This window comes from Mustela nivalis (assembly GCF_964662115.1).
Source record: "Mustela nivalis genome assembly, chromosome: 9".
NCBI classification, from domain to species: domain Eukaryota; kingdom Metazoa; phylum Chordata; class Mammalia; order Carnivora; family Mustelidae; genus Mustela; species Mustela nivalis.
In genome coordinates this window covers 41,830,041-41,902,129 of record NC_139028.1, presented here as the reverse complement: position 1 = coordinate 41,902,129, position 72,089 = coordinate 41,830,041, and positions in this window count along the sequence as shown.

Sequence of the window (72,089 nt, the reverse complement as noted above, 5' to 3'; positions counted from 1 at the left end):
GACGCTGCAACATTTTCTTAACTAATAAGCAAAGAATTGATAGAATTCATTTACCTTTGGAATGTGCAAACAGGCACACACACAGATACACACATTTTTGACGTTATCTGAACAAAGTGAAATGTATAACCTATAACCCAGCTATCCCACTCCTAGGATTTATTCTATAAAAACTCATCGTCCAGTGTGCAGATACAATGTGCTTAAAGCACTATATATAATAGCTTCAAAATAGAAACAACCGGAACATCTAGTGGGAGCAGTGGAAGAGATAAAGAAATTATAGTATATTAATAGAGTGAAACACTATTCAGGAAGACACACAAGAGAACATATGATATGATTTCATTTATGTAAGTCCTCAAAACCTGTCAAGACTATATTGTTTAACTGTAAAAAATAAACAAACAAAAAAATCCTGTTCAAATAGAGTTTTTATAGTTCTTTATAATTGTTCTTTAAATGTGTATTTGTTGTATATACTACTAATATGGATGGTATTTTCAAAATATTATCTTATATATAAACTAATATTGATGTTGAAAATTTCAGAGTTTTTAATTTCAATTTAATTTTTAAAATATCCATTTTCACTTTTGTTTTGAATTTTATTTTTTAATTTTATTGAAGTGTAATTTATATATAGTTAGACTCACAAATTTTAAGCTTACAGTTTGAAGAATTTTGGCAAATGAACATGTCTTTAACTATGGTTATGTAAATATATAACATGTGTAACTTTAATCCAAAATAGACAATTCCATCACACCAATTTTTTTTTCCCCTCTTTGTAATCATACCTCTCTACACACACACCATCCCAGGTAACAGCTGATCTAATATCTGTCGATAGAGATTGATATAAATGGAATTATATAATACATATTCTTTTATGACTGGCTTCTTTTTTTTTTTTTTTTTGCTTCTTTCTTTAAGCATGCTTTTGAGATACATCTAGGCTCTGTAATATATTAGCAGTTATTTTATATTGTTAAGTAGTCAATTAATTTTTAGAAGGAAAAGGGTAAGTAGTTTGCGATATCTGGGATTTTGAGACCTTTTTGTAGTTCGGGAGTATTATAAACAAAGCTACATTGAATATTTATGCAAAAATGGATATAAATTTTTGTTTTTCTTCTGAAGTTACCTAGGAATGGAATTCCTGGGGCATATAGAAAGTGTAGATTTAACTGTTTAAGAAACTACCAAACACTTTCCAATGAGATTGTACCATTTTACACTCTCATGAAAACGCATGTAAGTTTTAATAACACTAGATCTTAGAGAATATTTGATATTTTTTTATTATTAAGGAGATGTAGGAGTGTAAAGAGTTTTTTATTGTTTTTAATAAAAGAACTTTGTTATATATATGTGCAAATATTGTGTCCTAATTTTTGACTTATTAAAACTTGTCACAAAAGAGTATTTTTTTTGTTCAGAGTATGTTTTAGGGTAGAATTTTTTTTAACTTTCATGAAATCCAAATGATTTTTAATTTTATATCCTGTGTAAAAATTATTTGGTTAAACAAGCCAGGAAAATTATCTTCCAATTAATATTCCAATATTTTGTCAAATATTTGTACACTTTTTCCACAGGGTATGATCTTAAACCCTGTCTTAAAAGGAGCTATGACCCCCAAATTATCAACAGGTTAAAATAAAGTATCTTCTATCATCAGTTAGGGTGCTAGTTACTGTTCCTTTAAGAATATTGTCTCAGGATAGTGAAATAATGAGAATAACACAAGGTTTTCAGGTCACAATTTTTTATACCATGATACAAAGTAATAATGGACAGCTTGCCATGCATAGACATGCATAGACATATGCCATGCATATAGACAGTATTCTATATACTTTATAGATATTAACTTATATAATCCAGTCCTATAAAATAGCAACTTACCAATTTTATAAGGGGGCAAAGTGAAGCCTGGAAAGCTTTTGTAAAGTCACTAACTCAGAATGTGGTCTCTAAATTCTAGTAGAATGATTCCAGAGCATGCAGTCTGAACCATTTTAAATGTTTGAATTTACTCTCAATAATTCCAGTATTTTTCCCAACTTTTCTGATTAGAGCATCTTTCCTTATTCAACTCAACAACACTTACTTAATAAACCACATTTTGACAAATCCTGCCCATGAATCAGGCACACACGTGCACACCCCCCCACACACGCTGAATTGAAAATTTATTGTTATATTAGCCAAGACATGGGCATTATTGGTTTATGGGAAATAAATAAATTATTAAGAATAATAACTTCCAGGGACACCTGGGTGGCCCAGTCATTAAGCATCTGCTTTCAACTCAGGTCATGATCCCAGGGTCCTGGGATCTAGCCCGTGTAAACTCCCAGATATGTGTGTGCTCTGCTTATCCCTCTCCCACTCCCCCTGCTTATGTTTCCTCTCTCGCTGTGTCTCCCTCTGTCAAATAAATAAATAAAACCCGTAAGGAAAAGAGAAAAGAATAATAACTTCTGTTTGCTTTCTTCTGCTTAATTGGAAGAATTCAATTAGTCAGGTAGGTTATAGAGAGAAGCTTAACTCTTCTATTGTCATGTGAGAAAAAGCTGTGGGACAAAAACCAGTGTAAGGTGGTCATAAAAGAATGGTACCTTGCCAATTCAATAGAGAAACCATGATAGATAGAATTCCAATCCTACTAGAATTTCAGGAAAGTGCTTACAATAGAGAAAGACTTCCTAAGTCAAACATCATTTAATGAAAATAAAAGCAAAGGTATAGGCATGAATATAATGGGGATATTTTACTGCAGTTTACAAAATATACAAGACAACTCTGATTAGAATGACAAAATGATTTTGTATATCTCTAGTCTTTCTAATTCTTATTTTTAAAAAATGTATTGACATTTATTGTAACATGGAAAAATGTTATATATTTGTTAGGTTTGGTTTGATGGGTGGCAGCTGTTATATTGTTCAAGTTACACAAGAAGTTTTTGTTAAAATTGTATTATTTGTTGGTACACTTTGTGCATATACTTAATTAGATGGTTCTGGTACATACTTTATAATGACTTTCTTTCCCATATTGTTTTGCATTATTTATTATTACAGGGAAGGTATGAAGAGAACTGAAGTTACAAGAGAGATTTTTAACCTGTTGGTAAATCAGTATGAAGAGAACTGAAGTTAGAAGAGAGGTAGATTTTTAAACTGTTGGTTAATCGGTGACATACTAGGCTGACATTCTTGTGAATGAGCCATGGGTTTATATCACACTGTCCCCACTGTGCACTTAAATAACACAGAATCACTGAATTTGAAATGGGCTGTCGTACTGATATTTCTGTCTTTGTTCACATCTATAACAAAATTGATAGCTTCACAATGTGCATTTGAGTGACAGTTACAGTGGACTTCCCTATGAGGAAAAAAGAGCCTTAACAACAATAAAATACCTAGCACTATGTACCTTCCATATTATATATATATATATATGTATGTATATATACATACATATATATAAAACTCTCAAAAGCAACTACGCTTCATCTTAACACAAGCATAGGGATTTCAGCTAAAGAACACATAATGTGACTTCAAACAAATTGAATGAAAAAAACCTAGCACAATGTCAGATATATACACCCATCTAAAAAGGAGAGGATATCATTTTAAAAACTTGAAAAGAATAAAATTAATTCTATTTCAAATTGTTTTCTACTGTTTCTTTGGCATTTCCTTTCTTGACGCTTTGAGATTTTATGCCGGGGTGTATTTTATGTTTACCAACAAAAAATGTCATTGTATAGATAATATCCTAGAAAAAAAGACACTTTTCATGTGTAGAGAACTTTATATTTAACTAGACCATTTTTTTCATGTATTACGTATGCAAATTATCAAGTTACTTTACGAAGTGTAATTAAATGTATTTATAAGAAGGAAACCAAATTATAGACTATTTAGCCACATAATTATTAGGTGCTGTACCTTGTAAGCTGTCATATCCTAAAGAAATGTTTGTCTTGTCCTTGGAATGAGAAGTCATCAGCTTATATCCAAATTGCTATGTTCATTAAAGGAAAAGGTGAAAGAGTCGGGAACAAAAATCCATCTTTTTTTTTTATTACATTTCTTTTGACTTCAAAGACCAACATTTACAAATGATTTCATTACATAAGTTTATATTTTCCCAGACTGTTTTTGGTGTTATCACTGTAAAGGATCATGGTCAATACCTGAAATGCTAATTAGTCACATTACAAATTTGTGGGCCCACTCATCTATGGAGAGTTTGAGGGACTAACAGGGCTGGGAAAAGTTCGAATTCTCACTTCTGACTATGTAGCCTCAACATTACTTTTAGTTTCCTGTAAGTTTTCATTTTACAAATGCTGTAAAAATCCAGTGAAGGGGTAATATAGGAAACAGATATTAAATTAAATTTAGGGGCAGCATTATGAATATATTTAGCATTTGTAATATGATAAGTCCTCATAATAAAGCCTATATTAGGAATGATGCTGAATGTGTAAACATACAGAATGTGTAAACATACAGTGAACAGCAAGACCAAGATAAATATTCTCATTCTAGATTCCATGACACTTCTTTGCCATACAGTCATTTGTTCATTGCATTTAAATCTTCTTGAAGTATCAAGTTTTAGGCACATCTGTGGCTCAAGGTAGTAAGTGATAAAGTTATAAAGTGATAAGTGATATACAAGTGATATAAAGTGATACTTTGAAGAGCCATATAAATGAGTCCACATAGCATTAAAATCACATTTTGAACAAAGATCCATTGCAGGTATCCACATTTGAAGTGGCTGAGCTCCTCTTTCCTGTAGCAGAGTCATAACCATGTAGCCGTGGAGGGTAAGTTCAGCACTGCTTTATCTCATGGATAACAAAAGGGGTACACAGCAGAGAAGAACATAAGTGGGATTTAATTAGAAGCTAGAGGAAGACTGAAGGCCTGTGACAAGAATAAATCGATATTTTGACCATGGGACTTTCCAGAGGCTCTGCTGCTATTACAATAGGAAACTGGCATGAGCAATTGTCTTCAGAGGTTTTTACAAGCTGTGATGCACTCTTTGGATCCTGGCTCATAGAAGAGCTTTTGACATTCTATTACAGCACCGACATCTTTCTGCCCATTAAAATGGGAAAAATAAAATGATTCTTCCACGGTGGTTTTTCTTAGAAATATCCTCTACATTCTGTAGACATGAGGACATTAGATATAAAATGGCTTGGAAGTAGGAGCATGGTAAAATATAGACTCACTGAAAGCCAGTAGGAGGTTGAAATCTGTATGACATATTTTATGTTGGAATCATTTGGAAGTGTTTTTGATTAAATAAACTGTTGATCTATATATTTAACATAGGGATACATTTAAATATATTATCTATGAATATAAACTTCCCCGTGTAGTTCAATTAAACTTTTTTACTTTAATAAATTGGTGAATATTATTAATTGCCAAATACTAGAAATAAAGAAAAGCAGGGCCTGTGACTAGGATTGATATCTGTAATTATCTTTGAAATTATTGATATCCTCTTACTTTAGATTTTTTCCACCTCATAAAAAATCACAAAGTAAATTCTACTTTGACTTCAGATCCATTTATAAGCATATGCCATTAATTTTCACAAGGACTATCACTATAATACTATTATTATTATTCTGTTTTTTCAAGTGTGCTGTGATTATTTTGGCCTGAGAATTGTAGGTATAAAATTTAAGCTTTCTAACCAGGCTGTATTCTCTAGTTTCTGTACTGTGGCACAAGGTCCTGCTCTCTCAGAACCAGTCACTGAGCTAAGAACAAGTTACATCACATAAATTAAACACTTATTCTGTTCATAGTGGTGGTTGTGAAATAATTATATGTTTACTCAGGAATCAGGAATCCTCATTTAGCTAGTACTTTCTATACACTGTTATCCTAGTACAGCAATTTTATTAATGTCGAAGTGTTTATTTGTCAATGATTGACTTCTGTGGTCAAACAGTCACAGAGCCAAATAAAAAAATGAATTTGCAGATATTAGGAACCTAAGTTAAATTATGATAAATATTTTTATACATTAAATGTGATATTAAACATGTGGTGAACCTGATGTGGCATTTTGGAAAGTGCATCTTACATGTGTCCAATAAAAAGGAGTACATATATTTTCTTGAGGAATCTCCACATTGTTCTCCAAAGAGGCTGCACCAACTTGCATTCCCACCAACAGTGGAAGAGGGTTCCCCTTTCTCCACATCCTCTCCAACACATGTTGTTTCCTGTTTTGTTAATTTTGGCCATTCTAACTGGTGTAAGGTGATATCTCAATGTGGTTTTAATTTGAATCTCCCTGAGGGCTAATGATGATGAACATTTTTTCATGTGTCTGATAGCCACATGGAGAAGTGTCTGTTCATATCTTCTTCCCATTTTTTGATATGTTTGCCTGTTTTGTGTGCCTCTTTGGAGAACAGTGTGGAGATTCCTCAAGAAATTAAAAATAGAACTTCCCTATGACCCTGCGATTGCACTACTGGGTATTTACCCCAAAGATACAGATGTTGTGAAAAGAAGGGCCATCTGTACCCCAACATTTATAGCAGCAATGGCCATGGTCGCCAAATTATGGAAAGAACCAAGATGCCCTTCAATGGACGAATGGATAAGGAAGATGTGGTCCATATACACTATGGAGTATTATGCTTCCATCAGAAAGGATGAATACCCAACTTTTGTAGCAACATGGACAGGACTGGAAGAGATTATGCTGAGTGAAATAAGTCAAGCAGAGAGTCAATTATCATATGGTTTCACTTATTTGTGGAGCATAACAAATATCATGGAGGACAAGGGGTGTTAGAGAGGAGAAGGGAGTTGGGGTAAATTGGAAGGGGAGATAAATCATGAGAGACTATGGACTCTGAAAAACAATCTGAGGGGTTTGAAGTGGCGCGGGTGTGGGAGGTTGGGGTACCAGGTGGTGGGTATTATAGAGGGCACTGATTGCATGGAGCACTGGGTGTAGTGAAAAAATAATGAATACTGTTTTTCTGAAAATAAATAAATTGAAAAAATTAACAACAACAAAAAAAGGAGTACATATATGTTAATAATGTTTCAGAGAGTATCTTTGTCCTGCCTAGTGTTTGACCTCTTTATCATACCCATTCATGAGACTACCTGTTCTCATCATGATAATCTCATATATTACTACTAATAAGAAATACTTAGGAACTATGATTTTTTTTTTTTTTTAAGAGAGAGACAGAGGGCAAGTGGGGGCGGGAAGAGCAGTCTCCAGCTCAATCCTACGACCTTGAGATCATGACCTGAGCTGAAATCAAGCATCTGACTCTTAACTCACTGAGCCACCCTGGCATCCCTTTAGGAACTATTCTTGATTGTGATTTGCCCTGCCAATCTCTTTCTTTATTTCCACATTACATGCAGGGACCTTGACTTCCCTACCTATTTATTTATTTATTTATTTATTTATTTATTTTAAAGATTTTATTTATTTATTTGACAGAGAGAGAGATCACAAGTCGGCAGAGAGTCAGGCAGAGAGAGAAAGAGAGAAGCAGGCTCCCGCTGAGCAAAGAGCCCGATGCAGGGCTCGATCCCAGGACACTGAGATCATGACCTGAGCCGAAGGCAGCGGCTTAATCCACTGAGCCACCCAGGCGCCCCCCTACCTATTTAATATATATTTTTTCCCACAAAGAATTTATCTAAAAACAAATGAATAATAGGAATATACTAAAGAACAATGATGTTAATAACAGTAACAATGAAAATAGTTTCTCTCATTTACTATGGGTCAGGCATGGCTATATGTTAGTGTTTTAGGCACTATATATAATTTAATCATCAAGATGTAGGCACGGTTATTATGTCTATTGGGAAATGAGGAAACAAGGCTATAGAAAGGTTACATGATTTCTCAATTACGAAAAATGGCAGCGCCATAATTTGTAGTCAGGTTGACCACATTCCAAAGAAAATGCTATTAGCCAAATAGCCAAAGTGTCTTCTCTCAGTTATTCTGCTCCAGTTTCTAGGGAAGAACTTGTTCCTATTCTTAACCAAACAAGTCATTTTTTTTCATATTAAGCAGACCACCCAACAACAATTGCCCCCTTTCTCCTTTATTCCCAAAGCATCAGTTTTCATCAGCTATCACCTTCACCTTCATATTCAGATGGGAGATTTTTTGTTGCTATTGTTTTGTTTTGTCGCATATTTAAGAGAATGCTATCTTTCTCTATCCTGGTAGTGATAAAGGAAAGTGTGCCCTCCAGTCATCATAGGCAGACATTTATTTATTTATTTATTTATTTACTACAACATGAATCAACAGTAGAATGAGGCCAACACAGACAACTGTGGAACAGGGAAAAGGAGAAGACTTGACTCTGATGACAGAGTTTGATCTGAGGAAGGAATCTTGACCCACTAATTATTTCAAGCTTGGAGTCCACTCTACTTTTTTCCCCCATTGTTTTCATTAATCTCTCCTAAGTATTTTACTTCTAACATAATCGTGAGAGTCAAAAATAACATCTTTGACATAATCATACATTGAAAACCTAATATAATTCTTGCATAGTGAATCAAAGTTTCTCATAAAACAATAACATTTCATGTTTGTAATGACCCTGTCTTTCATAGGCTAAATGAGGTAAGATTGTCAGCAGCTAGAAAGAAACAAGCTGAAATACAAACCTTATTTTCTCAGTCAGATCCTTGAATTTACAGAGCACAATAATTGTTTTAGTCTCAAGTGAACCTATAGCTCTGAAGTTATCTTTATTTTTAATATTTTAAAAACATTTTTATCTTTAAAAATAATCTCTACAACCTTCAGGCTTTGGGGCTTGAAGTCACAACCCAGAATCAGGAATTACATGCTTCATTGACTGAGCCAACCAGGCACACCTGAAATTATCTTTTAGTGCAATTTCAAAAAATCAAACCAGTCAACAGATTTCTATCCCTTTTAGCAAAAAGCAACTAGCTGATACCTGTAAAAACTGTTGGACAATGAAAATTCCCAATTCCCTTTGGCTTCTTTTTATGAAGACAGACCTTCAGCACCAGCACAAAAGACAACACTCAGCATGTCTTCCCAATTTAACCTGGGGACCCTTGATCCACTGGCATGGGCCATTGGCAACCTTTGTTGAAATAGTCTGCTCCAGGGCAACTGGATAGATTAAACATGATAAGCATGCATATATTATTTTCTAGATGATTCTATATGGTGTGTGTATGTATTATGTCTGTATTTATATCAGTGAGAACAAGAGTTTAGATGCTATGCTAAAGTGGTACATTTTATAACTCTGTCTCATAGCTTATTTTTAAACTACTCTAATTTGAGAATCAATCAATCTTTCTTTCTTTCTTTCTTTCTTTCTTTCTTTCTTTCTTTCTCTCTTTTCTTTCCTTCCTTCTTTCTTTGAGATTTTATTTACTTAACAGAGTGACAGCGAGAGAGGGAACACTAGCAAGGGGAGTGGGAAAGGGAGAAGCAGGCTTCCCACTGAGCAGGAAGCCTAGATGCAGGGCTTGATCCCAGAACCCTGGGATCCTGACCTAGCCAAAGGCATATGCTTAATGACTGAGCCACCCAGTTGCCCCGATTTGGGGATTTTTTTTGACCTTTGGACACAAAAGCATCATAACTGATACTATGAAGAAAAAAATGTTGGCTTAAACATAAAATACTTACTTATTCCTTGTACATTTTAACCATAGCTCTGTTACTTTGTATCAGCTCTTAGTTCCTCCAGGTCTTGTGTTTCCTGTCTCTCTCTCTCTCTTTTTTTTTTTTTTTTCCTGTTTGGATATTCTGGATGTAATACACTCACAAATTTCTCTCAATCTGCCTAATGCCTGCTGTACTTCTTCCTGCAATCCTCACTATACAGATGTATCTAAACTCTGGCTCCTCCTGGCTTTTTTTAACTTTACAGATCCTTAAACTTGATGTGGCTATCCTCAGTCTAGCTGTTGCTACTCACAACCAAAGACAACCCTCATAGAACACCCTATCACAAATATCATAACATATTTCATTCATTTGGGAAGATAAATTATAATTTTTAAAAAGCATGATTTCTAGAAGATGTAATAGCTTACAGAGTTGCTATTCTTTTATCATCTTAGGTATACTAACAACATTAATGTTTGTGATCCTAAATTAAAGGCCAAATGGAAATACAGACAGTGAATACTTAAGTATTTTTTGAATTACATTAGTGATAAAAAAAAAGATGTGGAATAAAAAATTTAGCAATGTATGCTTAATTTTGACTAATTTGTTTTTCCCCATAAAACAAGAGTACAGACTTTAAAAATGCTATCTATGTAGATATTCTTGATATTCTTGATGCTTCAATTCTTAAATCTTCTTGGCCTCTTGTATTATTCAAGTCTCCTTTTCTTTCTAAATAGTGTGTTTTATCTTTTCATAAGATCGATAGATTGCTATATTTTTCCATTATAAATTCTTAAGTTATTTCTTCATTATGGACTATTTCCTTATTGCTTTATTATACTTAATAATTAAATTTATAAATGACCCTCTTATGAGTCTCACATTAAAAATACACTACAGTTAAAAATATAATAAACATTAAAATGGAATAAAATATTAAAAAGCTTAGCAAACTGGCATCAATAAACCAGTGTGACAGAATGTCTCTCATTCTGGCTCCTAAGTAGGGAGGCGAACTGTAATCACATTTGATAGTTCCTTCTTTTCAAAGGCTGTTGCTTCTGTTTCAGTGCTTTCAGAACCTTTTGTAAGCTTCTGTTTTCTTGACTATTACTGGTCATTCTGTCATTTTGAATTATGAATAGAAAAAAAATTCTGGACTTTACAATATTTGAATGAAGAACTGGCTCCTTAAACAAAATAACATTAGTAAATGTACTTAACAGTGTTTTAATAGCTGAATTGGGTGACTCTATATTTGACTAGATCTAATTTAACTGATGCCTTCAGCATAATTAATCAGATAATGCACTTCAGCAAATGCCATCATTTCAAATCTTGATAATGAAGCTAAAGAGACTGGTTTTGGTGCCATGGGTCTTGCTTGTAATTCACATGACCACCTAGTTTTGTTTTGGATAACAAAATATGAGAATAAATGCTCTTCAAATTGGTCTCTTTTAAGTTTGAACCGGTAAATGAGATGATATTTGATACTTGCTTCTTTTCACCAAAAAGAAAAAGTCCAAAAAAAGTTCAGAAAATTATTGCCTATCATGTAAAGATGTAAAGATCCCTAGAGAGAAAAAAAAATAATATATTTGGGTTGTCTCTAAAAATTACAAATACAACATTTTTGCAGGGGGATACTACAATTACAAACTATATTAGCATGTATTGGATTTCTTTGTCCCTAAATCTCCATTTTTCTCATCAGTAGTTTCCTTTTACTATTTTATAGTCTAGAAACATAAAAAATTAGAATCATGACCCACTTAATTACTAAGTAAATTAATATAACTGAATTAATTTATATATAAATACATAAATATATATATTTATAGTATACAATACATATATTCTTCTTTCTCTTTGGTAATAATAGATATACTAAGGGAATCTCAACTGCAGAGGAAGCCTGCAGATAAATGCTAAGGCGAAATCTAGCATAAAGAATAAGAAGCCCACTTTGGAAAAGATCTCTCAAAAAAAAGTGAATGGGGAAAATTAAAAAATGAGTCGAAAAGTATTTCAATGTTGACATTATTTTCAGTAAAGATGCTTTTGATTTCTTTTTCTTTCTTTTTTTGGAAATTTTCTTGTTCAATAAAAATCTAACCAGGAAATTTTAAAGTTAAATGCAAATATAGGCAAAAGAATTGGGCAATGTTTTAAGAATTCATGAAACAATTTTCCAATTCATTTTCTCTTCTTAATCCCTTTAAATAAAATAACAAATATAATAATAAGACTATTTTATTATACTTTATAGTAACTTTTTAATGCATATTAATTTTGTTTAATTCTTAAAACAACTTTCTGAGATAGGTTTTAAAAATCTATTGTTACTGAAGATCTCAGTTCTTCTGAGAAAACAAACTCAGAGAGACTGAGATATTGAGTAAATTGAATAACAACTGGTTTTACATTCCATCAATTTTGTGTGATACTGTGTGATGGTGATTACATTATGACAAGGCTAAATATCAGCATTACTACCTTCAAGTCATATCCAAAGGATAAAATTCATAAAAGAAAGAAAAACAAAGATTATCATAAAATTCAGGAAATTAATTTATTCAGTAGGAATGAGGTAATGAAAGAAAAGTATACATATCTATATATAGATATCTTCTGCCAATGCAAGTAGTGTACTTTTCATACCTAAGTGTCCATGATCACTAGGTGGCTCCTTCACTTTTTTCCTAAGGTCATATATTCATGCCTACTCAATAACGGAATACCAGTAGTTTCTATCTTCACTTTCTTTTGAAACATCACATACTTCTTTTCAACTGGAACTTCTCCACTCTGTGATGAATTCTGGCCTAACGTGGGTCTTGGTCTTTTGTCCACCTATGTTCCTATTTACCTTTACTTGTTGGGAAATGTAATCCAACTTCATGACTTCAAATATTAACCAGAGGATGTCACACTGTGTCTCTAACCTAATCTTCTCAACTGAACTCTATACTTAAATATCTAACAACTTAGTTCTAGTCATCACAAACTTATCTTGTTCAAAATTGAACTTCTGATCAACTTGGCCAAATTTCACACACCCAAATTTTGTTCTCTTCCCAATCTCAGTTAATAGAAATAGCACTTGTTCTCTATGAAACAAAACTTGGCCTAATCTTGGCTTCACACTCTCTTTCAAACTGTACTTTTTATATTCAAAACATAACAGGGATCGGGCCATTTTTTTTTTAAATCTATGCCACAACCTGTCTAATTTGAACTTTCATTGATTTTAGCCCAGATAATCACAGTCAACCTTCACTAGTCTGAGTCTAACCTTTCCCTGCTTTCCTTCATTTGTTTTTAAAAATATGTGAGTGAGCATATTAAAATATGTATCAAATCAGGTGATTTATCAGATCATCCTTCACTGGATTTACATATGATTCAGAAGAGAAACTAAAGGATAAGCCTTTACAAATAAAGTCACTATACAATCTATCATCAAACAGACACATTTTTGAAAATGTATAGGGGTTCTAGTAATAATTACACAATCCAAAAGATGTGAACTAAACTTATCTTGGACAAATCTGAATATATGGTCACCTTACTCCATAAGTCTCATACAGTCTTGTCCTCTATATCCTTTAAATCATCTCCTCCTATTAACCCTTGTAATCACTCTGCTATGACCATACTACCCTCCTTGCATTTTCTCCAACATGCAGGGAGCTCTTGCACATTTTTACTGTTTGCCTAAAACACACACTCCCAGTTAACCACATGTCTCATTCCTTCATCTATTTTAAGATCTTTTCTGAAATATTATCTTTTCCCAGCTCTCTCAAAGCTCTTTAACATGCCAACTTAATAACACACCCTGTCCCTCTTACTGCTTTATATTTCCACCATAGCATTTATCACAATTTGATAAATAGTATATTTAGTGTGTTCCTATATTAGACTATAAGCTCCATGTGGAAAAGTAATTTTGTGTTGATAACTTTTTCACCTAATCCATTTGGCATTATGTTTTATAAGGTGGTGGTTATTAAACTTTAAACCTTGTATAAGCTTGCCTGAATTTGTTTTATCTCTCCCAAATCAAACATCTGAAGACTTATGTTCAAATTTATGAGGTTTGGCAAATATCCTCAATGTTTAACTGAACATGACTGACTTTAGTACCAACTCATGGACATATTTAAAAAGATGTTACATTAAAAAAATTGTCAGAATATTTCATTGTTAAAAGTGAGATGATTGAAGAAAGAGAAAAATGTCAATACAGGTATTTAGTCCAACATATTGCCAGGAAATGAAATTTTCTAGATAAAATTTTAAAAGTAACCAAATCTAAGAAATGATTGTTGTGTGCTTCAATTTGATCTTCTATATCAAATGCCTTCAGAAGTATAAAGTTTAAGTATGTATTAAAAATAATATCAATACTCATGTTACCTCTTCATGCATATTTAAGGGAGCTAGGACACCAGGTACTTTAAGAAAATCCTTTCAAATTATTTATTAACACTTTTGTCATGCCTCACATTTGTCCAGGTTCTCTAGTCTAAAAACCACTTTAGGGAATAACATTAATTATTGCTGATGACTTCTAAGATTCTTTCCTGTTATTCTTTCCTAAGATTTTTTCCTGTGACTCTTTAAAACTGAAAAACTCACTTATGTCTGTAAATAAGCCTTTTTACACCAGAAGTATGTCATAATTGTCCACTTCAGTGCATGGCAGTATAAAAAATCTCATAGAGTTCCTCTGCTTTTATCCACCCCTTCTGTCTTCATAAAGGATCACAGTAATGCTTTGTCCAGAAACCATGTCATTTACTTAATTACTTTTATCTAGCCATTCTTTTAGATTAAAAAAGAATTTCTTGCATATAAAGTTGGGAAAACAAGTATAAAAATACTTGTCACCCAAATTTGGGTATCAAATTTTCATTTCAGTTAAAGATACTCTTCACACTTAGTGATGTCAAATTGGTCTCATTATTTCTCATCTTTCAGAAGATATTTTCTAAAGAAATAATTATAGTATCAAGAACAAAACATTTACTATATATTCATGATTACATTTTTTAAAAAAGATTTAATTTATTTATTTGACAGAGATCACAAGTAGGCAGAGAGGCAGGCAGAGAGAGAGAGAAAGAGAGAGAGGAGGAAGCAGGCTCCCTGCTGAGCAGAGAGCCCGATGCAGGGCTCAATCCCAGGACCCTGAGACCATGACCTGAGCCGAAGGCAGAGGCTTAACCCACTGAGCCACCCAGGCGCTCCCCCTCATGATTACTTTTGAATGTGTTTCTCCATCTACATATTTTCCTAAAATAATATTCATTTTATAATGGATTAGTCTACAAAGAAATAATAATCATTCTTGTCTATAACATGTTTTAAAAATATGTGTTATGATGTCCCATTGCTAATGTGTTAAATTCTTTAAAAATCAGCTGTTTCTGGTCTCAAAGTCTAACATGGATGACAAATATTTTTGGACAAATTTCTTAAAATACGCAACTGTCAGAAGAGCACCATTTGCTATTTTCTAATATAATACGCAATTAAAGATTTCCCCCAGAGGCATTGCTATTCCTTACCGTATGGTTTAATCAAAAGAAATATATATTAATCTTCTGATATTCAAATATTGCCTAAGTACTCTCATATATATATATATATATATATATATATATATATATATATATGCACTCATGTCAGTTTATAATAGATTGTCTGTACTTTCTTCATCTCAGATCTTCTAAGCATTTTGTGAACACCAAATATTTCTCAATGCACTGTTATTTGGTAGAAAGAGTGGGAACTTTGGTTTCAAAATGACTGAACTGTTTTCATTGCCTCTTGATTCATAAGCTATGCAATTTTTGAAAATTGAACTTACCTTTCTCTATTTTGGTTTGGTTTTGACCTCTGGAAATGGGAATTATGTTTATGATTTTAAATATTTGAACCCAGTAGGACTTATGCAAGAAAAGTGGGACTTTGTTAGTGGGAGGAAGTCTTTTAAGACATCTTATAAGCCTTAAGAATGGGAGTGTTGCTGAGATTCCAAATGCACTGAAATCAAGTCCTGAAACATCATGAAGAGGCCAACAAGAGGCCAGTAAATTTTATGTAATATGATTCACTCTGTCTTTTTCTTCAACTCTACAGTGCCTATTAATTTACTCTGTAGTTCACATGGGCAGAAAAATGCTCATTAAAAAAAAAAAAAGTCAATTGCCAATTGTATCAATTCACAAATATATTTGAATTTAAGCTAAGCTTTCCTTGCTTCAGTTTCAAATTCACAGTTGATAGACAAATATTGATCCATTTTTGTTCAAATAATCACCCCTCAACCAATCGCCTGGGGCCAGAGTATCCACATCAAATTGTACCAACAGGGTTAGCTTCTGCTGCAATCAAATGGATAGAGTGGAATTAGGTGAGAAGAGATATTTAAATAGTAAAGGAGGCCCACTTTTAAAATAGTCTCTCCATATACTCAGTGTACTACTAAAAGAAATAAAAACATAAGGTACAATGTCTGGCTATTAGTTGATACTTACATTTGCTTGTGTAAACATTGCCATTCCAGTGAAGTGGCTTTCATATGCCACCCTGCTAAAATGGTATAATAGTTCCTTTAGCAGTTTTATAGGAGTAGCGAAGGATTTAAGAATGCTCAGATATTAGACATCCTGAATAGTGTAAGAACAGAAATAGAAGACTTTAATAGATATGATATGGTGGTTGAGAAGAACATACTTGTGAGCACATTTGAAAAAAAAAACTCATTTGAATGCATAGAATACTTAATTATTTAGAATTTTGTTTGAACGGAGGCTGGAAGAACTTTAATATTAAGGAGATATAGAAAAAGAGAAATACCACTTCATAAGTGGTATTATAAATGCATCCAGATTTGTCAGAGTAGTTTGACTTTCAGAATAGTTTGGCTAAGAAACATACCAATATAGCAGCAATTACTATGATGTAGAGATTGCTTATGTTATGAACATTCAACTCTCATCTTTGTAGGAAGTCAGCTAAACTGCATTTCACAAATCCTCTTGCTTTAAGCTGGAAATCATGTGGCTATGTTCTGGAAAAGCTTGGAAATGACACAAGAAACATCCAATCCTGCTCACATAATGTACTATATAATATTATCTTCTTGGTATATCTAGATCTTTGAGGGCTAGAAGTCAACAGGGACACAAAATTCAAGAAATCTCTCCCTATTCCCCTGTTTATAGCAGTTATCCAAGGAAGCTGTTCAATAAGAACATCTTAGTTGGTGTAAAAAATAAACCTTTATTGTGTTAGGTCGCCAAAATTTAGGTTGCTATTTCTAGTCTAATGGTCATCCTGGTAATGTAGATTAAAGTAGATTAAAACTCTCAGAAATGAGGAAAAAAAAGATGAAGAGATGGAAACTATGAGCAAAAATAAAATTAGAAAATCAGAACATCTAAAATCTGACTGAAAGAAGTTCTCAGATGGGAAAAGAAAAGAATAGAAAAGGAATCATCAAAATAATTTAAGAATAGTAATAATGGTCTATAATGTGCTAAATGGATAGATGAAAAATACTTGTCAGGTCACATTACCATAATGTTTCATGACACAGAAAATAAGAATTTAAATGTATCTAGAAAGAACAAACATTTCTCTTGCAGAAGAACTAGCCTCAGAAGAAAATAAATTACTTGACAAGAACACTTTCTCAAGTTTTTACCAAAGTAAAAAGGAAAGAAAACTTTAAAAAGAAATATGGAAAATCTAGCACTCAAAACCTATAGTTTAAGTGGACTTCATATTATCTGATATGCTTAAGAACTTTGGGGGAAAAATGTTAATGGACGTTAGAACATTCCAGAAAACTGTTAAATTGTAAAAAGAAAATTAAAAATATAAAAGAGTTATTAATTCTTGGGAAAATATACAAAAAATTTTTCATATTATTCCCTCCAACTGAGATGACATGGTATTTGTATAGTAATATAATATAAGTATTATCAGTTTACCAAAATGTGGCATAAATCATGTTGTAAAGAACAAACCGTATGTGTGTTTGGTGGGGAGATGTGTGTGTGTGTGTCTATATTGTGCAGACGACTTTAAAGTGAGTCATTTCTTACTAGATATGTCTCCAGAGGCAAGGGAAACAAAAACAAAAATGAACTGTTTGGACTTCATCAAGATAAAAAGCTTCTGCGTAGCAAAGGAAACAATCAGTAAAACTAAAAGGCAACCTATGGAATGAGGAAATATATTTGCAAATACTATATCTGTTAAAGGTTTAATATATAAAATCTGTAAAGAATTTATCAAATTCAACACCCCAAAACAAATAATCCAGTTAAGAAGTGGACAGAAGATATAAATACACATTTTTTCCTAAGAAGACACCCAGAAGGCCAAGGAACAGATGAAAAGTTGCTCAACATTACTCATCATCAGGGGAATGCAAATCATACCCATGAAAAAGTGACACTCACACTTGTCAGAATGGCTAAAATTAATAGCTCAGGAAATAACAGATGTTGGCAAGGATGTGGAGAAAGGGGAACCCTCTTATAGTATTGGTGCAAATATAAACTGGGATAGCCACTCTGGAAAACAGTATGGAGGTTCTTCAAAAGGTTAAAAATAGAACTATCATAAAGCCCAGCAAATGTATTACTAGGTATTTACCCCAAAGATACAATAGTACTGATTCAAAGAGCCACATACACCCTGATGTTTATAGCAACATTATCAAAAATAGTCAAATTAGAGAAAAAGCCCAAATGGCCATTGACTAAATAGTGTATGAAGAAGATGTGGTATGTACATAGAAATACAATGGAATATTACTTGGGCATCAAAAGAATGAAATCTTGCCATTTGCAAAACATGGATGGAGCTAGAGTGTATTATGCTAAACAAAATAAGTCAGTCAAAAAAAGACAAATACTACATGATTTTACTCATATGTGAAATTTAAGAAACAAAACAGATGAACATGGGGAAAGGAAAAAAAAAAAAAACAAAAAACAAAGAGAGAGAGAAGAAAACCATGAGAGACTCTTAACTATGAAGAACAAACTGAGGGCTGTTGAATGGGAGGTGAGTAGGAGAAAGGCTAAATAGGTGATAGGTATTCAAGAGGACTCTTATGTGATAAGCACTGGGTGGTATATGCAAGTCAGTAAATTCTACTCCATAAACCAATATTAACTAAAATTAAATAAACTAAAATTTAAATTAAAAAATTGAAAAGAAGGCACAGGGGGGAGGAGTCAAGATGGCGGAGAAGTAGCAAGCTGAGACTGCTTCAGCTAGCCGGAGATCAGCTAGATAGCTTATCTAAAGATTGCAAACACCTGAAAATCCATCGGCAGATCGAAGAGAAGAAGAACAGCAATTCTGGAAACAGAAAAACAACCACTTTCTGAAAGGTAGGACCGGCGGAGAAGTGAATCCAAAGCGACGGGAAGATAGACCCCGGGGGGAGGGGCCGGCTCCCGGCAAGCGGCGGAGCAACCGCGCACAAAATCAGGACTTTTAAAAGTCTGTTCCGCTGAGGGACATCAGTCCAGAGGCTAAACCGGGGCGAAGCCCATGCGGGGTCAGCGTGGCCTCAGGTCCCGCAGGGTCACAGAAGGATCGGGGGTGTCTGAGTGTCGCAGAGCTTGCGGGTATTGGAACGGGAAAGCCGGCTACAGAGACAGAGCCGACAGTAAGCTCACAGCTCGGTGTTACCTTGAACCGATCGCAGGCTCGGTGAGCTCGGAGCGCGGCCGGAGGTCAGGCAGACGGGAGTAACTGGGCGCTGTTCTCTGAGGGCGCACTGAGGAGTGGGGCCCTGGGCTCTCGGCTCCTCCGGGCCGGAGACCAGGAGGCCGCCATTTGTGTTCCCGTCCTCCGGAACTCTACGGAAAGCGCTCAGGGAACAAAAGCTCCTGAAAGCAAACCCGAGCGGATTACTCACCCCGGCCCCGGGTAAGGGCGGTGTAATTCCGCCTGGGGCAAAGACACTTGAGAATCACTACAACAGGCCCCTCCCCCAGAAGATCAACAAGAAATCCAGCCGAGACCAAGTTCACCTACCAAGGAGTGCGGTTTCAATACCAAGGAGAGCAGCAGAATTCCAGAGGAGGAGAAAGCCAAGCACGGAACTCATGGCTTTTTTCCTGTGATTTTTTTTTAGTCTTGCAGTTAATTTAATTTTTTCTTTTTCATTTTTTTTTTTCTTTTTTTCTTTTTCTTCTCGCCTTCGGGTAAAATTTTTTTTTTTTAACTGTTACCTTTTTCTTTTTTAACGATTTTTTACTAGTTTATCTAATATATATATTTTTTCTTTTTTACATTTTTCTCAGGTGTTTTCTTTTTTTAAAAAAAAATTTTTTTTCTTTTCTTTTTTTTTCTTTCTTCCTTTTTGAACCTCTTTTTATCCCCTTTCTCCCCACTCACGATTTTGGATCTCTTCTAATTTAGTTAAAGCATATTTTCCTGGGGTTGTTGCCACCCTTTTAGTATTTTACTTGCCCCTTCATTTACTCTTATCTGGCCAAAATGACAAGACGTAAAAATTCAACGCAAAAAAAAGAACAAGAGGCAGTACCAAAGGCTAGGGACCTAATCAATACAGACATCGGTAATATGTCAGATCTAGAGTCCAGAATGACAATTCTCAAGGTTCTAGCCGGGCTCGAAAAAGGCATGGAAGATATTAGAGAAACCCTCTCGAGAGATATAAAAGCCCTTTCTGGAGAAATAAAAGAACTAAAATCTAACCAAGTTGAAATCAAAAAAGCTATTAATGAGGTGCAATCAAAAATGGAGGCTCTAACTGCTAGGATAAATGAGGCAGAAGAAAGAATTAGTGATATAGAAGACCAAATGACAGAGAATAAAGAAGCTGAGCAAAAGAGGGACAAACAGCTACTGGACCACGAGGGGAGAATTCGAGAATTAAGTGACACCATAAGACGAAACAACATTAGAATAATTGGGATTCCAGAAGAAGAAGAAAGAGAGAGGGGAGCAGAAGGTATACTGGAGAGAATTATTGGGGAGAATTTCCCCAATATGGCAAAGGGAACGAGCATCAAAATTCAGGAGGTTCAGAGAACGCCCCTCAAAATCAATAAGAATAGGCCCACACCCCGTCACCTAATAGTAAAATTTACAAGTCTCAGTGACAAAGAGAAAATCCTGAAAGCAGCCCGGGAAAAGAAGTCTGTAACATACAATGGTAAAAATATTAGATTGGCAGCTGACTTATCCACAGAGACCTGGCAGGCCAGAAAGAGCTGGCATGATATTTTTAGAGCACTAAACGAGAAAAACATGCAGCCCAGAATACTATATCCAGCTAGGCTATCATTGAAAATAGAAGGAGAGATTAAAAGCTTCCAGGACAAACAACAACTGAAAGAATTTGCAAATACCAAACCAGCTCTACAGGAAATATTGAAAGGGGTCCTCTAAGCAAAGAGAGAGCCTACAAGTGGTAGATCAGAAAGGAACAGAGACCATATACAATAACAGTCACCTTACAGGCAATACAATGGCACTAAATTCATATCTCTCAATAGTTACCCTGAATGTGAATGGGCTAAATGCCCCTGTCAAAAGACACAGGGTATCAGAATGGATAAAAAAACAAAACCCATCTATATGTTGCCTCCAAGAAACTCATTTTAAGCCCGAAGACACCTCCAGATTTAAAGTGAGGGGGTGGAAAAGAATTTACCATGCTAATGGACATCAGAAGAAAGCAGGAGTGGCAATCCTTATATCAGATCAATTAGATTTTAAGCCAAAGACTATAATAAGAGATGAGGAAGGACACTATATCATACTCAAAGGGTCTGTCCAACAAGAAGATTTAACAATTTTAAATATCTATGCCCCCAACGTGGGAGCAGCCAACTATATAAACCAATTAATAACAAAATCAAAGAAACACATCAACAACAATACAATAATAGTAGGGGACTTTAACACTCCCCTCACTGAAATGGACAGGTCATCCAAGCAAAAGATAAACAAGGAAATAAAGGCCTTAAACGACACACTGGACCAGATGGACATCACAAATATATTCAGAATATTTCATCCCAAAGCAACAGAATACACATTCTTCTCTAGTGCACATGGAACATTCTCCAGAATAGATCACATCCTCGGTCCTAAATCAGGACTCAACCGGTATCAAAAGATTGGGATCCTTCCCTGCATATTTTCAGACCACAATGCTCTAAAGCTAGAACTCAACCACAAAAGGAAGTTTGGAAAGAACCCAAATACATGGAGACTAAACAGTATCCTTCTAAAGAATGAATGGGTCAACCGGGAAATTAAAGAAGAATTGAAAAAAATCATGGAAACAAATGATAATGAAAATACAACGGTTCAAAATCTGTGGGACACAATAAAGGCAGTCCTGAGAGGAAAATATATAGCGGTACAAGCCTTTCTCAAGAAACAAGAAAGGTCTCAGGTACACAACCTAACCCTACACCTAAAGGAGCTGGAGAAAGAACAAGAAAGAAACCCTAAGCCCAGCAGGAGAAGAGAAATCATAAAGATCAGAGCAGAAATCAATGAAATAGAAACCAAAAAAACAATAGAACAAATCAACGAAAGTAGGAGCTGGTTCTTTGAAAGAATTAATAAAATTGATAAACCCCTGGCCAGACTTATCAAAAAGAAAAGAGAAAGGACCCAAATAAATAAAATCATGAATGAAAGAGGAGAGATCACAACTAACACCAAAGAAATACAAACTATTATAAGAACATACTATGAGCAACTCTACGGCAATAAATTTGACAATCTGGAAGAAATGGATGCATGCCTAGAAACATATAAACTACCACAACTGAACCAGGAAGAAATAGAAAGCCTGAACAGACCCATAACCAGTAAGGAGATTGAAACAGTCATGAAAAATCTCCAAACAAACAAAAGCCCAGGGCCAGACGGCTTCCCGGGGGAATTCTACCAAACATTTAAAGAAGAACTAATTCCTATTCTCCTGAAACTGTTCCAAAAAATAGAAATGGAAGGAAAACTTCCAAACTCATTTTATGAGGCCAGCATCACCTTGATCCCAAAACCAGACAAGGATCCCACCAAAAAAGAGAGCTATAGACCGATATCCTTGATGAACACAGATGCGAAAATACTCAACAAAATACTAGCCAATAGGATTCAACAGTACATTAAAAAGATTATTCACCACGACCAAGTGGGATTTATTCCAGGGCTGCAAGGTTGGTTCAACATCCGCAAATCAGTCAATGTGATACAACACATCAATAAAAGAAAGAACAAGAACCATATGATACTTTCAATAGATGCTGAAAAAGCATTTGACAAAGTACAGCATCCCTTCCTGATCAAAACTCTTCAAAGTGTAGGGATAGAGGGCACATACCTCAATATCATCAAAGCCATTTATGAAAAACCCACCGCAAATATCATTCTCAATGGAGAAAAACTGAAAGCTTTTCCACTAAGGTCAGGAACACGGCAGGGATGTCCATTATCACCACTGCTATTCAACATAGTACTAGAGGTCCTAGCCTCAGCAATCAGACAACAAAAGGAAATTAAAGGCATCCAAATCGGCAAAGAAGAAGTCAAATTATCACTCTTCACAGATGATATGATACTATATGTGGAAAACCCAAAAGACTCCACTCCAAAACTGCTAGAACTTATACAGGAATTCAGTAAAGTGTCAGGATATAAAATCAATGCACAGAAATCAGTTGCATTTCTCTACACCAACAGCAAGACAGAAGAAAGAGATATTAAGGAGTCAATCCCATTTACAATTGCATCCAAAACCATAAGATACCTAGGAATAAACCTAACCAAAGAGACACAGAATCTATACTCAGAAAACTATAAAGTACTCATGAAAGAAATTGAGGAAGACACAAAGAAATGGAAAAATGTTCCATGCTCCTGGATTGGAAGAATAAATATTGTGAAAATGTCTATGCTACCTAAAGCAATCTACACATTTAATGCAATTCCTATCAAAGTACCATCCATCTTTTTCAAAGAAATGGAACAAATAATGCTAAAATTTATATGGAACCAGAAAAGACCTCGAATAGCCAAAGGGATATTGAAAAAGAAAGCCAACGCTGGTGGCATCACAATTCCGGACTTCAAGCTCTATTACAAAGCTGTCATCATCAAGACAGCATGGTACTGGCACAAAAACAGACACATAGATCAATGGAACAGAATAGAGAGCCCAGAAATAGACCCTCAAATCTATGGTCAACTCATCTTCGACAAAGCAGGAAAGAATGTCCAATGGAAAAAAGACAGCCTCTTCAATAAATGGTGTTGGGAAAATTGGACAGCCACATGCAGAAAAATGAAATTGGACCATTTCCTTACACCACACACAAAAATAGACTCAAAATGGATGAAGGACCTCAATGTGCGAAAGGAATCCATCAAAATCCTTGAGGAGAACACAGGCAGCAACCTCTTCGACCTCTGCCGCAGCAACATCTTCCTAGGAACAACGCAAAAGGCAAGGGAAGCAAGGGAAAAAATGAACTATTGGGATTTCATCAAGATCAAAAGCTTTTGCACAGCAAAGGAAACAGTTAACAAAATCAAAAGACAACTGACAGAATGGGAGAAGATATTTGCAAACGACATATCAGATAAAGGACTAGTGTCCAGAATCTATAAAGAACTTAGCAAACTCAACACCCAAAGAACAAATAATCCAATCAAGAAATGGGCAGAGGACATGAACAGACATTTCTGCAAAGAAGACATCCAGATGGCCAACAGACACATGAAAAAGTGCTCCATATCACTCGGCATCAGGGAAATACAAATCAAAACCACAATGAGATATCACCTCACACCAGTCAGAATGGCTAAAATCAACAAGTCAGGAAATGACAGATGCTGGCGAGGATGCGGAGAAAGGGGAACCCTCCTACACTGTTGGTGGGAATGCAAGCTGGTGCAGCCACTCTGGAAAACAGCATGGAGGTTCCTCAGAATGTTGAAAATAGAACTGCCCTATGACCCAGCAATTGCACTATTGGGTATTTACCCTAAAGATACAAATGTAGTGATCCGAAGGGGCACATGCACCCGAATGTTTATAGCAGCAATGTCCACAATAGCCAAACTATGGAAAGAACCTAGATGTCCATCCACAGATGAATGGATCAAGAAGATGTGGTATATATACACAATGGAATACTATGCAGCCATCAAAAGAAATGAAATCTTGCCATTTGCGACAACATGGATGGAACTAGAGCGTATCATGCTTAGCAAAATAAGTCAAGCAGAGAAAGACAACTATCATATGATCTCCCTGATATGAGGAAGTGGTGATGCAACATGGAGGCTTAAGTGGGTAGGAGAAGAATAAATGAAACAAGATGGGATTGGGAGGGAGACAAACCATAAGTGACTCTTAATCTCACAAAACAAACTGAGGGTTGCTGGGGGGAGGGGGTTTGGGAGAAGGGGGTGGGATTATGGACATTGGGGAGGGTATGTGCTTTGGTGAGTGCTGTGAAGTGTGTAAACCTGGTGATTCACAGACCTGTACCCCTGGGGATAAAAATATATGTTTATTAAAAAAAAAAAAAAAAAAAAGGACAAATACCCAACTTTTGTAGTAGCATGGACGGGACTGGAAGAGATTATTATGCTGAGTGAAATAAGTCAAGCAGAGAGAGTCAATTATCATATGGTTTCACTTATTTGTGGAGCATAACAAATAGCATGGAGGACATGGGGAGTTAGAGAGGAGAAGGGAGTTGGGGGAAATTGGAAGGGGAGGTGAACCATGAGAGACTATGGACTCTGAAAAACAATCTGAGGATTTTGAAGGGGCGGGGAGTGGGAGTTTGGGGTACTAGGTGGTGGGTATTATAAAGGGCACGAATTGCATGGAGCACTGGGTGTGGTGAAAAATAATGAATACTGTTATGCTGAAAATAAAAAATAAATTAAAAAAAAATTGAAAAGAAGACAAATTAAATTAAAATCAGTTAATTAAAAAAATAAAGAGAGCCAAAACCTTTGATTACCATGCATAATTAGAAGTCAATGACTTATCAAAATACCACCAACTTTTTTCAAAGAAATAGAAAAAATAATCCTAAAATTTATATGGAACCAGAAAAGACCCAAATAGCAGAGGAATATTGAAAAAGAAAGCCAAAGTTGGTGGCATCACAATCCCAGACTTCAAGCTCTATTACAAAGCTATAATCATTAAGACTGTATGGTACTGGCACAAAAACAGGCACATAGATCAATTGAATAGATAGAAAGTCCAGAAATGGGATCTCAACTCTATGGTCAACTTATCTTTGACAAATCAGGAAAGAAAGTCCAATGGAAAAAAGAGTCTCTTCAACAAATGGTGTTCAGAAAATTTACAGCCACATGCAGAAGAATGAAACTGGACAATTTCCTTACAACACAACACAAAAATAGACTCAAAATGGATGAAAGACTGCAATGAGACAATAATCCATCAAAATCCTTGAGGACAACACAGGCAGCTACCTCTTCGACCTCAACCACAACTTCTTCCAAGAAACATCACTAAAGGCAAGGGAAGCAAGAGCAAAAATAAACTATTGGGACTTTATCAAGATTAAAAGCTTTTGCACAGCAAAGTGAAACAGTCAACAAAACCAAAAGATAACTGACAGAATGGGAGAAGATATGTGCAAATGACATATGAGATCGCAGGATAGTATCTAAAATCTATAAAGAACTTATCAAACTCAATACCTAAAGAACAAATAGTCTAATCAAGAAATGGACTGAAGACATAGACAGATATTTCTCCAAATAAGACATACAAATGGCCAAAATACAAATAAAAACTCAGCATCAGGGAAATACAAATCAAAACCACAATGAGATACCACCTCACACCAGTCAGAATGGCTAAAATTAACCAATCAGGAAATGACAGGTGTTGGTGAGGATGTGGAAAAAGGGGAACCTTCTACACTGCTGGTGGGAATGCAAGCTGGTGCAGCCATTCTGGAAAACAGTATGGAGGTTCCTCAAAAAGTTGAAAATAGAGCTATCCTACAACCCAGCAATTGCACTACTGGGTATTTGCCCTAAAGATGCAACTGTAGTGATCTGAAGGGGCACATGCACCTGAATGTTTATAGCAGCAATGTTCACAGTAGCCAAACTATGGAAAGAGCCTAGATGTCCATCAACAGATAAATGGATAAAGAAAATGTGAGATATCTATATCTATATCTAATCTATATCTATATCTATAGATATATATTATGCAGCCATCAAAAAACCCGAAATCTTGCCATTTACAATGACATGGGTAGAACTAGAGGGTATTATGCTAAATGAAATAAGTCAGTCAGAGACAGAAAATTATCATATGATCTCACTGATATGAGGAATTGGAGAAACAAGACAGAGGATCATAGGGAAAGGGAGGGAAAAATGAAATAAGATGAAACCAGAGAGAGAGACAAAACATAAGAATCTCCTAAACTCAGGAAACAAACTGAAGGTTTCAGGAGAGGAGAGGAGGGGGATGGGAGGGATGGGGTGGCTGAAGGATGAACATTGCTAAGGATATGTGCTATGGTGAGTGTTGTGAAATGTGTAAAACTGATAAATCAAGACCTGCACCCTGAAACAACACAGTATATGTTCATAAAAAGAAATAAATAATAAAGTGGAAAGGAAAAAAAAGTCTATGACTAATGTCTAAAGTCTAAATTCAAAGCCAAACATGTATGCAAATAATAGAAAATTAAAAGTAAATGCATGAAAATATATCTATAAAATTAAAATGAGTCATACTTAAGGAATAAATTTACATGCTAAGCAAGAGTGAGACAACTTGTTACTTTAATATTAACACCACTTTATTTTATTTTATGTTCATCAATATTGTTAAATTTTTTGAATGAATAAACTATATCTATATTTATATGATATGGATAGATACAGGCTGGATTAATATTTAGTTTAATTTTATATAAGATAAATATGCTTTCAATATATACATCCAACCCCAATTTAATGTATCTGTCTAGTGGTTTGAATGGTAGAAATATGGGAGTAAATATTTTTTTTAAAAAATAGTGTAACTCTGTTATCTTCATTCTTTTGGTGATCATATCCAGACACATTTAGCCATAATTATTCCTCAGACAGTTTTTCACTTAGGAAGTCATTAATTTTTCTGAAATGTTCCAGGTAACTGGTTATTAAGCAAACTCTTTCAACCAATTCAAGAATAATGGGCTCTAATTGGTTTTTTGTTCTGTGCTAAGTGATAAGACTTCATCAGAGTTGCATGAAAAGACAACCTACAACATCCAGATCTTTCAAAAGGTTTAAAAATCCAGTGGGTAAGAGTAAATCAATGGATTCACTACCTGAAACAAATAAATGAACTACATATTTTAATCACCAAAGATTTATTTTATATTTTCTTTCCTACATACATGTTATTATTTTCATTGAAAATTAATAAAATGGAAAATGTATAAAAATTATCTAGTACTTGGCAGAGAAAAGATGGCAGGGAACTAGGAGGAGGCGTTGTTTCAACCTGTACCCTAAAGTGACCTGATTACCTACCAAAGAACTCTGATCACCCATGAAATCAGCCTGAGATTAGAATTATACACTTCTGGATCTCTATGGGGGCAGAAGACGCCAGTGCACAGGTAAAGTGGAGTGGGAACATCAGACTGATATTGGAAGATAAACAAAAGGGGGAGGGGGCCACCAGAAGTGACCCATTAGAAAGTGATACCCCAATAGGAGAGTGCCCTGCGAATGGGAACCAGCATTAACTTGGAGTCTAGTTGAAAGCACTCAAAAAGAGCAAAGGGGGGAAATTGTGGGAATTGGGGCAGTTGGGGACAGGGGCTTAAGTCCTGGGACCCAGGACAGCCACCCCCAGTGATGAGCTGGAAAGAGTGCAGAGAAGAAACCAGGTCTTGGTCCCTGAGCCACGAGGGCATCTGAGAGCGCCTGGGTGGTGGCTCCTGTGAGGGGCTGAGAGCCTCAACAGCCAGCAGAACCATAGCCTTGTGCACTCTCCATGCACACAGGCCACACGACCAGAGTCTTGAGTCTCACCCCACAACCTCCCCTGAGAGAGGTGCAGCAGGTGACAGCCTGGCGCTCTCGGACCTGGAAAGTCTGATTTCTCTAGCGGTCTGGAGATGCTCAGACAGCCACGGCTGTTGGCTGTCGTGGTTTTGGGTACAATCAGGAGTTCCTGCGTCCCCAGGGATCGCGACTAGAACGTGCTCTGCCAGCAGCCAAGGGGGAATTTATGTGCTCTGGAGCACCCAGAGGGGAACAGACTGAGGCTTCTCTTTGAGAAGGAGGTCTGGGTACAGTTTGCTTTCCTCTAAACCTCCGAAAACCATCAAAAGCTGTCAAGGCGAGAGAAAACAAACAAACAAACAAACAAACAAAGTTCCAGAGAACAAAAGCCTGAAAAACCGGTTTCCTCAGAACACACCCCCTTGATGGGGGTGGGAGGACTTAACTCAGGGAACATCATTGACTGAAAACCCGTGTGGCAGGCCCCTCCCCCAGAAAGCCAACCTGGTGGGGGGGAAGACAAGTGAAAAACCACCACTACTTCATAGATACAACTTTTATTTTTAATTCATCCCCACTATTCTGGATCTTTTTTTTTTTTAATAGATAATTTTTTAACCTATTTACTATCACAGTGAGCTGTCCAGTACATCAAATTCCATAATAACCTTTTAACCTGTACTTTTTGATACATATACCTGTGTCTTTCTTTTGCTTTCCTATTTTTTAATTTTTTAAAATTTTATTTTAGTTTAGTTTAGCTTATTCTTTTTTTATTTTTATTTTTTAATATTCACATAGAATTAAACTTCAAGATAATCCCCTTTCCCCAATCAATGTTACCCCTATAGGTAAACCAGTTTTTAATCCCCCTTTATTTTAGGAAAGTTGAGTCCTCCAGGAAGAATCAACATAACCTTCTTTGCCCACACTCTCCCATCTTTTTCTTCCACCAGTGTTTCTGTGTATTTGTGTTTGTTCTGGTAGTATGTAAATCTTATACTTGGGGTTCTTTTTGAAGTGGTTCTTTTTTTGTTTTGCTTTTATATATACATTTTTTTTTTCTTGTCATCTACTTTTATCAGTCTTTTCCTTGGTCTGTTTTTGTTTGTATACTTCATGAATCTTACCTTGGGGCCCATTTGGGCTGGGCCTTCTCTTTTATTTTATTTTTCTTTTTTCTTTCTCTCTCTTTTTCTTTTTCCTTTCCTTTTTTTTTTCTTTTTTTTTTTTTTTCATTTGGGTGGGGACTCTTGATTGCTCAGAAGCGTTCCAGGGTGCGCCTTGCCTGTACCACAGTTGATACATTCAGCTACATCCATTCAGCTATTTCTCACCAAAATGCCTAGGAGGAGGAATGCCCAAAAGAAGAAAAATTCAGAGGATGGGCCTTCTGCAACAGAACTAATGGCTATCGACATAGACAATATGTTGGAAAGGGAATTCAGGCTAACAATTATCCAGGCAATAGCTAAGTTGGAGAAAGCCACGGATGAAAAAATGGAATTGATTAGGGCAGAAGTGAAAGCCACCAGGGATGATGTTCACAATGTTCTCAATGAGTTCCAATCTTATATAAATTATCTAAATACTAGGGTAACTGAGAAAGAAGATAGAATTAGTAATCTGGAGGACAAAAAGATAGAGAGAAAGGATCAGGAGGAAGCCTGGAACAAACAGCTTAGAAGCCATGAAAACAGAATTAGGAAAATAAATGAAGCCACAAAATGTTCCAACATGAGAACTATTGGAATCCCTGTGGGGAAGGAGAAAGAAAGAAGACTAAAAGATATAGTGGAAAAAATTCTCTATGAAAATTTTCCCAATCTCGTGAATGGACTAGAGGCAGAATGGTCTCCCCCCAAGATTATAGAATCTAGAAAGTCCTCAAGACACCTGATAGTAAGAATCAGGAATCATAATTGTAGACAGGATCTCTTGAAAGCTAGGGAAAAAAGCTCCTTAAATACAGAGGAAAGCCCATCAGAATAATGTCAGACCTGTCCATAGAAACCTGGCAAGCCAGAAAGGGCTGGCAAGAAATATTCAGGGCACTAAATGAGAAGAACATGCAGCAAAGAATATTTATCTAGCAAGACTGACATTCAAAATGGATGGAGAGATAATGAGTTTCCAAGACCAGCAAGTCTTATAATAGTATGTGACGACCAAGCTGAAACTGCAGGAAATATTAAGGGGGGTTATATAATAGAGGAAAAATCATAGGAATATCGTTGAACAGAAATATATGGAGACAATCTACAGAAAGAATGACTTCACAGGTAACACTATGTCAATAAAAACATATCTATCAATAATCACTCTCAATGCAAATGGCCTAAATGCACCCATAAAATGACACAGGGTTGCAGATTGGATAAAATGACAGGACCCATCCATATGTTGTCTACAAGAGACCCATTTTGAACCTAAAGATAACCCAGGCTGAAAGTGAAGGGATGGAGAAGCATCTTTCATGCCAATGGGCCTCAAAAGAAGGCTGGGTTAGCGATTCTCATATCAGACAAATTAGATTTTAAACTAAAGACAGTAGTCAGAGACACAGAAGGACACTACATCATTCTTAATGGGACTATCCACCAAGATGATCTAACAATTGTAAATATCTATGCCTCCAATATGGGAGCAGCCAATTACATAAGAAAACCGTTAATCAAGATAAAGAGTCATATTGATATGAATACACTAATCGTTGGAGATCTTAAGACACCTCTCTCAGAAATACACAGATCATCAAAGTAGAAAATCAATAAAGAAACAAGAGCATTGAATAACACATTGGACCAGATGGACCTCATAGATATATACAGAACATTCCACCCTAAAACAACAAAATACTCATTCTTCTCAAGTGCACATGGAACCTTCTACAGAATAGACCACATACTGGGTCACAAATCAGGACTCAACTGATACCAAAAGACTGAGATTATTCCCTGCATATTCTCAGATCACAGTGCTTTGAAACTGGAGCTCAATCGCATGAAAAAGTTCAGAAGGAACTCAAACACCTGGAAGCTAAAGACCACCTTGCTTAAGAATGCTTGGATCAACCAGGAGATCAAAGAAGAACTGAAACAATTCATGGAAACCAATGAGAATGAAAACACTTCAATCCAAAACCTATGGGATACAGCAAAGGTTGTCCTAAGGGGGAAATACATAGCCATCCAAGCATCCCTCAAAAAAACTGAAAAATCCAGAATACACCAGCTGTCTCTAAACCTTGAAGAACTGGAGAATCAACAACAAATCAAACCAACTCCACATATAAGAAGGGAAATAATCAATATTAGAGCTGAGATCAATGAGTTTGAAACCAAAGATACAGTAGAACGTATCAATGAAACTAGAAGCTGGTTTTTTGAAAGAATCAATAAGATCGATAAACCATTGGCCACACTAACCCAAAAGAAAAGAGAGAAATCTAAAATTCATACAATTATGAATGAAAAGGGAGAGATCACAATGAACACCAAGGAAGTATAAACAATCATCAGAAGTTATTACCAACAGTTATATGCCAATATAACCTAGATGAAATGGATGCATTTTTGGAAAACTATAAACTCCCAAAATCTAACCAGGAAGAAATTGACAACCTGAATAGACCAATATCTAGTAACGAGATTGAAACAGTGATCAAAAACCTCCTAAAAAACAAGATCCCAGGACCTGATGGATTCCCTGGGGAATTCTACCACACTTTCAAAGAAGATTCTCCTGAAGATGTTTCAAAAAATTGAAGCAGAAGGAAAACTGCCAGACTCTTTCTATGAAGCCAGCATTACCCTGATCCCCAAACCTGGCATAGACCCTACCAAAACGGAGAATTTCATACCAATATCACTGATGAATATGGATGCTAAGATTCTCAACAAGATCCTAGCAAACAGGATCCAACAGCACATTAAAAAGATTATCCACTATGACCAGGTGGAATTCATTCCTGGGTGACAAGGATGGTCAACATTCACAAATCAATCAATATGATAGAATAAATCAATAAGAGAAGAGAGAAGAACCACATGGTCCTCTCAATTGATGCAGAAAAAGCATTTGACAAAATCCAGCATCTGTTCCTGATTAAAACACTTCAAAGTATAGGGATAGAGGGAACATTCCTGAACTTATCAAATCTAGCTATGAAAGACCCACAGCAAATATCATTCTCAATGGGAAAAAGCTTGCAGCCTTCCCATTGAGATCAGGAACATGACAAGGATGCCCACTCTCACCACTCTTGTTCAACATAGTATTAGAAGTCCTAGGAACAGCAATCAGAAAACAAAGAGAAATAAAAGGTATTCAAATTGGTAATGAAGAAGTCAAACTCTCTCTCTTTGCAGATGACGTGATTCTTTATATGGAAAACCCAAAAGACTCCACCCCCAAGCTACTAGAACTCATACAGCAATTCAGCAATGTGGCAGGATACACAGTCAATGTGCAGAAATCAGTGGCTTTCTTATACACTATCAATGAAAATACAGAAAGGGAAATTAGAGAATTGATTCCATTTACTTTAGCACCAAGAACCATAAGATACCTGGGAATAAACCTAACCAAAGAGGTAAAGGATCTATACTCAAGGAACTACAGAACACTCATGAAAGAAATTGAAGAAGACACAAAAAGATGGAAGACCATTCCATGCTCATAGATCGAAAGAATAAACATTGTTAAAATGTCTATACTGCCTAGAGCAATCTATACTTTTAATGCTATTCCGATCAAAATTCCACTGGTATTCTTCAAGGAGCTGGAGCAAATAATCCAAAAATTTGTATGGAATCAGAAGAGACCCTGAATCGCTAAGGAAATGTTGAAAAACAAAAATAAAATGGGGGGCATCACGTTACCTTATTTCAAGCTTTACTACAAAGCTGTAATCACCAAGACAGCATGATACTGGCATAAAAACAGACCCATAGACCAATAGAACAGAGTAGAGAACCCAGATATGGACCCTCAACTCTATGGTCAAATAATCTTCGACAAAACAGGAAAAAATATACAGTGGATAAGAGACAGTCTTTTCAATAAATGGTGCTGTGGAAACTGGGCAGCTATATGTAGAAGAATGAAACTTGACCATTCTCTTACACCGTACACAAAGATAAACTCAAAATGGATAAAAGTCCTCATTGTGAGACAGGAATCCATCAGAATCCTAGGGGAGAACATAGGCAGTAACCTCTTCGAAATCAGCCACAGCAACTTCTTTGAAGATATGTCTCCAAAGGCAAAGGAAACAAAAGCGAAGATGAACTTTTGGGACATCATCAAAATCAAAAGCTTCTGCACAGCAAAGGAAACAGTCAACAAAACAAAGAGGCAACCCACGGAATGGGAGAAGATATTTGCAAATGACAGTACAGATAAAAGGCTGATATCCAGGATCTATAAAGAACTTCTCAAACTCAACACACACAAAACAGACAATCATATAAAAAATGGGCAGAAGATATGAATAGACACTTCTCCAATGAAGACATACAAATGGCTATCAGACACATGAAAAAATGTTCATCATCACTAGCCATCAGGGAGATTCAAATTAAAACAACATTAAGATATCACCTCACACCAGTTAGAATGGCCAAAATTAGCATGACAGGAAACAACATGTGTTGGAGGTGATGTGGAAAAAGGGGAACCCTCTTACACTGTTGGTGGGAATGCAAGTTGGTTCAGCCCCCTTGGAGAACAGTGTGGAGTTTCCTCAAGAAATTAAAAATAGAGCTTCCCCATGACCCTGCAATTGCACTACTGTGTATTTACCCCAAAGATACAGATGTAGTGAAAAGAAGGGCCATCTGTACCCCAGTGTTTATAACAGCAATGGCCACAGTCGCCATACTGTGGAAAGAACCAAGATGCCCTTTAACAGATGAATAGATAAGGAAGATATGGTCCATATACACTATGGAATATTATGCCTCCATCAGGATGAATACCCAACTTTTGTAGCAACATGGATGTGACTGGAAGAGATTATGCTGAGTGAAATAAGTCATGCAGAGAGAGTCAATTATCATATGGTTTCACTTATTTGTGGAGCATAACAAATAGCATGGAGGACATGGGGAGATAGAGAGGAGAAGGTGTTGGGGGAAATTGGAAGGGGAGGTGAACCATGAGAGACTACGGACTCTGAAAAACAATCTGAGGGTTTTGAAGGGGTGGGGGCTGGGAGGTCGGGGTACCAGGTGGTGGGTATTATAGAGGGCACAGATTGCATGGAGCACTGGGTGTGATGCAAAAATAATGAATACTGTTATGCTGAAAACAAATAAAAAATAAATTTAAAAGATTTTTTAAAAATGCTTTGATGGTGGCAACTGAAAGAACATGGGACCCTTCATCAATGGATATTACTTTCCCACATGTTACAGGTTCAATTGTGTCTTCCCCAAAAAATATACGTTAAAGCCCCAATTCCTAGTATTTCAAGATGTGACGTTATTTAGAAATAGGGTTGTGGAAGATATAAATAAAGATAATGCCACACCTGAGTAGGTTGGGTGCTCAATGCAATCTGACTGCTATCCTTCTAAACAGAGAGGAGAAGCAGACATTTGAAAGGAGAATATCATGTAAAAATTATGGCATAGCGGATTGAAATCATGCAGCTACAAGTCAAGAGATGGTGAGGATTGCATGTAATCCCTCAGAAATTATAAAAAAAATAAGGATGGATTCTCCCATATAAGTTTTAGAGAGAAGATGACCTTGTTGACATCTTAATTTTGGAATTTTAGCCTCTAGAACTGTGAGACAATACATTTCTGCTGTTTTGTGACATCTAGTTTGTGGTAGTTTGTTATAGTAGTCCTAGGAAAGTAATACACCACACAAACAGCACATTAACACACACACACACACACACACACATTCTCTCTCTCTCTCTTTCTACCCAACCTTCCTCCAACTGTCATTTTTCCTTCTGTGTATACTTGCTGTTTATTTTACTAATACAAGTAGATCCTTTCTCTTTCAGTCTTGGAGCTGATGTGCTTCTAGCCACCTAAGATGCTGCTCATGCAAATGTTTGCCTTGCTTCAGAACCTCCAGTGTTTTGGTTTTTTGTTGTTGTTTTTGTTGTTGTTTTTCCTTGCTTATTTTTTCCTAGGGCATAAATTCTCTTTTTATGTTTTCTGATTGCCTAAAAGAGATCATAATATTTCTCTTTTTATTGATCTCTTCATTAAACCTCTTCAGATTTACACCTTTTGATATTTTTTTTTATTTTCCCAAAAGTCTATTTTAAATTAATTAGATATTTATTGAATCAACATAAAAAAAAAAACCCTCACACTTGTAGTTTTATTATTATGGTCCTCTCTAACAAAAAATAAAATATTTATATAAACAGGATTTGGGAGGTTCTAGCATGTTTATTAGGAAAAGGGTTTTTTATGTATTAAAAGAAACTATCTTGCAGCTGCTGGGAATCAGTACTGAGTTTACTCAGTGAGTTACAGTTTGGATAAATTTGTTACTTACATTTGAAGTCTGCTTTTTTTTTTTTCAATTGAGATGTTAAAAAATGAATTTTATTAATAAACTGCCACATTATTCATTTTAGTTGATTTAGAGCAATGTTTAGAGAACTGAGAAAGTTGATTAAAATAACTTGTTGTTCTATTTGTCATCCAGGCCTATAAATTTTGTAGTAGTTTAATAATTCCTTTTGCTCAAATTTAAACTAAGCTGTTAGTTTGCTCTCATTTAGGGGTTCTGAACTGCAGAAAGGTGAAGGCATCCCCTCTATAAATTTCAACAGGCCACAAAGTTCTCACATACACTATAAGTACATAGAGTAGTGTTTTAGAAACATGTCTTATCAAGACCAGCATCTTGGCCTCTTTTCTCTTTTCTTTTATTTCCTTTCTTTTTTTTTTTTTCCTAAGCTTTTATTTATTTGACAGAGCTCACAAGTAGGCAGAGAGGCAGTTAGAGAGAGAGAGAGGAGGAAACAGACTCCCCACGGAGCAGAGAGCCTGGTTTGGGGCTTGATCCCAGGATCCTGGGGCTTAACCCACTGAGCCAACCAGGTGTCCCATCTCTCTTTTCTTTTCTTTCCCTTATTATTTTTTTTAAGATTTTATTTTTAAGTAATCTCTACACCCAATGTGGGATTCAGACACACAATCCTGAGAGCAATTGTCACATTCTCCATCAACTGAGTCAGCTCAGTGCCCTTAACCTCTTTTCTATCAGTATTACCATTCTTACATTCCTTGGGTATAGAAATTTTGAAGTGCCACTGCTGTAATTCATAGTTTTTCTCTATGTTAGGCATTCATTTGGGAATATCTAGAAGGAGGTGTGATATATTCACTTTAGGAAGCTATTTTTTTTTCCCCTGCAAACAATGTAAATAATTTACACCCTCACTAATGTAAGGAAATAAAAATATAGACCTTTAATTCTCCAAATAGATTCCAGAATAATGATGAAGCTTCTCTATCTATCTGGAGGGAGGATGTAGCCAGAAGGTTTCCTAATTTGGCGGTCATTCTCCTGAAATGCATTTCACCACATGTACAGGTACAATCTGTCCCTTACCATGTTATGCTGTCAAGATTGGGACTTGGGGAAGTGGTGCAAGCTGTTGCTCTAGCTGTTGATTTGAAATGAGAAATAAAATCTCTTTGTTTCTGACTCAGAGGCAGGCCCTCTTTAAAAGCTACACATACACACCACATACAAATATAGTATGTTAATGTATGTAGTACGTTGATACAGATATGGATATACAGATAAAGTTAATATATATCTATACACAATAGCTGCAGGTTTATTAGCTCATTAGTAGAATAGAACTCAGACCCTTCTAATTTAACAGATCTGTTACACTGCAGTACTGATGAAGGTTTAAATTTTCTGTAAACAGATTTATAATATGTAGTGTACATTAAATCACAACATTCTATAATGCCAAATTTCCTGATTTTGAAAAATGCAACAGACTGTTCTCGTTTTTAGAACATATACACTGAAGCATTAATAACTAAAAGGCCATGGTATCTGGAATTTACCTCACATGGTTCAGGAAAAAAAAAAAAAAAAAACCCAAAAGAGAAATTTGTGAATTAAATGCAGCAAATGTTCACAAGTGGTGCAACTAGGTGAAAGGCATGAAAATTCCCCCAAAGACCACCAGAAATGCCTCTTGATTAGTTATAGCTAAATTCATTAGACCTCTTGCTGCAAGGAAAAAAAAATCCTCACTGTGACCATCTTAGTGGTGTATCAAAATGGGTGAATAAGGAAGATAAAAAGACAGGTCTTGCCAGATGGGAAGCTGATTAGGATTGTGGAGGTTGATAATGAAATGCTATTGGAATGGTGAACACAGCAAAAATAAAGTCTTGATATAGTTCTTGATGAGCAAGCTATTAGTTTTGATAGGCAATCTGTTTCAGTGGTTCAATCTTATCACCTTGCAGTAGATACATCCTGGAGAGGCACCCAAGACATTTTTGCTTAGTAACAGAATTAACATGCGGACAGGAAATTTTGTTGGCTTTAGTTCTCATCTTAAAAAGTTTTAAACAAATTTTAGTTATAGAAGAATACAAATTTGTAAATAATGCATAATAATCTCAGCTCTCTATATAGTTATTGGTGTCAAATATTAGCTAACTGGAAAGACTGTCTAAAAATAGCAATTGAATAGATAGATAAGCATCATTAAAATAAAAGTCTCTATGAATTTAATAATCATAATTTCATAGTCATGCAATACCAGAGTATGCTTGTTGGGTAAATCAGATTATTAAGCAAAAGGGTCCGCAATCCCTGTGGCTTTATGAACAGTTCCTTTAGTTTTCTGCAGAAGTCAGAAATCATGTCTGAATTCACAAAAATAAACATTGAAGAAAGGATGTATATTTGTGTACAAATATGTTATACATAAGCAATGTAGAGGCTCATAAAACCCTGTTTCCAACAGGTGGTTGTTACTAATTATGCCATAGTTGTTTGACCCACATTTATAATCACTGTTATACAACACACTGCTATGAGAAACTTGTCAAGAATATTAGTGATCATAAATCATCATGTTGTGGTATTTTTGTTTTCCACTTTTCACACTATTTTTAAATGTATGGATTTGACGTGTGAAAACACTAAAAGATATCAAAATGCATAACAAGACTCAATGTTATCCTTTTAAGTTTTAAAGTTTCTTGGTATTTTCCTGCCATGTTTCTATAAATATGTAAGTTTCATACTGAGAGCACAATAATCTCAAAATTGAAACAACATTCCATTTTTAAGCATTCTCAATACACTAGCTATATCACAGTTTATATACTTTTATACACTTAAATTGTTTATATGTGAATATTTATATATTGGCACACACACCACTACATATGGAATAAAATATATCCAAAAATGCATACTCAATGTATCAATGCCTTCAAAATTAAGAAGGAAAGCAATAAATTATTTTTAAATCATTTAAAATTTTTGCATCTGTGTTATATACACATACATATATGATCTCTCTCTCCATATACATAAAATTTATTATGTATATGTTTTATATGACTATATAAAATTTTAATATATATATTAAAATATATTTATGCATTATATATGTATACATGCATGCACACAGCCATATGCTTATTTGAAAGGCAAATTTCTCAGACTTATTTTTTAATGTCACCTTCTGCTCTCTAACATGTTCACTTCCTTAGAAGTGTACGTACCAATTCTCAGCTACTTAAATATTGTCTAACATTATAGGGAAAACAAGCAAAAGTGTTGCATAAAAGAGTCACAATCAAGCTTCTTTTATGGATGGGCATGGATTATAGAGCTTCATTTGTGTTTTTCAAAATTACATTTGCACATTTTCCTGGGGCATGAATTTGTGGTGACATGCTGGTATCACACTTTCTAAACCATGATCACAGAAATAGATCTATGAATAATTTATTTAACCCAAACCATAATATAATTTAATATATTCATAAGTAGCATACCTCCACTTATAAATTTCTGGTGTTGTTCAAAATTTTTTATGTTAAATTTATAAGATAACTGTAACATTAAAGATTGTCTTTAGGTTTTTTCATTATTGATGACTTTTTGGGTAGGGTTTTTTGTTTTGTTTTGTTTTTTTTAAATATCATTGACTGATGGTATTTGATTTTTTATACCATACAGTTCTCACTATTTTTAAAAAATAGTTTGAGTAAGTTATATTTTAACTGATCCACTTTTGACTAGACAAGCAAATTTCAGATTATCCACTGTGTGAATTGAGACATCACGATCATTATTATTATTAATTGTTTTTTAAAGATTTTACTTATTTATTTGAAAGAGAGAGACACAGAGAGAGGAAATACAAGCAAGGGGAATGGGAGAGGGAGAAGCAGGCTTCCCTCTGAGCAGGGAGGCCAATGCGATGCTTGATCCCGGGACCCTGGAATCATGACCTGAGCCGAAGGCAGATGCTTAACCACTGAGCCACCCAGACACCCCATATTATTATTAATTATTATTATTTGTTTTTAATAATTTATTTTCTTTTAAGATTTTATTTATTTATTTTAGAGAGAATGAGAGAACATGAGTGGGGGGGGGGAAGAAAGAGGGAGGAAGAAAGGGGGAGGACAATTGAGTTCCCAGCAGACTGAGTACGGAGCCCAAAATGGGACTTGATCTCCTTGACCCTAAGACTATAACCTGAGCTGAAACCAAGAATCCAAAACTTAACTGACTGAGCCACCCAGACACCACTAGATATATCTAATTTTGTGATGTATTTTTTCTTTCTTTCTTTTGTTTTTTCTTTCTTTCTATTACTTTTCTTTGACTTTAAAATGAGTTTTATGTGAACTGCATAGAGAAAGGTGGCAGAAGAGGTTGAGAGAAAGGTGGCAGATGCAGACAGGGCTGGGATTTATGTCTGCCATGAATTGCCCGTTTGGTTGTAAAAATTATTACTATCCCTATGCCTCAGTTTTCTTGTCTAAAAAAGATGACCTACTTTAGAATGTGTATGAATATTATATGAGCTAATGTTAAACATAGATCTAATAAACAGCAGCAATTAATTAACCAGTGCATATTAAAGACAATAACATCACACTATACTCCTCAGAGTTGAAACAGGTACTCAGTTGGGTGCATATGCCCCTTCTTTACCACACATTTTTTATGAATCTTTATTAACCAGTTTAATCCACAATTCAGAAATTTCCTTATCTATCTTTCAATTTGACCTACATATTTTTAAAAATGTCATATACCCTTGCTATTTTTATATAATCATTATTTTTTTTAAATCATTCATTCATTTGTTCATTGACCTATACCTCTATTCTTCCTAACTTGGTGTTTACCTTCTTGATGTGTGTTTCTTAGCTAATCTGTTTTTCTTATTACAAAGTCACCCATAATAATTGTGTCTGCATACTTAGTTGATTGATTGGTAAAGTAATTATAGATCCAATAGGATAATGACCATTTTTGTTAATATTTACATGATCAAGTAAATTATTCCCAAACACAAAGTGATAAAAAAGTGCATATTCAAATTTCCTATTGCCTGAAGAAAAGAATAATGAACATGAGTCTACAGGGAAAACACTTAAAAGACACTTTCACAGAGTCCTTCTAGCAACACAAATTTTATCTGTGATCCTGAGAAGTCCATAATACCCAAGGGATCAGGTGACATCAGGAGTCTCAAAAGCGTTCTTTAAAATTTGACTTTGCCTGGAGAAGCGCAATGCAAGTTACACTCAGCCATTGTTTTCTGTAAGTGAGGTCAAATTTTGTTATTTAAAAAACAAAATGTTTTCAAGTTTAAAAAAAAAAAAGATTTTTCCTGTGGAGAAGGAACAGTTAAATTAAGTTAAATGAATTGTGTATATTTGTTTACTATATGAGCCTTCTGTTGTACTCATACCAAGAATGCAGAAAGCAATATATAAATCCTATATATTGTATAGGCTTTACATAACCATGTAAATATCATGGTTAAGAACTGAACAGTTGACCTTAAAAATAAAAATAAAATCCATTTACATATGAAATGAAAATGTAATGTGATGTATCAACTATCAGAAATAATAGGTTTACTGAACCTATAGGTACATAGGGTATCAAGAGAACAGATATATACTCGAGAGAATATAATATATATACATACATATGTAGACTTTGGTACTGAAATGATTAATGTAAAAAGAAAAAAAATATTAAATATTAGATTAAAATCACACATAAAAACAAATAAATACGTATGATTATGAAAATTTCTTATATTTAGTCATTAATTTATTAAAATTTAATAAGAACAAACATAAAATGTCTGCACTAATATCTCCTTTAGAAATGAGAAAGTTGGGGGCACCTGGATGGCTCAGTGCATTAAGCCTCTACCTTCAGTTCAGGTCACGATCTCAGGGTCCTGGGATTGAGCCCCGCATCAGGCTCTCTGCTCAGCAGGGAGCCTACTTCCTCCTCTCTCCCTCTTTGCCTCCCTCTTTGCCTGCCTCTCTGCCTACTTGCGATCTCACTCTGTCAAATAAATAAATAAAATCTTAAAAAAAAAAAATGAGAAAGTTGAATTCCAGAAAGGTAATAAATAGAAAAAACAAAAACAAAAATAAATAGTAACAAAATTTCTGTTTCATGACTTCTTATTCAATGTTGTCTCCAAGCATCATTAATGGATGAATACTGTTAAACTCACTCAAAATATCACCAAGAGACCTCTTTTTTAAAAGATTTTATTTATTTGTCAGAAAATATATGCAAGAAAAAAAAATTCTCATTGATAAAGGCAATATATAGAAAAGGTAGTAGGTAAATCATTTATAAAGCTAGTACGAAGATTAAAAGACAAAAGTAAGTAAAACCAACACTATTGACTGATAAGGAATACACAAAATAAAATTACTTAAAATGCATCAAAAGCATAAAACATGGGGAGTAGAGTAAAAATGTAGGGCTTTTTAGAATTTGTTTGAGCTTAAGTAACCCCAGCTAAAATAGACTGTTGTATATGTAAGCTTTTATATATGAAATGTATGGTAACCAAAAACTTATTTGTTAGAAGGTAAGAGAGGGACATACAGTACCCTCCAAACTGAGAAAAAAAGAAAACTTTCAGAACAAGAAATGAAGTGGGCAACTCCATACAATTTACAGGTTTATTTAGGGGGCTTGGGGCACTAGTCACAAAGGAGGTAATTTTGCAGCCATTAACAAGATAGAAAGCAATAGATGGAGTTAGTTATGTCAGCACTCATACACTGCCCCAACCAACATCTTTATGGACCTTACAGTGTTTACGCACCATTCTTCCAAATGACTGTGCAGCTAGATATCAGGAGATAACTTGCACCACTATGCCACATCAGCAATATGAGATTAATATGCGTATAACAAAACAGAAATATGCCTATAACAAAACAGAAATATAGTTCCCCAGAAACCCAATGAAGAGGTGAACCACCTAGTGAAGGCATTAACAAAGAGATCATTTCCACACACCCAGCAGTGAAAGCAATTGTGATTTTTAACATAAATAGTGGCCCATAAAGGAAACACTTCCTGAAACAACAGGGAGGGACATCGGCAATGTGAGGATAGGGGTGGAAAGACAAATATTTTGCAGGTAATAGACATGGCAAATCTTCATTTACCAATGATACAGTAGCTGTTCCATCCCCACGAGCCTCAATACCATTCCTGGCTTCACGTCATTCCTAATTCTTGGTGGACAAGGACAATTCCAGTTACCTTTGGTTGAAAAGAGGTCTAGATCAGAATTTGAAGAATGAAACTGCCTTGCATCTAACTGCAATATTTGCTGGTTATTAGGTTGACCCCCATCCTTTGAGGAGCTTTTATTTTGGTACTCTCACACATAGTCTCAGACAGAATCTTATTCCATATTTCATAACAAGGTAAATTAGGCCAATTCAGTTAAACAACTGTCTCATGTCAGAACATGGTCTTATAGATAGGCTTTCAAAGTCAGGCATACACATAGAAAATTAGACAGACATTCAAAGAAATCAGATCTTAGGATCTAGCCCAAATTTTAAGGATAAACAGCATTCTTTCAAGGACAATTAATCAAACCTAAAATCTAACATCCATAAAGATTTGTTACTAAAACATAACTTTTTAAAATTACCTTAATGCTAAGTTGTTTGTAACAAATTTGGCCTAATTATTTACATAAGTGCAGTAAGAATAAACACTGGCCATAAGGGTTTTTCAAAAACTCCTTTGCTGGAATATTTCATAAGGAATTTCAGATTGAACTTTTAACACCCATAACACAGAGCAGAAGGCAGAGACTTACACAAAATGTTGACAGAGGAATTAATCCCAAATGAAAGAATAAGATAAAGCCAAGGCTAGAGATCTGTTTGAAACAGATGCAAGTAAAATGTCTGCTGCAGAATTTAAAGCAATGATCATTAGGATAATCACTGGGCTTGATTAAAGAATAGAAGGCATTGAAGACGTTTACCACAGATATAAAAGAGTTTAGAAAGAATCAGGGGCACCTGGGTGGATCAGTCAGTTAAGTGTCTGATTTTGGCTCAGGTCATGATCTTGGGGTCCCAGGACTGAGCACCACAGTTGGTTCCGCACTCAGCAGGGAGGCTGCTTGTCCATATTTTTTGCCCTCTGACCCTTCTCCTGCCCATGCTTTCTCTTTCTCTCTCAAATAATAATAATTAAAAAAAAAGAATCGGAGTTGAAGAAGGCAATAAACAAGGTTAGAAAGGGACTTGTTGCAATGAAAAGCAGGCTAAAAGAAGCAGAGGAATGAATTACTGACCTAGAAGAAAAAAATAATGTAAAATAATTAAGCTGAACAAAAGAGAGGAGGAAGAATAATTATGGAAAAAGGAGAATAGATTTAGGGAACTCAGAGACTCCAACAAACATAATAACTTTCATGTTATAGAAGTCCCAGAAGAAGAGAAAGAAAAAGGGACAGAACATTTATTTGAAGAATTAGTAGCAAAAATATCTCTAATATGGGGAAGGAAAAATATATCCAGATCCATGAGGCACAGAGAACCCCATCAAAATCAACAAAAGCAGACCAACACAAAGACATATTGTAATTAAATTTTCAAGATATAGTGGTAAATTAAAAATCTTAAAAGCAATAAGATAAAAAAAGTCCTTAAGATTTCTCAAAAGAAATTTTGCAAGCCAGAAGGGAGGGGAATCATATATTCAATGTGCTGAATGAGAAAAATCTGCAGCCAAGAATAATCTATGCAGCAAGCCTATCATTCAGAACAAAAGAAAAGATAAAGTTTCCTAAGCAAACAAACACTAAAGCAGCCCTACAAGAAATATTAAAGAAGATTCTTTGAGTGGCAAGGAGTGACAAAAAGTGATAAAGACAAAGAGGGATCAGAGAAGTTTCCAGAAGCAATGATAAAGCAAGTAATAAAATACATAGCTATCCATATTACTTTGAATGTAAATGGACTAAATACTTCAAACAAAACAAAACAACAACAACAACAACAAAAACACATGGCTGGATAAATAAGCAAGACCCATCAATATGCTGCCTGCAAGAGACATATTTTAGACCTAAAGCCACCTGCAGATTGAAAGTGAAGTGATGGAGAAATATTTATCATGTAAATGTACGCTAGGAGAAAACTAGAGTAGCAGTATTATATTAGACAAAATAGACTTTAAAAATAAAGATTGTAACAAGAGACAAAGAAGGGCATAATAAAAGGGACTATCCACCAAGAAAATATAACAATTATAAATATTTATGCACCCAACATGGGAACACCCAAATATATAAAAAAATTAATAACAAATATGAAGGAAGTAATTGGTAATGGTATAATAATAGTAGGGAGTGTTAACACCTCTGTTACATCAATGGACAAATCACCTAAATGAAAAATAAATGCAGACACAATGACTTTAAAATACACCCTGGACCAGATGCACTTAACAAATAGTATTCACAACACTTCATCTTAAAAGATCAGAATAAACATTTTTTTCAAGGATGCATTAGATATTCTCTAGAATAGATCACATATCAGGTCACAAATCAGGTCTCAACAAATACAGAGAGATTTAAATCATATCGCACATCTTTTCTGACCACAACGTTATGAAGCTTAAAGTCAACCCCAAGGGGGGGGGGAATGGAAAGACCACAAATAAATGGAGGCTAAATACCATGATACTAAATAATGAATGGGTCAACCAGGAAATCAAAGAAGAAAAAAAAAATTTAGAAACAAATGAAAATGAAAACACAAATGCCCAAAACCTTTGGGGTGTAGCAAAAGCACTCATAAGAGGGAAATACAGAGCAATACAGGCCTACTTCAAGAAGCAAGAAATCTCAAATAAACAATCAAATCTTAGACCTAAAGGAAATAGAAAAAGAAAAACAAACAAAGCCGAAAGCCAGCAGAAGGAAGGAGATAATAAAGCAGAAATAAATAATATAGAAGCTAAAAGAACAATAGAACAGATCAATGAAACCAAGAGCTGGTTCTTTGAAAAAATTGATTAAATTGATAAATCCTTAACCAGGCTTATCAAAAAGAAAAAAAAGGACATAAATAAATAATATCAATAATGAGAGAGGAGAAATAACAACTAAAACTACAGAAATTAAAAAAAAATTATAAGAGAATAGTTTGAAAAACTATATGCTGATGAGCAAGGCAACCTGGAAGAAATGGATAAATTCCTAGAAATATATAAAATGCCCAAACTGAAAAGGATTGAACAGGTCAATAACCAGCAAAGAAATTGATTCTGGAATCAAAAAATCCAACAAACAAAAATGCAGGGCCAGATGGTTTCATAGGGGAATTCTACCAAACATTTAAAGAACTAATGCTTATTCTTCTCAAACTATTCAAAAAGAAAATTAAGAGGAAAGCAAACTTCCAAATTCATTCTACAATTTTAACATTATGCTGATACTAAAATCAAATAAAGACTCCAAAAAAAAAAAAAAAAAAGAAAGAAAGAAAGAAAGAAAAAGATGTCAAACTCCAGACTTCTTACAGATTACATGATACTCTATATAGGAAACCTAAAAGGCTCCACCCAAAACTGTTAGTACTGAAACATGAATTCAGTAAACTTGCATGATGCAAAATCAATGTACAGACATCAATTTCATTTCTATACATCAATAATGAAACACCAGAAAGAGAAATCAAGGAATCAATCACATTTACAATTGCACCAAAACCAGTAAGATACCTATGAATAAACCTAACCAAAGAGGTGAAAGGCCTGTACTTTGTAAACTATAAGACTGATGAAAGAAATTGAAGATGACACAGAGGAATAGAAAGACATTCCATGTTCATACATTGGAAGAACAAATATTGTTAAAATATCTATACCACCCAAAGCAATCTAAACATTTAGTGCAATCCCTATCAAAATTCTACCATCACTTTTCACAGAGCTAAAATAAGCAATCCTAAAATTTGAATGGAACCACTGAAGAGCCCAAATAGCCAAAGCAATCTTGGGCGGCGGGGTCGGGGGGCTCGGGGGTGGATGGGAGGGGTGGGGAAGCAAAGCTGCAGGCATCACAGTTTCAGACTTCAAGTTGTATTACAAAGCTGTGGTGATTAAGAGAGTGTGGTTCTGGCAAAGAAGCAGACATTATCAGTAGAACAGAATGGAAAAATCCAGACATGAACCCACAACTAAATGGTCAATTAATATTTGACAAAGCAGAAAAAAGGCAGTCTCTTCAATAAATGATGCTGGGAAAACTGGAGAGCAACATGCAAAAGAATGAAATTAGACCATGTTTTTACACGATAAACAAAAATAAATTCAAAATAGATGAAAGGCATAGAAGTGAGCATGAAACAATAAAAGTTTGTAAGAGAACACAGCCAGAAACCTCTTTGACATTGACCATAACAATTTCCTTGTCTCCTGAGACAAGGGAAACAATATACAAAAATAAACTCAAAATGTACTGAGGATCTGAATATAAGTCCTAAAACCACAGGTAGAAGAAAAGAGCCAGTAATCTTTTTCAGATCAGTTTTAGGAATATTTTTCTGAATCTGTCTCCCCACGCAATGACAATAACAACAACAACAAAAAAGAATATTTAAAATAGTGAATAAACATATAATTTTGTTAAACACCATTAGTAATAAGGAAAATATATATTAAGTATTATTATTGCACAAATACTAGAATGGCTGAAATTTAAAATATTGTAGCTACCATTCATTTATTTATTTTTTCAATATGTAAATATGTAAACCAGATCCGTTTTAAACCTGTGTCCAATGAGAAACAAATTTACCAGCTAGAGTCTGGTGTTTATCTATAGAAAATAATTCCTTTTAACCTTTAGCCTTACACCTGTATTTTCCAGTCAAAATGCAATTTTCCAAAATTAGATCAGTTCATTTTGACCCATCTTCTGGGACATGTCATACTTTTATAATAGAGTTCTCTTCCCACCTCTGTAGTGAGGTTATGCCATAGATTCACAATAGAGTTCCATTCATTTGTCACCATCTGCATTTCATACAGGATCCCCTGATGTCCTGTTTTGTTGTTCTTATTACTTGTTTTTTTTTTTTTTTAAAGATCTTTTAATTTATTTATTTGACAGATCACAAGTAGGCAGAGAGGCAGGCAAAGAGAGAGAGAGGAGGAAGCAGGCTCTCTGCTCTGCGCAGAGCAGAGAGCCCGATGTGGGGCTCGATCCCAGGACCCTGGGATCATGACCTGAGCCGAAGGCAGAGGCTTTAACCCACTGAGCCACCCAGGTGCCCCTCTTATTACTTGTTTTATATCAGTTTGGTAAGCATTAAAATTTACTCCTTTTGATATTAAATTTTATGGGTTTTGAAACATTTATAGACTTATGTAACCACAACCCTAGTAACAAATAGAAAAGTTCCTTCACTCTAAAAGTTTTCTTCTAGGTTCATCTCAAATAACTTCCTCACTTTCAATTCTTGACAACCACTAATCTTTTGTTTTCATTCTGGTCTTATTCCATCTGGGCTGTTATATAAAACAAACAAACAAAAACAGTATATTGGGCATTTTAAACAACAAGCATTTATTTCTCATATTTCTGGAGTCTGGTAAGTCCAAGATACAGATAATAGTAGATTCAGTGTCTGGTGACTGCCTCCTTGTTTGTAAATGGTTATCTTGTCACCTGTGTCCTCACCTGGTGGAAGGAGCAAAGCTCCCTTGAGGCTCTTTTATAAGGGCATGAATCCCATTAAGAGGTTTCTGTCTTGAGAACTTAATCGACTCCTCAGAGCCCCACCTCAAGTACAATTGCTTTGAGAGTTAGGTTCAGCATAGGAATTGTAGGAGGACACAAAATTTAGTCTATAGCATAGGTTCAGCAAAACAATGGGGGAAAAAAAAGTGCCTCAGTTAATTGATTAGTGGTGGCGGGGGGGTGGGAGGTTGGGGTACCAGATGGTGGGTATTATAGAGGGCACGGATTGCATGGAGTACTGAGTGGTGAAAAAATAATGAATGCTGTTTTTCTGAAAATAAATAAATTGAAAAAATTAAAAAAAAAAGCAAAACAAAACAAAAAACTGTGTATCTATGTGAGGAGGGGAGTGAAACTGAATCCAAATTTAAACTATACACAATCATCAGTTGTAGCTGGATTTTAAAGTGAACACAATATTTTACAAATAATGTTAGAAATTATATTCATGACCTAATTGTAAGTAGTATTTCCTTGAATAGCAACCAAAACAGTAATCAGAAATAAAAAAATAACTTAGTGAAGAGGATGACATTCAAATTAAGAGTTTCATTTCATCCAGACACTATTAATACAATGAGAACATCAACAATAAGAAAATATTCCCTATGCATATGACTAATGCATATTCTGAAAATATGTTGAATTCCTACCTATAAAACAGCAAGAGAGATAACTCAATAGAAAAATATAATTAAAGCAGTTCCACATTTATCTTTAGAAAGAATGTTATATAATTGGAATACTACAGCATCTAAGCATTTTATTTTTTAATTTTTTTTTATTTTTTTTGCATCTAAGCATTTTAGATTGGCTTCTCTCACTTAGTAATATACATATAAGTTTCTTCTATATCTTTCTATGGCTTGACAGTTTGTTTCCTTTTAGTTCTAAATGGATATACCACAATTTATCCATTTTCTTAATGAAGAACATCTTTGTTCCTTCCAGGTTTTAACAATTATAAGTAAAATATTATAAACATACACCATGGGCTTTTGTGTCAATGTAACTTTTCAGTTCTTTGAGGTAAATACCCAGGATTGTGCTTAATGGATTGTATAGTGAGAATATGCTTAGATAAATGATGAGTTTTATAGGAAACCACCAAACTCTTCCAAAGTGGCTGTGACTTTTTGCATTCCTGCTAACAATTAATGAGATTTTCTCTTGCTCCATGTCCTCAATAGAACTGATAGTGTTAGAGTTCCAGGTGGCATATTACTGATTCAATTTGCATTTTCCTGATAGCATATTATGTGTAGTATCTTTTCATTAACTTATTTGTTTACTTGTTATTTATGAGGTCTCTGTTAAGGTCTTTGGCCTATTTTTTAAATCTTTTTTGTTTTCTTATTATGCTTTAAGAGGACTATGTATACATTAGATAACAGTCCTTTATCAGATGTGTGTTTTGCAAATATTTTCTCCCAGTCTGAGTATAATTAGGGAAGAGGGACTTAGAAAGGTTGCTAGGTTCTAGCAATACTAGCTCTAGAATGACTTAATCTATACACATAATTTTATGCAATTATGTGATGCTTAATATATTCTAACATAGGCTTGGTTCCAGATTCTAAAAAACAAAGAAAAATTTATCCAAAATCTATTTTTTCATTATTCTCAACATTGTTCTGTACCTTTCCTAAATCTATTGATTTATGTATATCTGCTTATTCATATACTATCACTAATTTCAGAGTTAAGTATTATTATTTTTATTCTAATAAGTGTCTAGGTCCAGTGGATTGGTAAATATTATATACTCATTGAGCAAGCTTAAAGTGAAACTGAAACTATAACACAGTATATCTTTCTTTAAGACTTGTATGGTTTACCCAATCCTTTTTATTATTATCAGACATATATGCCATATATCATTTTATTTGAACATTGAAAGGAATTTAAGTACCTAAATTAAATCATGTAATTCTGGGATGTAAGGCATAAAAGTAGAACCATGCCCTGAGAGAATAAAGCTGAATGAATGTCATTGGGTCAAAAAACATATAACAGAATGTTATAATAATAGTATAAAAAGGTATGAAAAGTGCCAGTGTATTCAAAATAGACACAAAAAAATCTAAGACTATATGAACTCATAAGAACAAAGGGTAAAGAAAAATATAAATTATGTCAACAAAGAAAAATTGTTTTGAATATTTTACCCAAACTTTTATTTTTTTTTTTTTTGTTGTCAATATTGATAACAATTCAGGCTTCCAATTTTACTTAATTTAATACATCAAATCCATCCAGGAAATATTGCTTAGACTGAAAATCTATAGCCTAAATATTCTGATTCCACATATCAGTGCCAGTGTTAAATAACAAGTACAAATCAGAACCTAAAAGCTATTTAGAGACATATACCATGACAAACCAGGAAATTTTAATCAAGGACTATTCAGGAATTTTGAGGCTAGAACCCATTCCTATCTTTTCTGTTTGGCCTTTATGGTGCCACTCGCAACTAAAGAGTCTTTGTTAGCAATAGCTTTCCTATTTTCACCTCAGAATTGTAATGCTTCCTTATCTATCTCTCATCATTCCCACATATCATCTCTCATCTTATTTTTTCCAATGTGTCCTATTGATCACACATTACCTCTTTTTTTTTTTAATCTGGAATTTAAAAACATGTACAATTGTCATTAAATACACACTAAATAAAATGTAGTATTTTTAAGTATGCAGTTCAGTATTAAATATACCCACATTGTTGTACAATCAATCTCTAGGACACTTTCACTTCACAAAACTGAAACTTTGCACCCATTAAACTTTGCTTCCTATTTTTCCTCTCTCCTCAGTTCCTGGCAGCCACCATTCTATTTTCTGTTTGTATCAATTTGACTATGCTAGATACTCAAACAAGTACAGTAAATAGTATTTGTACTTTTGTGGCTTGTTTATTTTATTTAGGAAAATGTCCTCAAGAGTCACCCATGTTGTAGTGTATGTTAGTATTTCTTTCCTTTTAAAGACTGAATAATATCCCATTGTATGTATAGACCACATTTTGTTTATTTATTCATCTGTTGATAGATTCTTGGGATCTTCCATCTTTTGGCTATTCTGAATAAAGCTACTATAAATATGAATGTCAAGATATCTTTCTGAAACCCTGTTTTCAATTTTTTTAGATATACCTATAAGTGGAGGTGCTGTATCATATATAATTATCTTTGTTTTGTTTTTGTTTTTGTTTGTTCGTTTTTTAGGACTCACCATACTGTTTTCCATAGTGGCTACTCACATTTAGATTTCCATCAAAAGTACTCAGTAATATTGCTTTAGGGGTGCCTGGGTAGCTCAGTTGGTTAAGTGTCTGCCTTTGGCTCAGTTAGGATCTCAGGGTCCTGGGATGGAGCCCCATGTTGAGCTCTCTTCACAGCAGGGAGTTTGCTTCTCTCTCTCTCTTTCTCAAATAAACAACAAATAAATAAATAAATCTTTAAAAAAAATACTGCTTTGCTAGTTACTGGAGTTGAACATCATTCTTGTTGCTAGTACCTTATTGAAATTAACATTCTCCCAAATCCTTACCACTGGGATTCAGGGGATTTTTTCCCCTATCCTTATACTTATTTTTAAGGATTTTTTGTACTTGGATCACAATATTCCTCTTCTCTACAACTTTGCCATTATTTAAGGTAACTTTACCTCTGTATAGATAATGCAAGATGAAGTTACTTCATCTTGGTCCCAATGATCTTAACCTTAATCATGTGTGTGAGTGTGTGTGTGTGTGTATACGTATGTGTGTGGAACTCTGTGGGAAAAAAAAAAAAAATCTGAAATTCCGATGATTCAAATAACACATTTGCTTAGTTAGTAATATTAGCATATTCAAATGAAATATCTTTCTTTGATCAGTTTCAAAATTGTGTTTAGAAATTTTCCTGGTAATAAAAGGTAGGTTTATTTAATGCTAAAAGTTAAGAGTATCTCACTTGATTCTTTTGTGGCAGGTACAAAGGAAAAACCCATATAAGCGAGCTTAGATGAAAGTTATTTGCCCTTCCAGTGAATATCCTCTATAAGACACACTTCAGTGATCCTCTTTTGTAATTAAACCTGTAATAGAACAAATTTTCAAAGATTTTATTTATTTATTTGACAGAGAGACAGACATTACAAGTAGGCAGAAGATCAACAAAGAATTAAAAGACTTGCACAACATTGCAAATCAACTAGAACTAATAAAAATCTATAGAATACCTAATGACAGAATAGTACACATATTTTTCAAGTGCACAGGAAACATTCTTGAAGTTATATTATGTATTAGATTGTAAAACAAGCCTCAGAAAGTTTAAGGATTTAAATCATACAAAATATGTCCTTTGACTACAGTGACATGAAATTAATTATACATTGATAACAGAAGATAATTGGAAAATTTTAAAACATAAACATTTATTTCTTTTAAAAGATTTATGTATTTGACAGGGAGAGAGAGAGATCACAAACTATTAAACATAGAGTTACCATATGATATAACACTTTTATTCCTAGGTGCATATCCAACAGTAAAAAGAAATATATATGCAAAAACTTCCATATTAATTTTTATAACATCATGATTCATAATAGGCAAAGATAGAATAAACCCAAATGTCCCTCAACAGATGAATGGATAAATAAGATCTGGTATATCCATATAATGGAAAATTATTTGGCCATAAAACAGATGAAGTACTGACATTGGCTGCAAAATGGATAAACTTTGAAACATGCTAACTGAAAGGAACTAGACATAGAAGACTTCACTTTGTATGAGTTCACTCATATAAAAGCCCAAACTAGGGAAATCCAGTCTAGCAGAAATTAGATTTGTGCTTAGTTAGGACTGGGGAGTGGTATGAGGGGATGGGGTGGTGAGAACTGAAAGGTGCAATGTTTCTTTCTGAGATAATGAAATGTTCTAAAATTGAGATGATAGTTGCATGTATCTATAAATTTACTAAATAACATTGAATTACAGATTTTGTGTCAAGTGTCTACTATGTGAATATTTCAATAGAGCTGTTAAAAATAAAGGAATTATTATCCCTAACTTATACTGTTTAGCTGCCCTGAATCCAGAGTTTCACCACAAAAGCCATTTATTCCATTTCTAATGTCAAGCTTCCTTTTTAACAGAAAAATATATATTACACAGGAAAAGAAAGGAAGCCCTATGGCTATCTGATAGCTTGCTTAGCAATAGGTTAAGGTATCTTTGCCAAACAAGTATATAGATAGTAGCCAATAGTTCCGGAATAAAATAATACATGGGAGTATGAAATTAAATATTTGAAAAGAACCTATAATCTTTAATTTTGTATTTTAATTAGAACTATTGATATGACCTTTTTCTGTTTTCTCTTAATACTATGTACTTTTTTTACTTCTGCTCACTGCAAAAGTCTAAAATGAAAAAGTCAAGTGAGAGTGTTAGAAAATAAAAGGGACATTATTAGTAAATACAACCTATGGAGTTCTTGCATCCTGATACAGACAACAGTAGAGTATAAGAAAAAAGACAGCTAGAAAGCAACAGCAAAATTTGAATATAAATTTACTGGTATTCCAAAATATTTATTACTTTTGTTAGTTGTTATGAAGAAATGTAAATTTAAACATTATGTCTAAAACAGTTTAAAATATTTAAATAAATATTAATAATAAATATATATAATATATTAATATAAACAAAATATAAATGATAAACTATAAATAAATACCATATAAGTAGAAATATAAATACTATATAAAACATACCTATCTGTGAATATATATGTATATACATATATATATGCACAATTGTGTACACATATGTTTGGGTTCAGACTAAATAATACATGACTGGTAAATATTTATAATACTTGATGCTGGGCAATGACTCAGAGTTCATTAAGATATCATTCTACTTCTGGCTGTATTTAAAATTTTCCATAAAAAATGTGTTATTAGTTCTAATATTGATTTCAAAATCCATGTTAAATAGCCTCAGACAAATTCAAATACCTTTTGGGAAATTATGGATCAGGAGTAGGGAATGGTCTTCATAAATCTCACCATATTATTTATGTTTCTCTGTAACTATTTTGGAGAGCATAAAAAATTATCTATATGAACACCTTTTTTCAATTTTTACATAAAATAGTAGCTCCCTTAAAATTTATAGCAATCTTTCATATGTTAATGTGAAAGAGGAATAAAATTTGGCCAGTTCTAAATAAAAGGTGAAGGTGTTTTGTTATTAATTAACTCATCTTGAATATTTGTAATAAGTGCTTTTTTGTACTTGCAGTTTTGTAACAACCTCTGAATTGTTAAGAATCTAACATTGTTCAACACACAATTATGACTCCATTTACTCCTATCCCAACTATTTCTACTTATGTCACTACTCTTGGTGTATGAACCATGGATAAAATTAAATTCAGATAACCCATACTACCTTATTTCCCAGACAGAGGGCTGAAATTCATTTTTTCCATCCTAGATGTGGGTGGTATTCAAAACTTTCCAAGTGATAAAATATCATAGGAAATTCGTGAGTGTTTATATCTTGCACTGCCAACCTTAATAACAATTATAATGATTTGAAATGTATATGCTTCATTACCCATTGCCCAGTACAGTTTTCAAATGATAAAACAAAACAGTACTCGGGAATCAAAGAACACTGATAAAGATAATCCAGGCCTTTTATGTCTGTGCTTAAGTTAAAAGTGAAATAAAGTGCTATTACTTAAACTGCTTAATTTAAATCAATAGATCAATAGATTGTTTTTTTTTTTTCTGTGTCTTTTTATGAAAAAGTCCTTCCCCAGGAGTTGCAAAGAATTGGAGTAAATTAGGCAATACCTCGTGGTAGTTAAGAACATGTGCATTTAAAGTGATTGAATCCTGAGGAGGGTGCAAAATGGTGGATGAGTAGGGGACCCTATTTCAACTGGTCCTCTGAATTGAGCTGGATATCTACCAGAGCACTTTGAACACCCATGAAACCAGCCTGGGATGTAATATTATACAATTCTGGATCTCTAAGTGGGGAAGAGGATCATCATTTGGGAGGTACAAAAGTCAGAGGTGGGATTGTGCAGAAAGATATTGGAGAATAAACAGAAGGGGGAGGAAGCCACCAGAAGCAAGTCATTGGAAAGTAATACCCCAATGTGAAAGTACTCTGCACTTGGGAACCAGTGATAGCTTGGAGATTGGTGGCTGTGAGAGGGAAAGGGACCAATAACAGCACTCAAACAGAACAAAGAGGCTTAAGGGACAATCACTGGCACTGGGCAGCTGCAGGGGCAGACCTAAGGCCAGAGTCCTGGGACTGGACACAGCTGCTGCCCACCCACACCTGAGACGACCCAGTGTGTACTTGAGTCAGTGGTCCCAGGAATGGCAGCCACCAGGGCCAGCCTCACCTGGACCAGTGTCCTCCCATTTTTGGTGGCACAGGGGTGCAGAGATAAGCAGGGACCTCTGTTGATCACTGGGAGGATCACTGGGGGCACACACCACTTGTGGGAGACTGTGGTACTTAACAAAACTGGCAGAGGGAGAGTCCATGTGTTCTGGAGAATTCAGAGAGGAACAGACTATGGGGTGCAGACAGTTTACTTTGCTCTGACCCTCCAAAAAGGTGTGAAAAGCCACCAAAGAACAAAAGCTTCCAGAAACATGAAAAACAAAAGCCTTAAAAACCAGTTTCCATGGATCCCAGTCCCTTGACAGAGGGGGGCCAACATTGCCTAAGCAGGAATGACTGAAAAACAATGTGGCAGTCCCTTCCCCCAGAAGACAAGCTGAAAGAATAAGAGGACAACAACCAGAGGGTCTCCATAAAACTGTAAAATGCCAACACCAGGGGAAAACAGTATATTAAGCTCCTGGTATTTCCTCACAGCCTGCATATTTCTTAGATACAACTTCTCTCTCTCTCTCTCTCTCTCTTTTTAAATTATTTTTCATGATTCTTGGCTTTTTTTTTTAACCTACTTATCATCTCAACTAGATGTTTAATACAACATATTCCATAGTAACATTTTAAATTGAACTTTTTCATACAAATACTTTTTTTCTTTTCTTTTAAATGTATAGATGTAAGTTTCAATGTAGTCCTTTTCCCCAGTTTTAATTTCTCTGTATCTCTGAAAAGTTGAATTCTCTAACAAAGATAACAAGATAAACAGGAAGAACTGAAATTTCCTTCTTTGACCACATTGAGGGATTGTAACTACCTTCCCGTCACCTCCTCTTTTTAATTTTTTTTTTAATTTGTATTCTTTCTTTATTTTGTCAATCTTTTTGTTTGTTTGCTTTTGTACTTCATAAATCTTATTATTGGGGCTTATTTTGGCTGTTTTTTTTTTTTTGTTGTTGTTGTTGTTGTTCTTTTTCTTTCTTTTTGGTTGTGACTTTCAATTGTTCTGAAACTTCCTAGGGTGCACCTTGCCTGGATAGTGGTTGATACTTTCAGCTGTACATCTCTCCAAACACAACTCAACAGAATGACAAGGAGGAATATATCTATATCTATATCATCTATATCTATATCTATATCTATATCATCTATCTCGATATATATATACTGGGTCACAAATCAGGTCTTAACCAATACCAAAAAAATGAGATTATTTCCTACATATTCTTAGATCACAATGTTTTGAAACTGGAACTCGACCACAAGAAAAAATTTGGAAGAAATTCAAACACCTGGAAGATAAAAACAACCCTGATCAAGAATGTTTGGGTCAGTCAGAAAATCAAAGAAGAACCTAAACACTTCATGGAAACCAGTCAGAATGAAGACACATTGATCAAAACCTATGGATATGGCAAAGTTGGTCCTAAGGGCGAAATGCAACCCATCCAGGCCTCATTCAAAATGAATAAATAAATAAATAAATAATTCTTGAATACACAAACTATCTTAACACCTTAAAGAACTAGAGAATCCACAACAAATTAAACCTAATTCACAAACGACAAGGGAAATAATTAAGATTAGAGCAGAGATTAATGATTTAGAAACAAGAAATAGAGTAGCACACATTAACAAAAGTAGAAGCTTGTTCTTTGAAAGAATTAATAAGATTGCACAGCAAAGGAAACAGTCAACAAAACAGAGGCAACTCACGGAATAGGAGAAGATATTCACAAATGACACTATAGACAAAAGGCTGATATCCAAGATCTATAAAGAACTCCTCAAACTCAACACTCAAAAACGAGATAATCACATCAAAAAATGTGCAGAAGACACAAACAGATATTTTTTCCAAAGAAGACATACAAATAGCTAACAGGTGCATGAAAAAAATGTTCATCATTATTAGCCATCAGGAAAATTCAAATCAAAACCACATCGACATACAATCTTACACCAGGTACAATGGCCAAAATTAACAAGACAGTAAACATGTGTTGCAGAGGATGTGGAGAAAGGGGAACCCTCTTACATTGTTGCTTGCACATGCAAGTTGGTGCAGCCACTTTGGAAAACAGTGTGGAGATTTCTTAAGAAATTAAAAATAGAGCTACCTTATCACCCTGCAATTGCACTACTGGGTATTTACCCCAAAGATACTGATGTAATGAAAAGAAGTGCCATATATGCCCCAATGTTCATAACAACAATGACCACAATTGCCAAACTGTGGAAAGAGCCAAGATGCCCTTCAACAGAAAAATGGATAAAGAAAATATGGTCCATATATACAATGGAATATTATGCCTCTATTAAAAAGGATGAGTACCCAACTTTTCTATCAGCATGGATGGGACTGGAGGAGATTGGGTTGAGTGAAAGAAGTCAAGCAAACAGAGTCAACTATCATATGGTATCACTTACTTGTGGAGCATAAGGAATAACACAGAGGACCTTAGAAGAAGGAATGGATAAGTGAATTAGGGGAAATCTGAATGGGAGATGAACCATGAAAGACTGTGGACTCTGAGAAACAAACAGGGTTTTGAAGGATGGGAGGTTAGGTGAGCCTAGTGGTGGGAATTAAGGAGGGCACATATTGCATAGAGCACTGGGAGTGGTGCATAAATGATGAATCTTGGAACATTGAAAAAATAAAATAAAATATTTTTAAAAAATTAATAAGATGGATAAACCAGACTTATTCAAAAGAAAACCAGACTTATTCAAAAGAAAAGAGAGAGGATCCAAATTGATGAAATTATGAATGAAAGGGGAGAGATAGCACTAAGGAAATAAATACAGTTACCAGAAATTATTACCAACAGCTTTATGAAAATAAATTAAGCAATCTGGAAGAAATTGATGCATTCCTGGAAACCTATAAACTACCAAGACTGAAACAGGAAGATATTGTCAACCTAAATAAACAAATAACCAGTAACAAGTTTGAAACAGTGATCAAAACCTCTCAAAAAACAAGGGTTTAGGACCTGACCAATTCCCTGGGGAATTCTACCAAACATTGAAAGAAGAAATAATACATACTCTGAACCTGTCTCAAAAAATAGAAATAGAAAGAAAATTTCCAGACTCTTTCTATGAGGCCAGCATTACCTTGATCCCAAAACTAGGATCCCCCCAAAAAGGAGAATTTCAAACCAGTATCCCTGATAAATACAGATGCCAAAATTCTCAACCAGATCCTAGCTAATGGAATACAGTAGTACATTAAAAGGATTATCCATCATGACCAGGTGGGATTTATCCTTGTGACACAGGGTGCTTCAAATTCACAAATCAATGAATGTGATAGAATAAATCAATAAGAGAAGAGAGAAGAACCACACAGTCCTCTTAATTGATGCAGAAAAAGCATTTTAGAAAATACAATATCTTTCTTGATTAAAACTCTTCAGTGTATAGGTATAGAGGGAACTTTACTCAACTTCATAAAATCCATCTATGAGAAACCCACAGTGAATATCATTCTCAATGTGGAAAAGCTGAGAGCCTTCCAACTGAAATCAGAAACATGACAGGGATGACCACTCCCACCACCACTGTTCAACATAGCACTAGAAGTCCCAGCAACAGTAATCAGACAACAACAACAACAAAAAATAAAAGTATTCAAATTGTCAAGGAAGTCAAACTCCCTCTCTTCACAGATGACATGATACTTTATGTAGAAAACCCAAGTCTCCCTCCCCAAACTACTAGAACTCATACAGCAATTCATTAATGTGGCAGGATACAAAATCAATGCACAGATATCAGTAGATTTCTTATACACTAACAATGAAACTGCAGGAATTAAAATTAGAAAATCAATTCCATTTACAATAACATCAAAAACAATACAGTGCCTTGGAATAAACTTAACCAAAGAGGTAAAAGATCTATAATCTAGGAATTAGAAAACACTCATTAAAGAAATTGAAGAAGACACAAATAGATGGAAAAGCATTCCATGCTCATGGGTTGGAAGAATAAACATTGTTAAAATGACTATGCTGCCCAGAGCAACCTATATTTTCAATGCCATCCCAATCAAAATACCAATGGCATTTTTGAAATACAGGAACAAACAATCCTAAAATTTGTATGGAACCAGAGAAGACCCTGAATCATGAAGGAAATGTTGAAAAAGAAAAACAAAGCTGGGGGCATCATGTCACCTAATTTCAAGCTATATTACAAAGCTGTGATCACCAAGACAGCATGGTACCAACACAAAAACAGACACATAGACCAATGAAAAGACTAGAGAGCCCAGATAGGGGCTCTCAACTCTATGGTCAAATAATCTTTGAAAAATCAGGAAAATAAATATTCAGTGGAAAAGAGACAGTCTCTTCAACAAATTGTGCTGGGAAAACTGGACAGGTATATGGAGAAGAATGAAACTCAACCTTTCCCTTACACCGTATAGAAAGATAAACTCAGGGACTCCTGGGTGACTCAGTTGGTTGGATGACTGCCTTCAGCTGGGGTCATGATCCCGGAGTTCCGGGATCGAGTCCCACATCAGGCTCCCAGCTCACATGGGGAGTCTGCTTCGCTCTCTGACCTTCTCCTCACTCATATTCTCTCTCACTGTCTCTCTCTCAAATAAATAAATAAAATAAAATAAATAAAATCTTTAAAAAGAAAGATAAACTCAAAATGGATGAAAGACCTCAGTGTGAGCCAAGAAGCCATCAAAACACTAGAGGAGACCATAGGCAGTAACCTCTTTGACATAGGCCACAGCAAGTTCTTTCAAGACACATTTCCTAAGGAAGGGAAACAAAAGCGAAAATGAAATTTTGGGATTTCATCGAGACAAAAAGCTTCTGCACAGCAAAGGAAACAGACAACAAAACAAAAAGACAGCCCACAGAATGGGAAAAGATATTTGCAAATGACTCTACAGGCAAAAGGCTGATATCTAAGATCTATTAAGAACTTCTGAAACTGAACACCCGAAAACAGATAATAAAGTCAAAAAATGGACAGAAGACATGAACAGACACTTCTCCAAGGAAGACATACAAATAACTAAGAGACACATGAGAAAGTGTTTATTATCATTAGCCATCAGGGAAATTTAATTCAAAACCTCATTGACATACCACTTACACCAGTAGAATGCCCAAAATCAGCAAGGCAAGAAACAACAAAGGTTGGAGATGTTGTGGAGAAAGGGGAACCCTCTAATACTGTTGGTGGGAAAGAAAATTGGTGCAGCCACTTTGGAGAACAGTGTGTAGATTCCTCAAAAAATTTAAAAAAATTAAAAATTTGCTACCCTATGACCCAGCAATTGTGCTACTGAGTATTTACCCCAAAGATTCAGATGTAATGAAAAGAAGGGCCACATGCATCCCAGTGTTCATAGCAACAATGTCCAAAATAGTCAAACTGAAATAGCCAAGATGCACTTCAACAGACAAGTAGATAAAGAATATGTGGTTCATATACAAAATAGAATATTATTCAGCCATTAGAAAAGATGAATACCAAATTTTGCATCTACATGGATGGGACTGGAGGAGATTATGCTAAGTGAAATAGGTCAAAAAAGAAAAAGGCAGTTATCTTATGGTTTCACTTATTTATGAAACCTAAGGAATAGCATGGAGGACATTAGGAGAAGGAAGGGAAAAATGAAGGGGGAGAAAGTGGAGTAAGAAATGAACCATGAGAGACTATGGACTCTGGGTAACAAACTGAGGGTTTTAGGAAGGAATGGTGTAGGAGGATGGGTGAGCCTGGTGATGGCTATTAAGGAGGGCATGGATTGCAAAGAGCACCTGGTGTTGTACCCAAACAATGAATCATGGAACTGTACATCAAAAACTAACAATGTACTGTATGGTGGCTAACATAATTAAAATAAATAAATAAAAATAAATAAACTGATTGGATCCTTACTTTCCACTTTACCAGTCAAATGATCTTGGGAAATTATTTAACTAAGTCTTGCTGTTCAGAATAGACCTTATGAAACTTCTAATCATAGGTCTTTAAATAAAATCCCTCCCTAGCTTTCTCTATGAAACTATTTGCATTTACTAATGGTTGGGGCTTTTTTATTTCCTAAAAAAATAGTTTGAACATGTTTTGATTGGAGGGGAGAGAGAATAGCTGCATTACCAAAAAAGAATGCCAAAATATGCAATGATTAAAACATACAGATTTTATTCTTTACACTGCTGAAGTCCAAATGGGTGTTTCATATCAAAGGAAGCTCCTTCTAAGAGATAATTCAAGGATCCAGGCTGCTTCTCTCACATGTATTTCCACTTTTCAAATATATTAATAAATAGACCATAATATATTCTTCCAGAAATACCTCGTATGTATATAGATGTACATTCATGTGGTAGGAGCTTATGCCTGTTTTACATCCCAATTTTTTTCTGCTCTTTTTTGAATTTATTTCCCTATCTGGCTTAATAGACTTTGAGACTCTTGTTTTGTGTTTTAATTTTCATTCAGTTAAGAAAAAAAAAAAACAACCTTTATATTTTTATTTTTTTTAAATTTCTTCTTTGATCTATGGGCTATTTTGACATTCATTATTTAGTTTCCAAACATTGAGGGATTTTCTGGACAGTTTTTTGTTTTGGTTTCTAACTTAATTTCATTAGTGTTAAGAATATATTTTGTATGGCTTTAAAGTAGTTAAACTTATTGAATTATATTTTATGACCCAGAAAGTTTCTGTATGCACCCAAGAAGGTATATTTTTCTATCAATAGGTGCGATGGTCTATAAATGCCAATCAGGTCAAGTTGTCTGATAGTGTTACTCAAGGTATCTATAACTTGCTAAATTTGTCTACCTGTTACATAAATTTTTTAGACAAAGATAGATTAAAATCTCCAAATGTAATTTTTGAAAATATATTTCTCCTTGCACTCTTTCCATTTTTTGCTTGATGTATTTAGTAACATGTAGTAGTAATATTTAGTATTAACAAAATAGGTACATTATTACTAATATAGTCACTGACACTATTTTTCTTTACTAGTATTAAAATGGTATATCTTTCCTCATCCTATTATTTTAACTTATCTGTGCCATTATACTTAACATATATATCTCATGGTAGCACAGAATTGGGTCTTCCTCTTTGATTAAGTCAAAACTCTCTTTTAATTGCAGTGCTTAAACAATACGCATTTAAAGTGATAATTAATGTTACATTTAAATCTATCATTTGGTGTTTGCTTTTTGTCCCTTCTGGTTTTTTTTTTTTTTATTTCCTTATTTTTTGCTACCTTCTTTTATATTTATTGAGTAATTTTTTAATGGTTCCATATTGTCTTGTCTATCAACTCTTTGGTTATAACACTATTTTACTATCTCAGTAGTTGTGTTAGATTTTATAGTATAAAGCTGAGACTTACTTATTTTAAAATCTACCTCAAGCAATTTTATCTGACTTCAGATATAAAATAAGAATCTTGCAATAGAATAACTCTATTTCTTGTCTCTTAGACTTTATGAATTCATACCTTTTACTTTTACATATGTTAAAACCCACAATACATTGTTTAATAGTTTATTATTACTTAAACCACAAATTACCTTTTTCATAAATTTTTTTGAGGAAAAAATACATAAAAGATAGTTTACCCAAAATATTCAATTCAGTATTTTGGGGTAGTCACAAGTTTCTACAACAATGACTACAATCAAATTTTATAATGTTTTAAATACCCTCCAAAAGAAACTCCATACCTATTAGTAGTTATTCCTCAGTTCCTACCCCCTACCTACTATTTTTTTGGATTCTAGACATTTCATAAAGGTAGAATAGTATATATTCTAGAAGGTTCTTCATATAAATGAAATTATAGAATATGTGGTATACTGCAAGTGGCCTATTTCACTTATCATAATGCTTTTTCTGCATCTATTGAATTGATCATATTGTTTTCATCCTTTCCCTTATTGATGCAATGTATTGTTGACTGACTTGTGAAACTTGAAGCACCCTTGCATTCCCTGAATAAATCCCACTTAATCACGGTGAATGATTTTTTCAATGTATTTTTGAATTTGGTTTGCTAATATTTTGTTGAGGTTTTTTGCATCTATGTTTACCATAGATATTGGCTTATAGTTTTTTTTTTTTATTGTTGTTGTTTTGTTTGTTTGTTTGTTTTTGTAGTCTTTATCTGGTTTTGGCATGATGGTGATACTGGGTAATGAATTTGGAAGCTATACTTCCTCTTCTATTTAAAAAAATACATTTTTTAAAAGATTTTATTTATTTATTTGACAGAGAGAGAGGGATCACAAGTAGGCAGAGAGGCAGACAGAGAGAGGGGGAATCAGGCTCCCAGCTGAGCAGAGAGCTCAATGCGGGGCTCAATCCCAGCGCCCTGAGATCATGACCTGAGCCAAACCCAGAAGCCTGACCCACTGAGCCACCCAAGCACTAATTTTTTTTTTTAATAGTTAGAGAAGAATAGGTATTAGCTCTCCTGTAAATAGTTAATACAATTCAACCATGAAGCTGTCTTACCTTGAACTTTTGTATGTTGGGAGTTTTTTGATCACTGACTCAGTTTCTCAGCTAGCAATCAGTGTGTTCAAATTTTCTGTCTCTTCGTGGTTCAGTTTTGGTAGTTATATGTTTCTAGGGATTTATCCATTTCTTCTAGATTGTTTAATTTGCTGGCATGTGATTTTTCATGATATTTTCTTAAAAGATTTTATTCATTTATTTGACACAGAGAAAGAGAAAGAGAGAGAGAGAGAGAGAGAGAGAGCACACAAGCAGTGGGGGCAACATAGGTTAGAGGAAGAAGCAGCCTCTCCACTCTGAGCAGGGAGTCCAACATGGGGCTTAATCTCAGGACCTTGGGATCCTGATCTGAGTTGAAAGTAGATGCTTGGGGCACCTGGGTGGTCAGTGGGTTAAGCCGCTGCCTTCAGTTCAGGTCATGATCTCAGGGTCCTGGGATTGAGTCCCGCATCGGGCTCTCTGCTCAGCAGGGAGCCTGCTTCCCTCTCTCTCTCTCTCTGCCTACTTGTAATCTCTCTCTGTCAAATAAATAAATAAAATTAAAAAAAAAAAAAAAGAAAGTAGATGTTTAACTGACTGAGCCACCCAGGTGACCCATTAATATTTTCTTATAATCCTTTGCATTTTGGGGGTGTCAGTTATTATTTCTCTTCATTTTGTTTGATTTGCATTGTCTAGCTCACTTTTTTTTTTTTTTTTTTAACTGAGTCTGGCTAAAAATTTATCAATTGTATTGATCTTTTCAAAGAACCAGTTCCTGGTTTCTTTTAATCTGTTCTATTGCTTTTTTAAGTTCCAACTTGATTATTTTTCTCCAATCTCTATTTCATTTCTTCTACATTTTGGGCTATGTTCATTCTTCTTTTTCTATCTCCTGTAGTGTAAGACTACATTGTTTACTTGAGATTTTTGTTGCTTCTTGAGGTAGGCCTATATATTTTCCACTGTTGTATTTTCATTTTCATTTGTCTCCAGTGTTTAGTTTATTTTTTCTTTGATTTCTTCATTGACCCATTCATTGTTTAATAGAATATTATTTAACCTCCATGTATTTGTGTTCTTTTCAGATTTTTTTTTCTTGTAGTTCATGTCTTATTTCATAGCATTGTGATTGAAAGAGTTACATGGCATGACTTCAGTCTTTTTTAATTTGTTGAGACTAGTTTTATGGCCCAATATGTGATGTATTGTGGAGAATATTCCAAGTGTACTTGAAAAAAGTATGTATTCTATTGTTTTGGGATGTTAGGGGTGTAAAATTCCCTACTATTATTTTATTACAATTGATTACTTCTTTTATGGTTGTTAGTAACTGTTTTATATATTTGGTTGCTCCAATGTTGGATGCATATATATTTACAATTATTGTGTGTTCTTATAGGATCATTTCCTTTATGATTACATAGTGTCCTTCTTTGTCTCTTGTTATAATCTTTGTTTTAAAGTCTATTTTATCTATTTATTCTTCTCCTACCCACTCAACAGGTTTATCTAATATAAGTATTTTCACACCAGCTTTTTTCCACTTCCATTGGAGTGACAAATGCTTTTCCATCCCTCACTTTAATTCTGCATGTGCCTTTAGGTCTGAAGTGAATCTCTTGTAGGCAGAATTACAAATGGGTCTTGCTTTTTTATCCATTCCATTACTACATGTGTTTTGACTGGAACATTTACTCCATTTACATTCAAAGTAATTGATAGATATGTATGTACTTATTGCCATTTTGTCACTTGCTTTATGGTTGTTTTTGTGGTTCTTTATTTCTTTTCTTGCTCTCTCACAGTTTTCTTGCTTTATTTAGTGATATACTTGAATTTATTTCTCCTTATTTTTTGCATATTACTGAGGTTTTGATTTGTGGTTACCTTTAGGTTTGTATATAACATCTTATATATATAGCAGTCTATATTAATTTGATGGTCGCTTAGTTAGAACCCAGTCTTTACTCCTCCCCCAACTCCACCCCCATATTTTAGGTGTATGGTGTCATATTTTACGTTCTTCTATTTTGTGAATCCCTTGACCAATTTTTATACATGCAGTTATTATTTTACTGCTTTTGTACTTCCTACATTTTTTTTTTTTTTTTTTTTTTTACTTTTACTTACGGTCTTTCCTTTTCACCCAGAGAGTCCAGTTTAACATTTCTTGTAGAACTGGTTTAGTGGTCATGGATTTTTTTTTTTTTTCTTTAACTTTTGTTTGAGAAAATTTCTCTTTCCTTCTATTCTGAAAGATAGTTTTGCTGGATAGAATATTGTTGACTGTGGGTCTCTCACTGTTTCAGTACTTTGAATATATCATTCTGGCCTGCAGAATGATCTGATTTTGCATTCTTCTAGCCTGCAACAGTTCTGCTGGAAAATCCCCTTATAGCCTATGGACATTCCTTTGTATGTAACCATTTTCTTTTCTCTTGCAAACTTTAAAATTCTCTCTTTGTTATTACTTTTTACTTTTGTAATTACTATGTATCTTATTGTGGACCTTCTTGAGTTGATTATATTGGGGGCTCTATATGCCTCCTGGATCTAGATTTTTGTTTCTTTCCCCAGATCCAAAAAGTTTTCAGCTATTATTTCTTCACACAAAATTTATCCTCCTTTTTCTCTTTCTTTTCCTTCTAGGATCCCAATAATGTAACTTGTTGGAGTCACGGAATTCTCTTAACCTATTCTCATTTTTAAATTATTTTTCTCTCTCCTTTTCAGCTTATTTTCCATTATTTTATCCTCCATGTCGTTGATCTGTTTTTCTGCTTCCTATAGTCTACTATTTATTTCCTTTAGTATACTTTTAATTTTAGTTATTGGGTTTTTCATCTCTTATTGCTTCTTTTTGGGGTTTTCTGTCACTTCGTTGAGGGTCTTGCTGAGGTCCTTCACTCTTTCTAAACTTCTGTGAGTATCTTTACTCCCTTGCTTTAAAATTTCTATCAAATAGATTATCTACCTCTGTTTCATTTAGGGCTCTTTCTGATTTCACCCCATTCTTCCATTTGGGACATATTCCTCTGTCCTCTCATTTTGTCTCACTCCCTTTTTCTATTTTTATGTATTAAAAACTTATCTATGTTTCCTGTTCTTGAAAGTAGTGGCTTTATAAAGAAGAGGTCCTGTGGTACCCCACTGAACAATGTGGTGTTTCAGGCGTGCTTCCTATGTCATTGTGTGCTCCCTAATATTGTGCCTGAGCTGCTTTTGCCTTTAGTCCAGTCATCTGTAGTGGCTTACTTTGCTTACTGTGGGCAGGATTTGGTCCTTGTGTTGTTAGTTAGCTACTCTGGGACCAGTTTGGGCTTGAGTTGAGTCAGTTCAGTAGCACTGAACTGCAGGGCACTTTCTCTGTGCTGTGCCTTGGGAAGTTTTCTGGGATGGGGAGACCTGCAGTCAGACCAGATATCTGCCCTCAACTTTTTGCTGGGACTGCAGTTTGACTGGAGTAATGTAGTTATCTTCCTTTCTCCTTGGGGAGAGTCAATTTGGAATGTAGCTGGTCCCTGTTATGGGTGTTTTCACAGTGTCAAGCTTGTGACACCATTTTGGATGGGCTCTGGCCAAGGGCATATTGGAGGATACAAGTCTAGGAAAACATGGGAATGAGTCGTGTGGTGTTAGCAAAATTTGTTCACGTCAGCTGTGGGAGGGGACCATGAGCCTTTTTTGAAAACTCCTGCTGCAGGTTGGAGGGGGTGGATCCACCAGACCACATGGATATAGGGCCACCAGAGAATACAGGAGTGGGGTGCTCAGTTCCCACAAGGTCTACATTAGTCAGCTGTTTGAGGGAACTTGCAGTCACACAAAACTCCTGCTAAGGTCATCTGGGTTGGAGCAGTTGGATATGTCAAAGTGTGTGGAAGTGGAGTGCACTCTTAACAAGCTTATGTAGCTAGTGTCTAGGCTTGGGCCTGGGGAAGAGAGGTGGTGCCCACTAGCTCTTTTGTTCCTGGAGAACTTTCCTAATGGTCCATTCCCCTCCAGCACATGCATTGAGATTAGTAGAGAAACAAAACAAAACAAAACAAAACAAAAACTCCCTCCTATAAACCCCAGGTATTTTTCACACTGCTGCTTCTATGCTGTATCTCTGTGAGTTGTTTTTTGTGCATCTCTTAAAGGTTGGGGACTCAGTTTCCTCTCACTCTTCTGGCTTTCCCAGATTTGAACCCACTAATTATTAAAATTCCGAGTGTTAAGCCCCTTTGATTATAAGAACTCTTGAAATTATGTCCCTCTTGTTTTCATGTGGGTTTCCTGTGCCCAGGGTGCTTGGTGTGAGGGTCTGTTCCTTTCCCCTTTCCATGCCCATAGTATCTCTCTTTCCCACAGAAAGTTCTGTGGGTCTGTTTTGCTCCCATCCTCACCTCCACCAATCCTATCCTCTTCAATGTGTCCTTTTCTCTAAATTTCTCTGTGGAGAGTCTGTGTTTAGAGAGTCTGTGTTAGAGTCATTTTCTGGGTTATTTATACTAATGCGGATGTTACCTAGTTATATCTATGTGGAGAGGTGAACTTAAGGTCCTTCTACTCCACCATTTTCTCTGAAAGTCCCTGTGCAATTGCTTTTTTAAATCAGTTAAGAAAATAAAAAATATATATATATTTTTTGTTTCTTTTATAATTTTATAATTAACTTTATTGGTCCATTTTGTTCCTTTGTGTGGATTTGAGTTCTTCACAAGTGGTCATTCTTCTTCATATGGAAGAAATTCTTTTAGTATTTTCTGATTGGCAGGTTTGCTAGCAATAATTTCTCCTGGTATTTGTTTATCTAGAAAAGTTTTTATTTCGCTTCAGTTTTGATAGATTATTTTACTGGATGTAGGAATTTATTGATAGTTTTTTGTTTGTGTTTTCTCTGAGCACTTTAAATCTTATATCTCATGGCCTTCTGGCATTTATTTATTTATTTTCTAAGAAGTCGGCTGTGTCTTATTGGATTTTCCATTTTAAATGACACTTTCCCCCCCTCTTCCTGCTTTACAGATTTATTTCTTTTGTCTTTAACATTCAAAAGTTTTATTATAATGTGTGTTTGTGGTTCTCTTCATTTATCCTATTTGGAGGCTTTTTTTTTTTTTTTAAGATTTTATTTATTTATATGAGAGAAAGAGTGAGCAGTATATAGAGAAGCACAAGTGGGGATGGGGGGAGATGCAGAGGGAGAGGGAGAAGCAGACTTTCTGCTGAATAGGAAGGCTGACACCAGGCTGCATCCCAGGATCCTGGGATCATGACCTGAGCCAAAGGCAGATGCTTAACCAACTGGGCTACCCAGGAACCTTATCCTATTTGGAAGTTTTCTGAATTCCCTTAATGTCTAAATTTTTCTTTCAACAAATTTCAATAAATTTCTAATGTTTTCAGTCATTATTATTTGAATGTTTTCCCTTCTCGTCTTTTTGTTCTAGTACTCTTAATGGATAGTCAGAAGAAAGGCAGACAAAGAAAAGGAACCTCTAGCCTAAGAGGAAACCACCCTTAATGTATTTTACATCATCCTAGAAAGGACCTTCCACCTTTTCCCATGTAATAGGCAGATGACAAAACCTGATTGGATGACAGGCACACGAAGGGTTAATCAGATTACTAAAGCCCACTAAGCCCATAAAAATGCCTAGACTCAGAAACTCCAGTGGCAATTATCTCAGGAAGTCTCCTCTATCTTTAGGAGCTTTGTATTAATTGCTGCCTACCACTCTTTGTCTGATCTATCTCTTCATTCTTCGAAATGATGTGATCAAGAACCTTGGGCACTAAAGGGAAATAATTCCTGCAACACTCTCATTACATGTATACTACTGTCTTAATAGAACCCTACATTTCTCTGAGTCCCTGGTAATTTTTTATTTTATCCCCTCTGTTCTTTAACTTGCATAATTATCACTATATCCTCAAGTTCCTAATTATTTTCTGCTGCCAGCTCAAATCCACTGTTGAAACTCTCTAATGAATTTTTGTTTACTTTTCAACTCCACAATTTCCTTTTGAATCTTTTTTATAACTTCTATCTTGTATTGATATTCTCTATTTGAAGCACTGTTGCTGTCATACCTTCCTTTATTTTCTAAGCATGTTTTCCTTCTGTTCTATGAACATATTCATAATGACTACTTTGAAATCTTTTTTCTGTTAAAGCCAACATTTGCTCTTTTTCACAGGCAGTTTCTTTTGCATCTTTTTAAAATATTTCTATTGTATGGTTCATACTTTCCTTTGTTTTTTTATATCCCTTAATTTTGTTATTGAAAATTAAACATTTTTGGGGGCACCTGGGTGGCTCAGTGGGTTAAGCCGCTGCCTTCGGCTCAGGTCATGATCTCAGGGTCCTGGGATCGAGTTCCGCATTGGGCTCTCTGCTCAGCAGGGAGCCTGCTTCCTCCTCTCTCTCTCTGCCTGCCTCTCTGCCTACTTGTGATCTCTCTCTGTCAAATAAATAAATAAAATCTTTTAAAAAATAAAAAAAAAAAGAAAATTAAACATTTTATCTAATATAGCAACTCTTGGTTATTCCTGCATCTATGGGGCTTACTATTGCTTTCTTTTTATGTCTGTTTGTTTTTTGTTTTGGTTGCTTATTTGTTTAATGCATGGCTGGATTACACTATTGAAATCTATCTTTCATCTCCAATAGAGTTAAGTCTCATGTTGCTATTCTGGGAGGAGCAGCCTTAGATATGTGATGGTTACCTTGGGATGACTGTGATACTGGGCAGGGATATTTTCCACTCTTCCTTTTATCATGTCCAGCTGTTAAACTCCACTAATTACCAGCAGACTGCTCTATTATTTTCAACAATACCCTGGGAAATAAGTTTCTCTACAAATTAATTCAATCAAAGTGTGAATCCTCTGAAGGAATAGCTTCTGAGGTCATTGTTTGATGTTTGTTCTGATGCCAGGAAGTTTCCTTCCAGCTATCTTATTTTCAGCTCTCTCCTACAAACTATCTATCC